General features: G+C 38.1%; 1 pseudogene; it reads left to right on the top strand.

Annotated features, from left to right (window-relative positions):
• Window positions 1-17,459: 17,459 nt before the first annotated feature.
• Window positions 17,460-41,497, top strand: LOC101414126 (heterogeneous nuclear ribonucleoprotein A1-like; annotated as a pseudogene).
• The last annotated feature ends 30,592 nt before the right edge of the window (window positions 41,498-72,089 follow it).

Here is a 72,089-nt window from a genome sequence, read left to right as displayed (position 1 = left end):
GAGTCTCTAGGCCATGGTGAAGACTTGGGATTTCATTGTAACTTAAGATGGATTTGAACAGAGGAGTGACATGATCTGACTCAAGTTTAGAGAGTTCATTCTGGCTGTTTGAAGACTAAATGAAGTGCATTATCAGAACAAATGCATATTAAAGAAGCCCAAGAAACAGTTAATGGTGGCTCAGACTGGGGTAGGAGTGGTACAGTTAAAGAGATGTGGCCAGACTCTGGATATAATTTGCAGGTATTGCCAAAAGAGTTTACTCCTCTATTGGTGAAGAGCTAGGGAAGAAAGACAGGAATAAGTTGAGGTCAAGAAATTAGACCTAACAAATGGAAGAATATAAATAGCATTTATTGAGATGGGAAAGAATGAATTTTCTATTACACCAGAACTTAGTGGCTTAAAATTGCAAGCATTTATTATCTCACAATTTTTGTAGGTCAGGAATCCAGGGGTAGTTAAGCTGGGCCCTTTGGCTCAGTCTTTCACAAGAATGCAATCAAGGTGTGGGCTAAAGCACCAGTCACCTCCAGGCTTGAGGACAGGAGGATCCACATCCAAGCTTATTCATAGGGATGGTGGCAGAATTATGGTTCTTACTGGCTGTAGGATAGAGAAATCAGTTGCATACAGCATAGTAGCTGTAAGCTACTGTGAGGCTTAAGCTGTAAGCACAAGTGAGGAAGGGAGTAAGAGAACAAGTAAAATGTAAGATAAAGTCTTTTTGTAACCTAATTTTGAAAGTAAGATCACTTTTGCCATATTATAATCTTTAGAGGTGCAGCCTGTACTCAAGGGGAAGGGATTATAAAAGGTCATGAATACTAGGAAGTGGGGATAATTGCCATTTACAACAAACAGTTCATTTGGGTAATGGGAATAATCAAGAATCAGTTTTGAAGATCCTGAGTTTGAAATCCCTATTAAAGAGAAAATTGTACATGTAAGTAGGAACTTGAATGTAACATTGAAATTCAGGTAACTGCTAGTCATATATAAATATGAAAATCATCAGTATATGGGTAGTATTTAAAACCATGAGAATGGATGAGGTCACTCCAAGAAAGTGTGAGTAAAAGTAAAGAGATATAGGACTGATATTTGGGAGCAGGTCAATGTTTAGATTGGTAAGAGAGAAGGAGTCAATAAAGGAAACCAAGAAGGAGTAGCCCATGAGATTAAAAGAGAAGCAAGAAGAAAATGGTATCCTAAAATCCAAGTGAAGACAAAGGTTGAGGAAAAGAAGAAAACAGGAATTATGTTGCAGAACCAACTATACCACTGAAAAGAAACACAAAAGCTGTATAAAAAGATTCTGTTTGTATGCATCAAGGAATTTCCATGTTAGTGAGGATTTGGGGGTGGGGACAATATCTGGGAGAGGATGAAAGCATAGAGAAGTAACCAGGCACTTAGCACTACTTCTCCTTTTAAGGTAACTGCAAATTCTAAACTTGCATTTGGGAAGAAAAGCAGTACTTTGGCAAACTCATGAGACTGAAGGACAATGACTATAGTTCAGACCCCACCAAGAAAGGAGGGCTCTGGCAAATACCCCAGGCTATGGGGTGGAGTGGGACCCCAATATAAAATATCTAAATATAATGGTGAACATATATAATCCAGGTCTCACAGGAGTTGAAATTTAGTTTTGGGGCATATTGGTCCCTGATTGGAGTAATGTGAGCCAGGATTTTTAGTGCCATTTATCAGTTGCTTTCCTAATGCAAAAGTATATTGTCCCTGAAAGAAGATAACATCAACCAGAGCCTAAAATTACATCTACAATTCTGCCTTTATAATATCTGGCACTCAAATGCAAAGATGTAGGCAAATGAGAAGAAAAGACATGATTGAAAGAAAACTAGAGAAAAAAGTAAACTAAAGAAGCAGTCCACAGTAGATCTAATAATGTAGTTATTAGAAATAAATTTCAAGTGTTATTAACATGTTTAAGGAATTAAAAGACAAATGGAAGAAATCTGGCAGAGTCTTGAAACAATTAAAAAGAATAAAATTGAAAATATAGAGTAGAAAAATACCCACCTGAATTTGGAAGATATAAATTTGGGCTTAAGTGGATAGACAGTGGGATTCAAGGAAAGTTAGTATAAAAGTACAATTCTCTGTTAGCAGCACTAGTGAAAACTAGACTTCCAAAGGAGGAAATTTAAAAACTTGAAGAGAAAAAAACCTGATTTTTCCAGTTACTGGAAATATCCTTATATTCCTTGGCCACCCGGGGAGACTTTATATCCACTCACAAATTGGCATATATGCCCATTGACTACCCCAAGTAGCTGGGGGTATGTACTGCATACTGCTTAGTATAAGAGGTTATTTGGGTTGATGAACAATCTCCAAATGGACTCAAATTTTTGTAAGCAGACTCTTTTGGCAGTATGATAACTAGATTTTTGTAAGGGATAAATGAGGAAGTTGAGCAGACCTACCCTGACAGAGATAATTTTCTCACTCCCTCTTTGATTAGCAAATGTAATATTCCCTTCAAAGTAGGATTATTACCTGGGTAGGTAACACTAGGAAGGCTATATGATGATTAGAGAGAAACTAACTTGATGCCACTGACACAGACAGTGATAGAAGCTGTGATTTAGGAGTGCCTCAACTTTGAGCATCTTATGTAATCTTGCTCTTTAGGGAAACTACTCAGAGGGCAGTAACTGATTTGCTAGCTCATTTACCACACATGGAAGCAAATGCAAAATATTTACATGGAAAATTAGGGCAACAAATATTCATACTATTTTAAAAAAAGGTGGCATTTAGGTAAGCATTTAAAATGGAGTAAAGAAGTGACAAACAGCTTAGTTGATGGAAGTTAGATGACGTTGTTAGAATGGCTGTGAAAGAAAGAGATAAAAATGGAAATTGATGAACTGACCAGGAAGAGATGATTATCCATATTGGGAGATGGAAGATGTAGTGAGTTGAATGGTGGCCCCCCACAAAGATATGTCCACCTAAAACTCTGAATGTGACCTTTTTGGAAAAAGGGTCTTTGCATTTAATTAAATTGAGATGAAATCAGTCTGTATTAGGGTGGGCCCTAAATACAAAGACAAGTGTCTTCATAAGAGCAGAGAAGAGAAAAAGACATGGAGAAGGCAATGTGAAGATGGAAAGTCATTGGAGAAATACATCTACAAGCCAAGAATTGCCAGCAGCCGGTAGAAACTAGGGCTCCCTTAGAATATCAAGGCCATACCAATCCTGTTGACAACTTGATTTCAGACTTCTGATTTCCAGAAATGAGAGAATAAATTTCTGTTGCTCTGAATCAACCAGTTTTGGTAATTTGTTATGGCAGCCTCAGGAAATTAATACAGAAGGTAAGAAAGCAGATTAAACACACCCCAGCTGTGACATCTCCATCTTTTAAATGGTCCCTTCAAATTTATACATATATCCCAGTTTGGGTAAATTCAAATCCAATTGTAAGAATTGTGATTTAAATACTTGAAATGGGGGCTGGGTTTCCTCTCTCATTTAAAGCTATAGAACTTGGAAAAGACTGACTGAAGGGCTAAATATCTGCTTACCCCACACCAGTGAGGGATGCAAGAAGGTCTTTGCAATTATATGGATAAAACGGTCTGGATGTGGTATTTTAAATTTGGGGGAATAATAGATGTTAATGTTCAATGTTTAATAATCCCATGGTAGGTAGAGAGGAAATTCTAAAGGGCCCATAGGCAAAAATTAGAGTATAATGTGGTTGTGAAGGGATGATTAGTTATGGTCAAGTTACAAACTGAAAAACACACTTGGAAAAAATATTCTGTTTTGTGTTGCCATTACCTGAATTGCATACTTTCAACGGATGTTGTCTGTAAATGGAAACTGCCTCTTTCACTGTTGTATGGGGTCTTGACTAAGGTGTCCTTCAACCAAATTTATTGAACATGCTAAATGATAATTTTTAGAATTAACCCAAGTCCTCCTCTGGAATAAACATTAAAGCAAAACAGAATTTCAGAGCAAAATAAGAGATAAATGCTCTGATTTGGAAAATGATTGAAGTAGGAGAATGGATTCCCACCCACTCCATGCATAACAGTCTAGTCTAGTTAGTACATAAAACAGACTGTTCATCAGATTGATGGTAGCCTATTGAGAATTAAACAGGTGCCCCGTATTGCTTTCATTGGATCAATAGACTTAAAAACATGCAGCAGATCAACAGTTATAGGAATACCACAATAGTCTTGGCCAATGCATCAATGCCTCCTTTTCCCTTCCTACTTTAGAGTTCAACCAGGCACAACTTTTGTTTTTGTGAAATGGTGTTCGATATACACACCCTGTTTTGCCACAGAGATATCAGAATTTTGCCATAAACTAGTGTGGTTTTCTGGGAGTTGATCAACTTTAAGGCTAGGTACACAGAGACTGACTTCTACAATAGTGGAGAGAGGATCTTGGGGAACTTGATCTCCTTTAAACCAACAAAATTACAGGTAAAACAACTAAAGTTAGTCACTTCAGCTATTGTCATTAACCAAAGCCAGAGAATGAACAGAAAATCTTCTCTCCAAGAGATACTACTAAACCTTGGTAAGATGGAGGGGTCTGTGATGTTTTAACTTGGGGGCTCTTCTCATCCTCACTCCTTGCCCAGTGGCACAGTGGTCAAAAGCTGGCAGTGTTGCAGACAGTGGAGAGATCTGACTTCTTTTGGAGCTGTTAAAAGCACCATCCCCAAGGCTGTCTGAACTTGCATATCCCTGGAAAAAAATTTATTTCTGAGATAAGATGGCTGCTAGATTTGACTCAGAGTTCAGTTTAGTGAGTGGAGGGAGGGGGAAATGTGCAAAGGGAGTTGGTCTACCCTCTGGCTTTACTGAAACAATAGCGAACTGTTAGCAACGCCTCGACTGTCTGAGCTTGTGATTTCAGTTAGGGCACAAAAGAGGATGGCCAAAGAATTTTTAAAAGAAACCCTGGATAACTAGACAACCATAAACACCACCAAAACCACAAGTGACAAAAGAAAAAAATTAAATTAAACTTATTCAAAATTAAAATATTTGTTCTTGAAAGGACACCATCAAGGAAGTGAAAGGACAACCCACAGAATGGGAGAAAATACCTGCAGATCATCTATCAGACAATGGACTTGTATCCAGAAAATAGAAATTACTTTTGTATCTCAACAATAGTAAGACAAACAACCTAATTAAAAATGAGTGAACATATGAATAGGTATTTCTCCAAAGATGATATACAATTAGTCAATATACACATGAAAAAATTACCAATGCCATTAGTCTCTAGGAGAATGCAAATCAAAACCACAATGTTATATCATGTCATATGCAAACACTTCATACACACAAAACATCAAACAACAGAGTGTTGGCAATGATATGGAAAAACTGGAACCCTCATGCACTGCTGGTAAGATTGGAGAAGTTTGGCCGGCCCTCAAAATGCTAAACATTTTATTTTCATGTGACACAGCTCTCCCACTACCAAGAGAATCAAAACTTGTGTTCATAAATATTTACAAAACAAGCTTTTACACAAATGTATATAACACCATTATTCATAATAGCCAAAAAATGAAAACAATCCAAATATTCATTAACTAATAAATGGGCAAGTTGTGATATGTCTATATAGTGATAACAAGGCATGAAAATACTAATAGATGCTACACATTGAAAATCTTATGCTAAATGGAAGAAGCCAGTACAAAAGACCACATATTGTATGATTCCATTTGTGCAAAATGTCCAGAATAGGCAAATCCATCAAGACAGAAAATGGATGAGTGGTTTCCAGGCACTGTGGGTTAGGGGACTTAGGGAATGACTGCTGATTTGTCTCGGGTTTCCTTTTGAGGTGATGAAAATTTTGTAAAATTAGATGGCAGTAATGGTTGGATAACTCTGTGATTGTAATAAAAACACTGAACTATACATTTTAAATGGGTGAAACTTATGTGACATATATCTCAACAGAGCTGCTTAAAAAACAACAGAACAAATACACTGCATTGATGATAATATGGAAGTTGTCACTTTAGAGAAAAAGGAACAAAGGAGTTAAGGGATGTAGTTACCCATAGGCCACATAGGGGCTTATTGCTAAACACAGCTACAATTCAAAGCCTGGGCCAGGCTTTAAAATTTGCATGACTTGTGTTGTTCAGAGAAACCAACTTTTTTATCTTTTAAACGAACAAACATTTACTCCTTCTTCTTTTTACTACCCCCTTTCCCAGTAATTTCTAATCTGCTTTCAATCTTGCAAATATGCTATATCTAGCTGTTTCTTACATGTTGCCCTTTCCGTTTTCTCTAGAGAAGGGAAATTGGATTCATGCTAATTTAGGTAATCTACCTACAAGACTGCACTTGGCAATCTGGAGTAAAGACATGCCACTGTGCCCCCTAATGATACAATTGACTAGCAGTTGTTTGGAGCTACCATTTGGCTCACGATTTTTTTTTTTTTTTTTTTTTTTGCCTCTTTTTACTGACTTGTTACTTTTTCAGGTAAAATGATAGAGCTATTGCACTTGAGTAAGGACAGGGATTGCTGGACAGCTGAAGATCTGTATATTGTGTGGCTGTGACTCAAGATGACAGGTTGCCAGGGTGTGATTGGAATTGCTGTTGCATGTCCAGAATGTCAGAGCTTGATTTGCTCCTTTAAATATACCAAATATGAATAAGGAAGGAAAGCTTTTAGGGAGAGTGACCACAGAACCCAGATACTCTTGAGGGAAGTAGACAGAAGTAACATAGTGACCACTTATCCCTGATACTCTTAGAGTTTCAGAGGGCCCTCTTGGGGGAGGCCTGATGGCATAAGCAGTTGGAGCTCTCTTTGGGGGTAAAAATAATAGATTGTTTCATAGCAAACATAATTTGGGATGCCTGCTGGTTAGTCAAATTGTACCCATGCTCCAATGCCCAAGGAAACTGTCCGATGGTGACTTAATCAACACTTGTCCCACAGGACCAGAGATGATATTGATATTTTATGAACCAGGTTAGATTTATTAGGTCAAGCAGATATCCTGTTCTCAGAGACTGGACATCATGATGAGAAAGACTTGCTAACCTGAATACAAATACTAGAAAGAGTTCAAGTCCAAGAGACTGGTCACAGCTGCAAGTCAATCTAAGAGGATAATGAAGCAATTCTCGAGTAGTATGGCCATGCAGCAGGCTGATCTGCAGTGCTCCTGTCATTTACACAGAGAGCGGGCTTATACCCTGACTCAGGAAGATGACTGGATATAGTTTGGAATTGGAAATGCTAGAGATCCAGACTAAGGGACTACATTTATAAATGGGATTACTGTAAAACTGCCATCATAGAATATCACTGACTAGTGTGGCCTTTACAGTTCTCTTTTGGCTTGGTTATTACAAATAGAAAGGGAACTTTAATTTCTCTGTTTTAACTCATCAGAATTGAACAAATAAAGCATCAAAGTGCTATATCAGTCAGGGTTCAGCCACAGAAGCAGAACTAGTAGAGTACACATACAGGAAGAAATGTATTACCTGAAATTGACTTACATGATTGGGGAGACTGATTAAGTTCAAAATGTATAGGGCTGGTAGTCAAGGTGGGAAAAATTATGGGCAACCTGGAAAAACTCATGACCATGGGCAATCAGGAAAGGAAGCTTAAGAGCAGAATAGAATTCCATGGGAAGAGTCAAAGCCTGTCCAAGGGTAGAATTTCATGTCTTTTTCTTTTTTGGCTTCTGAGATGGCTGAAGGACAACTCTCTTAAGCTTCCCTGAGATCCTCTTGTTTGACTGAAGGGTTATGTGAGTCACATCTTCAATTTCTTCAAATAGCCTGGTCTGTGATTGCACCTTTAAGACCTTAGAAATCACCTCAATTAAATATCCAAGTTCAGCTTTTACAAGTTTTCCTTTCCACATAACTGCTGGACACAATTATGTTAAGCTTTCTGCCAATGTATGTCAAGGATCTCCTTTCTTCCAATTTTCAGCAACATTTTTATCCCTTCTTTTGAGCCCTCACCAGTAGCATCCTTGAAATTTAGATTTCTATGTAGTCTGTTCAAGGAAATCTAGGTTTTTTCCTATATGCTCTTTGTTGTGGGTTGAATTGAATCCCCCCTAAAACATATGAAGTCTTAACCCCAATTGCTTGTGAATGTGGCCTTATTTGGAAACAGTCTTCACGATGTAACCAAGTTAAGATGAGGTCATGCTCGATTGGAGGGGGCCCTAATCCACTGCCTGGTATCCTTTGAAAAAGAGAGAAATTTGACCGTAGAAACAGGGAAACACACAGGGAGAATGCCATGTGGTGACCAAAGCAGTGAGTGACTGGAGTGGTATGTCTACAAGCCAAGGAAGGCTGAGGATTCCTCGCAACTACCAGAAAGGCAGGGAGGAATCCCTGGGTGGGCGCTGAATTGTTATAACTGACTTTGAGGTAAAAGGAAAGATAAGGTATATTAAAATTATGTAGAGTTATACACTGCAGGCTCTAGGTGCCCCCTTTGCATTTCAGAAGAACATAATAGTCTTAATAATGGATGACAAGCACGAGTAATTTAACAGAAGTATATTTATTTGCCCATTTATTATGGATCTTTACCTTGCCTTTTAATACTGAGGAATAAGTTCATCTGATGGTATTCCTTTTAAGGTATTGGAAAAGTTGAGGTTTGATAACTGAAGAAAAGATTGTTAGAATATCAGCTATTAGGTCTTACATACCTTTTAGTAGAAGATAATTGTAATCTCATATATATATTCATACTTTCATTAATGATTCTGTTATGCTTGGAGAATTAGAGATAAAATGCATATATAGAATACAACGTCTTAAATGCATTAACCTAAAATAGCCATCAGCATGCAGCCATATTTAATAACTTCTCTTTTATTATTTTATTCCTTGTCATAAAGCCTATCAGTGATTTTAACATTTTGTGATATTCTTAATTTTAAAGTTCTAAAATAATAACTTTAAAAATGTCAGCTTTTAAAATAGAGAAATTCATTGTTTGGGAGATAGCATGTGAATGGTTGCATGTACTAACTGGAGAGAAAAGTGGAAAATCGACATTGCTGAAAGGCAACCCGTAGTTTGATTAATGAACTCTAATAATCATGTATGATAATAGTAGTGATGAAACACATAAATCAAGGACTCCAAGAGATGAAACCCTAGGGGTTAGAACACAATAAAGTGAAACACATAAAACAACTAACAACTTGCCCTTCTCAGCTGTTTCTGGAGGAAGTGAGAAAATACTCTCCTAATTCTTCAAAATTGCAAGCTAGCTCTCATATGGGTAAGGGTAAAATACAAACTATTATGATGGCCCAAAGAAATCTTAGTCTGAAAATTTAGTTAAATTTAACCCTGATCAGTGGTATTCAAGACATTTTATTTAAAAAACATATATATGTATATTGCATGGAAGAAAGCCTTAAATCTAGGTCTCAAAGAAATTCCCACACACAGGTTTTCCAGAGGAAAACAAGCTCACAATCAAACATCTAAAAATAAATAAGGAAATAAGCCACCTTGAATAAGAGTCGTGAGAAACAACAAATAACTGAATCACCCACAGAGACTCAGACTATAGCAAACATCATTGTTAATAATGAAACAAAACTTTCCTTCAGGGATTGGAAAAAATCAAAGATGTCCAACAATATCATGTCTTTTCATTGAACTGGAGGTCCTAAATAAGAATAAATAAATAAAGGCCAAGGAATAATTAAATACACAAATTCTCAAAAGATTTAAATCTTGGAAAAGTTAAATTTATTATATACTGAATTAAAATTATTACTTAAAGAAGTTATTTGGGTATGTAGAACTTTAAAATATTGTTTGAGTTAATAGCCTCCTTAATAAATAGATACAAATTAAGTGTAAAAAAACAGCAATAGCTATCTTTTAAAATAATATATTTAACTAGATTGTATACAGCATGTAAATCCAAAATACACAGAGAAATGAGAAAAAGTCAATCCAATAGAAAAATTGTGAAAGAGCTTTACAAGATCCCACTAGCTAATAAATAAATGAGGTTGACAAGGTTGTCAAACTCATTGACAATCAGAGAAATGCAAATTATAGCTATAATGAGAAACTGTTACTTGCACAAAATTAGTAAAATTTTAAGTCTTAACAATATAATATTTGGGTTAGAATGTGAAACTATTTAAAAATCAAAAGAGGGAGGTGGACTTGGCCCAATGGCTAGGGCATCCGCCTACCACATGGGAGGTCCGTGGTTCAAACCCCGGGCCTCCTTGACCCGTGTGGAGCTGGCCCATGCACAGTGCTGATGCGCGCAAGGAGTGCCCTGCCATGCAAGGGTGTCCCCCGTGTAGGGGAGCCCCACACACAAGGAGTGTGCCCTGTAAGGAGAGATGCCCAGTGTGAAAGTGCATCCTGCCCAAGAATGGTGCCGCACACATGGAGACCTGACACAACAAGATGATGCAACAAAAAGAAACAGATTCCCAGTGCCACTGATAAGGATAGAAGTGGTCACAGAAGAACACACAGCGAATGGACACTGAGCAGACAACTGGGGGGGCAGGGGAAGGGGAGAGAAATAAATAAATCTTTAAAAAAAAAATCAAAAGAATTTTCCATTATCTAGTGACATCTCTCTCCTATCCAGCAAGTATAAGTTTAGGTATAAACCTTAGAAAACTCATGCCATAGACTCCAGGATACAGGCACATCTTTTTCACAGTGACCTTGAATTGGAAGCTATTTAAGTGCCACTACAGAGAAAGCTGGAGAAAGAAAGCAAAGTGTATTCATGAATTTGAATTACATACAGCAAAGAAAGTAAAGTGTACTTATACTCACACCATTGTATAAAAGAAACAAGACGCAAAGTATACATAAATTGTAAATCTATTTATATAAAGTTTAAAAACAGGGAAAACTAAACTATATGATGTAGAGATGCATAAACATGCAGTAAAACTCTAAAGGCTGGAGAGAACTTATTTCTTTTTTAAAAATTTTTTTATTTTTATTTTTATTTTTAATATTACATTCAAAAAATATGAGGTCCCCATATACCTCCCACCCCCCTCCCCCCACTCCTCCCCCCATAACAACAACCTCCTCCATCATCATGAGACATTCATTGCACTTGGTGAATACATCTCTGAGCACCACTGCACCTCATGGTCTATGGTCCACATCATAACCCACAATCTCCCACAGTCCACCCAGTGGGCCATGGGAGACCTAGAATACTCTCTCTCTCCCTCTCTCTTTCTCTTTCTTTCTCTCTCTCTCTCTGTCTCTCGCTTAATTTTTATGTTAGCATTGAGAACTTATTTCTTATCAAAATCAGTTCATTTTGGTGGGAGGAAATATTTGGGGTCAAGAAGGAGCACAAGCAGTGTGGGAGTTTTATACGGAGTTGGAGACATCCTATTTCTTATCTGTGTGGTGGTTACACAGTGGCACATTTATAATTATTCCTTAAAATAGAAACATGTTTTATCTGCCTTTGTGTATTTATATATCACATAAAAATTTAAGCGAGAGACAGAGAGAGAGAGAGAGAGAGAGAAAGAAAGAGAAAGAGATAGGGAGAGAGAGAGTATTCTAGGCCTTTTTATTCCCATGTAAATTTTAGAATTAGCTTGTCAATCTCTAGAAAAGCCTTGCTCTAGTTTTAATTAGATGACATAAAATCTATAGATCAATTTGGGAATAACAGAACTTTTAAACCACACATTCCTTTAAAAAAGAGTAATTGATTTATTAAACATACATTGGGCATTTAACAAAATTCATCACATAATAGGAACTGAATGGGAAAGTTTAAGATTAAACATGATTTCATTGGAAGAAAAGATTACTATCAGGTATTAAAATAAAATCATATAATCACAAAAGTAAAACAATATCCTGCAGATACCTGCAAGGGTAGACAGACCTAAACAACAAATAGAAAGCTCAGAAAAAAATTCTTAGGTATTTGAAAATGTTATATGTTGTAAAAATGCTATTTCAAGTTGATATGAAAGTATAGAAATTTTTTAAAAATTCCAATTTATTAACTGAAAAAATGCCTCATACTTCATAATACTTCATAAACAAGTTAAGATGTATGCAAAATATATTTGAAAAATAAACCACAAAACTTGTGAAAGCTAATATAAGCACAATTTTATCTGTTCCTCTTTTAGCATAAAATTAAAGGAATTTAAAACACCATAATGTCAATGGAGACAAATATATAATCTCTTTACATATAAAACACCACATTAAAAAAAATGAGGGACAACCACAATCAAATTGCAATGCAAATATACAAGAGTTCTTATAAAATATTTTAAAAAGTTGAATACAAAAATTATGTAAAACTATACAAATTTAGTAGTTTTTAATTATAGAAAGATATTTATTGAAATATGTAGGATGTCAATCTTGTTTACTATTCATCAAAACAGCATCCCTAATATATCTCTGCTCTCTCCAGGTGTGGTGTTGGCAAATATGTCTTCCTTTAATCTTGGTTGTAGGTTATTTGTAGAATTCAATTCTGATTTCCTTATACCAAGATAAAACTTTTCACTTCTCTGCCAAACTTATTTTCACATAAATTCCATTCATTGATAAATATCTATGTATTGAAGAGGATCACATTTTGGTGAAATATTTTGTGTTTTGATATGCCCACAACCACCTTGCAAATCAGGTGCCCTACCTCTCCCTGTAATAGGCATAGCTTTAAAAGTATCCCCACAAAAGATTGGCCTTTTCTGAATTTTTTAAATTTGTTCAGCAGCTTGGAAAGTGACCAGAGCAACATGTGATGTGTAAATTAATTTCAGGGCAGGAGTCTCTAAGTCAATATTTGTTGTGATGGAAATGGTAGCACGATATAAAACCCACCTTTGAGGTGTTACATCCAATACCTCCTTGATTTCTACTAACAAAATAATAAAGCTCAGTCCTATAATATGCGCATTAGAAAATGAAATTCTGAAGAAAACAGCTACTCATAGATCATTGTAATTGGGTAAAAGTTGGATTTATGTTACATATTTTAAACATAAGCCAGCAAATATATGATCCTGAATAAAGTCATCTCATTATGGTCTGTAGTAGGCTGAATTGTGGCCCCAGAATTATTAGGTCTTAATGCCTAGAGCCTGTAAATGTTACTTTATTTGGAAAAAGGGTCTTTGCAGATGGATTAAGTTAAGCATCTTCAGATGGTGACAGCACTGTGGACCTTAACTGCTAGCACACGTATGCTTATACGAAGACAGCAGAGGGAGATGTGACACGTGCACAAAAGAAGGCAATGTAACCACGGAGACAAAGAATGGCGTGCTGTGACAGAAATCAAGGAGCGTCAGCAGCTCCAAAAGCTGAAAGAGTTAAGAGACAGATTCTCCCTGAGAGGCTGAGGAGGGAGCTTGGCCCTGACAACAGGTCCATGAGTTTGAACTTCTAGCCTCTAGAACCGTGAAAGAATACGTTTATATTGTTTTAAGCTCCTCAGTTTGTGGTAATTTGTTAGAGCAACCACTAAAATCTAATATACAGTTCATGATATAGGAATAGGAATAACAATTACCATAAGTGCTTTGAATCTTTTTATTAAACCATTGGCTACCCATCTGCAGAAAGAAGACAGACATAACCTGTGAAAACACTGGCATACTTGTTCCTAATAGCAGTAATTTCTTAGTGTCATTTTTCATGATAATTTGTAAAGTGTGTCCTTTCTCTTTTTAATATTTCTTACTCTCCTGCATATTCAAATGTATTCCTTGAAAGTCTCTGTCAATCAAGGTTTCTCAATTGCAGCACTCATTTACCTTCTCATTTTAACTCTGATCCATAAAAGTCTATATGATAGACAAATACAGAAAATTGTCATAAACATTTTTTAAACATGAGACCCGGAGGCTATTAATGTTAGAATTCACTATCAAGTTCATAATTTTCTATTATTTTCTCATATAATAAGTAGTCATCATTCATTATTTGGAGAGTATCTCCTAGTTAGGGGTTCTTAACAAGGGGTCTGTGAGCTTAAACTGAAATTAAAAAAAAAACACTTTTCTTGTGGGGACGTGTTGGTGTGGGTGTGATATATTTATTAAATAATACACAGTATAGTGTGGACTTAGTATGAGATCTGTGGTTTTCACCTGACTGGCAAAGGGGTCTGTGGAACAAAAAAGGTTAAGAACCCCTGTTCTAGATCTTGGAAAACAAATTTTGGTAGCTGAGCTATAACATCCTCAGGTATTTGTTAGATTATGTTTTTGTTCTTATTTTTAGTTTTTGGTTGTTTTGTTATTTTTAACGAGGTAAATAATATGATAAAAACTTTTTAAAGAGTTACAATAAAAAGGAATTTGACTGCATTTGGGTAAATTGGGAAAGGGTTTTGGGGTTTATGTATAAGTCTTTCTTGAATATGTAGCCATTTTGTCCATTTGAAAGAATTTGCTGAGCTACAACCTTAATTGTTCCCTTCTTATTGAAACTAAGTTTACGTAGAGATTTTAACAACAGATATCTTGGCCACATTTTTATTTGATTCTTGCCTCAAAACTGAGTAGTAATCAGCCTTCGTTGCCCATATGCCTAGTCACTAGTTTTATCTTTTACCAATTAGGGATAAGAAAAATTTTGAACTTTCTCTATCCCCTTTCATTCTGCTTGCAAACTTGCTTACCTCTCTTTTAGATATCCTTGTCAAATGCAGCCAACACTAATGAACAAATCCTACTATTATTCTGTTTTCCAATCTTTTTCTCTGGAACTACAAATTGATTGGATGCATAATTTTTCTTTCTTTTGCCCTATTTGATAACACTTGCCTACATTTCCCCTGAAAACTTTCCGTGAAATTTACACTGTTCACTGAACAGTGTGAGCTGACCCCTAGTGTAGCAGCATCTCCATCCCCATTGTCATCTACGTTCTTTGCTGACTGGCAAATCATCTAGGAAAGGAAAGTACAACTAGGGGACAATGTGGATGGGATTCTTAAATTTTATTGTGCAACTTTCTGAATTTTTTTACTATGTTAGAATTAGGATGTCTGTGCATATTGCTTGAATAAAAGAAGAAAGGAAAACAGAATGTAACAATTGTCTTGTTGATGTAGGCTGAACAATATAGGGTTCAAATCTTGTAGTTAAGTGCTTTCATGCAATTGCCATCTGACCTGCTGTCTCTGCAGTGCCAAAGGAAAATTCATCACTGAACTCTGGAGCATCAGCAGGTCCTCAGGAAATGCTCTGCTGCTTCACACAGCCCTTACTCAAGTGATTTTCCCATGAAGAGATGCTCCTTTCTCACATCTACCAAATATCAGCAAAGGCCCTTCCAGATGATTTGCCCTGGAGGCTACATTCAGTTGACTCCTGAAGTCAGTGGCTATAATCTGAAACATTTTGTTTTTGTTTTGGCTGGAATGATTTACCCTAGGCAAGTTCTGAAGTCTTGCCTCTTATTTATTTTTACTTTGCATACCACAATTGCAGAAAATAGAGTGTTCTTCTGAATGTTTGGAGCAATATTAACAAAAGACTTTTCACATTAGTGTCACCATGTTAGGAATAAAACAAATGACTCTAAATATCTAAAACCACTCAGGAAAGAAAAGCTCTTCCTCCTGATCACTAAAGTTAAACTTCTCAGCTTTAAGTTTGTTCCCTTCTTTAAATTTGGACTTGAGTAAAGCATGGTATTGTGCTTTTTTCTTTTGAAAATGTGGTGAGCAGGTGCTCAACCGCTTGAGCCACATCTGCTCCCCCATGGTGTTGTTTTTTTTTTTTTTTTTTTTCTTTTTTTTTTTTTTTTTTTTTTAATTTTTTTATTTTTTATTGACTTTGTAATAATATTACATTAAAAATATATATGTGAGGTCCCATTCAACCCCACCCCCCCACCCCCCCTCTCCCCCCCCCCAACAACACTCGTTCCCATCATCATGACACATCCATTGGATTTGGTAAGTACATCTTTGGGCACCTCTGCACCTCATATACATTGGTTCACATCATGGCCCATACTCTCCTCTATTCCATCATGTAGGCCCTGTGAGGATTTACAATGTCCGGTGATTACCTCTGAAGCACCATCCAGGGCAGCTCCATGTCCCGAAGACGCCTCCACCTCTCATCTCTTCCTGCCTTTCCCCATACCCTTTGTCCATTATGTCCACTTTTCCCAATCCAATGCCACCTCTTCTATGTGGACACTGGATTGGTTGTGTCCATTGCACCTTTATGTCAAGAGGAGGCTCAGATTCCACCTGGATGCTGGATGCAATCCTCCCATTTTCAGTTGTAATCACTCTAGGCTCCATGGTGTGGTGGTTGTCCTTCTTCACCTCCATCTTAGCTGAGTGTGGTAAGTCCAATAAATCAGATTGTAGGTGCTGGAGTCTGTTGAGGCTCAGGATCTGGCTATCACATTGTCAGTCCAGAGATTCAAATCCCCTAAATATATCTTAAACCCCAACATTAACTGCACCTCCAGCACATTAGCATGAAAGTCTTATGAAGGGAGATCCCATCTGAGTCCATGGTGTTGTTTTGATGTGCGGGGCACTAGCATAGCAAACTGGCATGAGGGTTTAAGAGTAGCTAAACAGAGCATTTCATAGCTGTAAACAGTTCGACAGGTTAAATTTTAAAAAACGTGGAAACAAAAAACCCTCTTTACAATGACATATTTACAATGACCATATTTATCTTTCAGTTATATATTGTGAGGCTGCTAGTGTTTAATTTACTCTCCTCAAACTTGCATTCAAAACAACCATGAAGATTTAAAAAAAAGAGGGAACTACACCATGCCAGGAGAATGTCTGTCCTCTACATTGTTCCTGGGAGGAATTAAGAAAGTAACAACATAATCCTAACTTGCATATTTTTTACCTACAGAATCACAACAAAAAGAAAGTAGGAAAAGATTTGCCTCTGACTCCAGACTATAAAGCCTGTATTGTACAAAAGCCAGGTCACCCTCTCATTGTGCATGGAAACATTCTGTTATTTTCTGAGTCCTCTTCTCTCCCATTCACCATGGGCCTTTGCCTTTCCCCGCCACAAACGTTTAGAGAATAACACTCGCAGCAGTCAACATGATTAAGTTGGAGAAGGAAAGACTTTTCCACTTAAGCACTTTTCTCCCTGAGATTCAGAACCAAGTTTTAAAAAGTCATTTGGGCTGAAGCACACACAGAAAGAGCTATTGGAACAGGGCATGTACCACTGAGAGTTCCCACCCTGAGAAGCATCTGGAGCTGCTTGTTCCCAGTTTCTAGGTTTAAAGTATGGTCAGACTTTTCCATGAGACCTAACATGTCCCTAGACTGTAGAATGGAAGCAGACTGAAATATCTGCATACCATAGAAAAGGAGAGTTGGGGGGTGGGGTAGGTGAATGCTGGAAGATGGCCACTCAGCCTGTGTCTGTGACTTCTTCAGCAGAGAGGCTTGGTGGAAAGATCCATATTCAGTGGGAAGACCAATCTACAGTTCTACCTGCTATGCCCAGGCAGGTAATGGTAGCCAGATCTGCCTGTAGCCATATCACTAGCACCACTCTGCTGTCAACCTATTCCCTGCCCTAAACATACTCATAGATGCTGCCTAATCATCCCCCAGCAGCAGTATCAATGGAGCAAAGGAAAGCTTTCAAAACCTCCTCACTAAACCCAAACAGGGCAATTGTCTACTAAAAGATTCAAGTAGGCTCTAGAGTCCCCTAACATAATATCCTAAATATCCAGGAAGCAATAAAAAAACTGAACTAGAAACAAGAAAAATCATAATTTAAATGAGAAAACACATCACCTGACACCAATATTGAGATGAAATGTGTATTGGAGCTATCTGTTCATGATTTTAAAGCAGCCAACTGACACAACAAGTAATTACAAATTTCCATGAAACAAATGAAAAATTAGAAAATCTCAGAAAAGACATAAAAGTTGTAATAAAAAACCAAATGGAAACTACAGAACTGAAAAATACAATAGCTTTGTTCTTGCTCCCCCAGAATTTCTGGAAACACTAGGTAGTAGAGTGGAGTGGAAAGAAGGGTAGAATTAGCATGCCTGAGGACACATCAATAGAATGCACTTAATCTGAATGACAGAGAAAATAGAAAAACTTTTAACAGAGCCTCAGAGACCAGTGGAACAATTGCAAAAGAACTAACGTTTGCATCCTTAGAGTTCCAGAAGTAAGGGAGGAAAATCAGGGATTGAAGTATTTGAAGAAATAATGGCTGAAAACTTCACAATTAGGTGAATGACAAAAACCTACAAACTCAAGAAGATGAGCAGATCCTAAGACACATCATAATTAAACATTTGAAAATGAAAGACAAAGAAAAAATTCTTAAGAGCAACCAAGTAGAAACAACGCATTACCTACAGGGGAATATCAGTTTAAATGAAGTGGCACAACAGTTTTCAAGTGTTGAAAGAAGAAAACTGATAACCATGAATTCAAATCTGGCAAAACAATTCTTGAGGAAAGATGGGGCAATAAAAGTGTTGAGACAAAATGTCACCAGCAAATCTACCCTTGAATAATGCCTAAAAGGAGGTCTCCAACAGAAATTAAATGATAACAGAATAAGATTGGAACTTCAGAAAGAAAAGAACAATGGAATGGGAAAATGGGGGAAAATAGACTATCCTTTTCCTTGTGAGATTTAAAATTGTATTTGATTGTTGAAGCAAAAATTATAACCATTGTTATGGTACTCATTGTATGGAGAGAAAATACTTGAAACAACTATTTAAAAAGGGGTGAAAGTAAATGGAAGTAGACTTTGATTCTTCACTTGAAGTAGAAAAGTATGTCAGTAAGCTGTGAAAAGTTACACATGTATTTTGTAACATCTAAAGCAACCATTAAAAAGCTAAAAAAAGATATATTCTAAAACATTATAAATGAAACATATTAGAAAACTAAAAATGTTTATATAACCCATAAGAAAATGAGAGAAAAGAACCAGAAAGAGAGGAAATAAACAGAAAACAAATAATAAAATGGCAGACTTAAGAACTAATACACCCATTAAAAGAAAGAGGTTGGCAGAGTGGATTGAAAAAACCATGACCCAACTCTGTTGTCTCTATAAGAAACTCACTTCAAATTCAATGATAAAGATCTGTTGAAAGCAAAAGTATGGAAAAAGATGTATTACATTTACATTATTTTAAAAAATCAAGAGGCATTATATCAATATAAGATTAAATAGGTGTTAAAGCAAAGACAATTACTAGGGACTTAAAGGGACATTATGAAACCAAAGTATAGAAATAAGTCCAGGTTGCTGATTCTTCCATGTTCCCTTTGGTTTAATCCAAAGTATAAAATTCTCTCTTCTTAGTAGCATTATTCCCCAACCATTAGGTTGCTTTAGATAGGACCAAGGCACAGAGGAAAAGCTATGGGAAAAACACTGGACTGTCTAGCTACAACAAAAGGGGGGCTTTGGATTAAATTCTGGTTAAGTGGATGCAAATATGGTCCCAGTTCAGTGAGAACCAGGGACTCAAATACTACCAGGATTCCCTCTTCATCTCTTTTTCTGTTTTTCTCTTGACTGTGGCTCCATTTCTTTTCTGATAGAGAAGTTCTGTGCTTTTTTGACTTAGTTTGGGTCAGGTTTCTACCATTGCCATCAAAAGAGCTCTTGCTAATGCTCAGTTTTTTAAAGGTTTCATACTCTTTTGAGAGGAATGTATCTTACTCTGTATATGAGTATAGAATTTATGGTGCAGCTATTAAATATGTTTATAATTATAAGCCCTTATGCCTGATTTAGTGCTTATATATTCACTTCTAATATACTGAGCAAGGTTTATTAATAAATTCCTGAGCCATCATTCTTTTTATCAATATTTACTTTTATTATTAAGAACACCTGGCTCATATTTTAATATTTTCTTTTATGGTGAATTAACATTTGTAAATGTTTATATGTACACCAGGTATACTTGGGTGTATAGATACCATTATGTTTTATAATGTAAAACACCTTTAAAATATTAATTAATTAGCTAATTAATATATTTACTTTGTTTTAAATTTAATTAAAACTTCATACTTCATTTTACTCAGACAAAACACTAAATGTGTTCAAGGATCAAATGTTTTAAAAAGCAACATGATGAAGAAATGCATGTTATGCAAACTGTGACAATTTAGAATTATGTTTGTGAATTCTAAAAAGAGAAAGATTATGTTTGTAAACTAATCTTTTCCTCTGGGTATGATACCTTTTGATTGTGTTAAATTCAGTGAGGGGTCTCTGATTAAGTTTACTTGATAAAATCAATTTAGGGCTTCTGTAAGGTGTAACTCATGTCGAGTCCCTGCCCCCTTGGTGGGCTGATATAAATGGAAACTCACTGAAGAAGACATATGGGAAGAGAGCGCTCTGCCGTTTTTGATCCTGGAGCTCCAGGGGGAGAGATGAGCCTTTTGCCTGACAGCTTCGGGTTGACCTTGGGAAGACAGTTGAGACTGATATGAGAAGCCCTGAGAGACAAGCCCTATGCCAGCCTACAGCTGATATGGGAAAGAAGCTGGGCCCATGGAGCCTCAAGAGGAAGAGGAAGAGGAAGTCCATAGAGGAAGGCTAAACTCTTGAAGTGATCAGCAACTATCTTGCTTCAACATGTGACAACTGACTTTGGTGAGGGAGCAATCTTGAGTTAGTCTCTTTAGGGCCTTGGGACGGTAAGCTTTTACCCCAGATAAATATCTTTTATAAAAGCCAACTGATTTCTGGTACTTTGCATCAGCATACCTTTGGTTGACTAATATAGGAAGGTACAAGCAAATTCTGTCAAAAATCAGTCCCTGGGATTTCCCAACAGAAATGTAGAAAGTAAGCATAGTGTAAAATTTTCTTGTTTTGAATATATGTAAGACATATCTGCATCAGATGGAATAAGTAGCATATGTTTGATGGGAAAGGTCTTCCTGTTCATTATAGTGCCCAAAGGAAAACCACATCTTGTCTTCCTATGCTCTGTCTTCCTAATATGTTGATTACCCAGATTCTGTCCTGATATCTAATTATGTCCATGACATTTCACTATGAATAAATCCAGTATTACACAGAGTTTAGGACCTAAGTTCTGCCTGGGTTCATATTTCAGCTCTGTAACTTCGGTAACTGGTCTGTACCTCATTTACCTCATCTGTTTAATCTTGATAACAATAGTAGTTCCTTATAGTGACTTTGCTAAGATTCAGTGAGTTAAAACATGTAAACTCTTACAGTCTTGCCTGTAGCAAATAGTCAAGAAATATCATTAAAAAAAAAAAAAAGATTCTCTTCAGTGTTCTCAGTTCATATTCATCACCATAGATTTTCATTTCAGGATTAGTCTTTTGCTAATTGCTCTAACTCCTAAGTTTTATTAATCTTTCTTCTGTGGTGTCTCAGCATTCTCCCATATGGTTTGGCAACTTATACTTCTTAAGACATTTATACTCTGTAAATACTAGAAAAAGATATGATTCCTATAAACACAACCTATCTCTTGGAGTCAACCCATATACATTAATAGGAATGCTGTTGATAAGATCAGTGGAAGCTGATGAGTGTGCTGGCTGGAGGAGGAAAACTACTTTCAGCTGCACCTTGGCAAGACATGTTAAAGTGTTTTATATTTCGAGGTCATGAATGGTAACTTTTATTTGAAAATTTAAAATAGCCCTTTTTCCATGTGTGAAATGTTAATGTAATTCTATTCAATCTGATGTTAATATTCTCTCCCTTTTTCTTTGCATTCATGTTGCATATCTTTGACTACTTTCTATTTTTTTTCCTCTATAAACTGATGATAATTGAGCATTTTGTCTTTCTTTGGCATTTTAATTTTATGTGATTAGAACCTCCGTAAGTATCTAATCCAAACCTCCAATCCCTCTTCCTCCTGTCTGTCCTCAGAGAAAACTTCACCTTCATGACCCAAATGTAACTGAAGCAACCAAGAGATTCCTCACCTTCTTGTATCTGCTTCCACAGCTGTTTTTCATACTTCTTTTCTACTATAAAAGAGGAAGGACACTTCCTTCCATTTAGGCTTATTCCCTTTAACTCTACCGTCGACTCCTCCTTAGAAGTCATTCTACACATTAAATTAACTATCAAGTCCTCTGGATTCTTTCTCCAATATATGTTCCAGTCTTGCCTAATTCTCTTTAACTTTACTGCCATACCTGTCTGGTTTGCCATTCTGCCAGCTCCATTCCAATTCTCCACAAAGAAGCCAGGGTGTTTTTCATAACGCAATTCTGATCAGATCACTTCCTTGCTTAATATCTTTCAATGATTTCATGGTGCCCTCAGGATAAAGTCTGAACAACTTAGAATGTCTTATGAATCTTGCCTTTGCTTATCTTTTCATTTTCTCTCTTACCAACCACTGCACTATATCCCTGCTCCAAATATAATTGTTTGATGGGAGAAAATCCTTTATCTGGGCATCACAATACTCAAAGTTGTATAAAGGAGTGAATAAATGAACAGATGGATGGATCATGATGGTAAATTTCATGTAATTTTGTTCATGCATACATAGTTTATAAAACTATTCACCTCTGGAGATGCCATTGCTCATGTCCTATAGTTAAATCATGAATTAGCTCAAAATGATTGTCAGAATGTACTTCAAGCACATGGTAAAATCTCTTTGTCAACCACATTTTGGAAGCCAAATATCATGAACCTCAGAACTTCTACTGATAAGTCAAATATTCACTTCACAAATACTTTTGAAGTTATTTGTAAATATTTCCCAAAGAACTTCCCTTTCTCTCCCTTTAGATGACTAACCATCATAAACAACTGCTTTGTACTTTCACAATGAATATATCTTGGAAATATGTATGCACCTCATTTCTAATGCAGTTTACATAAATCTCTGAGACAGACATGCCACCTTTAATGAAATACCATTCATTTTTCTGTCTGTGAAGAAATTTTCATCTGAGAAGATGTTATGATGTCAAAAGGGCATTTTCCTCCACAAAGCTTGTAATATTAGACAGGTAAAACTTATCATCTTTTTAAAAAGTTTTTAAACTTGTACTCTTCTCAGATGTTGATTCTCTGGGCACACATTATCATGGTTCCACTCTGGAAAATTAAGTCAAATTGTTAAAAGTCATAAACCCTCTCTCCTCTTTCTCTTTTTGAGTTAAACTTTTTATTTTAGTAACATAATGTTTTCACTTTCTGGTTTTTAAAGCAAATACCATACAAATTCCCATTAATAATGGGAATTTACTGGCTCAGGGTTTTGAGCCTAGTAAAAGTCCAGAACCAAGGCGTCCTCAAGGCTATGCTGTGTCCCAGAAGACTGTCGTTTTGGGGCTGGCAGCCAGAAGTCCTTAGTCTTTGGCTTTTCTGTCACATGGCAATGCACATGGAGGCTTCTCCTGGCTTCTTCCTTCTCTTCTGGGTTCCATTGATTTTCGGCTTCTAGCATCTTCCTCTTCTCTGCTCTGTGACCTTCCCTATAAGGCCTTCAGTAATAGCTCATCCTGATTGGGCTAGCCACACCTTAACTGAAGTAACCTCAGCACAAGGTCTTAAAGAGTTCACTCTCACAGGAATGGATGACTTGAAGAACATATTTTTATGGGGTACATAGCTCCAAACTACCACACATACATAAAACTCAAAATTTCCCACTTCAGCCATTTTCAAGTATAGAATTCAGTATTATTAATTATATACAAAATATTATGCTAACATCACCAACATCCATTACCTAAATTTTTCTTCACCTCAAACAGAAACTCTACATCCATTAAGCAATAACACCCCCTTCCCTTTAACCATCTCCCCCATCACCCCTTGTTAAAAGAAAGGAAGGAAGGAAAGAAGGAAGCATGGAAGGAAAGGAGGAAGGGAGGAAAGAGGCAGTTAGAGAAAGCAAGAGCATGGGAGAGTGCCTTTACAACCCTCAGTCACTGAATAGGGAGCTCCACAAAAATGTGATTTGATTAACAGAAACAGGTCAATAGAAACAGTTAAAAGGTGTAAGGTTTCTGTAAGTGCATAGGGCTTAGAAACTGGTAAGCAATTTCCATAAGGAGAGACACAATGCCATATACTTTTAGGATTGAGGGTGAATGGGGTTTTCAAACTGCAATGAAGACTCCCCACCAGGGACCACAGTGATCTGGTTGATCTAGTGGATTCAAGATATTCCTTGATATCTTACAAATACCCTCCTATTTTTCTGGAAGGCTACTTAGTCTGTCAGTTGGCCAACCCAACTCCTTCTGTGATTGTGTGGAAATCTTCAGCTTTTTCTCTGTCTCATCTGTGGCTTGGGTGCATTTTAAAGAACTACCCTATTGTACCAGCCCAAATGTGCCAGCATTTGTTAAGTTATTTGATTCTCTGAACCCCTTTCATAGAAAGAAAGTTGGGAGTCATGGAATTTGCCAGTTGATCCCACCAGATATAAAAATAATGGAAAATTACTGGTACTTTGATGGATAAGGCACACATATTTGGAAATAGATTCCTATCCATAATCTCCTTGATTTTCATCTCTCCTCTTGGAATTTAGAATTTGATTCTATTAAAATACATAGTGTACCTGCCATGTTCAAGACCCAGTGCCAGGCATTGAAAGAGATTCAAAATAAGTAATTATGTTGAAAACTAAGGTAGGCATAGAGATATTCAGAAGCTTATGACCCAATTGTAGATTAAAATCTGTGATGAGGTTTTCTTTTTTTAAAGATTTATTTATTTTTTTATTTATTTCTCTCCCCCCCCCCCCCCCGGTTGTCTGCTCTCTGTGTCCATTTGCTGTGTGTTCTTTGTCTGCTTCTGTTGTTGTCACCGGCATGGGAATCTGTGTTTCTTTTTGTTGTGTCATCTTACTGTGCCAACTCTCCATGTGGGCAGCGCCATTCCTGGGCAGGCTGCACTTTCTTTCACACTGGGTGGCTCTCCCTATGGGGCGCACTCCTTGCACGTGGGGCTCCCCCATGCGGGAACACCCCCGTGTGGCAGGCACTCCTTGCGCACATCAGCACTGTGCATGGGCCAGCTCCATATGGGTCAAGGAGGCCCAGGGTTTGAACTGTGGACCTCCCATGTGGTAGACAGATGCCCTAACCAATGGGCCAAGTCCGCTTCCCTGTGATGAGGTTTTGATAGGAGTAGTAAACAAAACTCTTTTTCCTATGCATTACTAAGATAAAATTTTTTAGAAAAAACATGATTAGTATTACCAACCCATGAGTAAACAAGAAAAATAATCTGGGGCAAATTTAAAACATTCACAATAGAAAATAAGAGGAAAGTAGTTAAAGAACACAAGAAAATATAGGGAGTTCTGGGAAGATGGTGTCAGGGCTCAACTCTCTCACAAAAACAACAGAGAAAGGGCCAAAGCTACCCAAGGAAACTGCTTTGGGGGTTAGCATACCAGGACTGTGAGGCACAACTTGCGGGGGGGTGGGGGGTGGGGGGGTTTGAGGGGTGGTGGGCAAAGGACAGAGAGATGAAGAACCTGAAATAAAAACCCTGAGTTACTAAACCCCTGTGGTGGTCCGGAAGGGCACCCCATCCCCCACACTCAAGGTGTGCCGCCTGAGTCAACCCTTGACCCAATGCAGCTGACTAAGAGGGGAGCAGACATCACCCTCCCTGGGAAAAGGGAGGGTGTGGCAGAGGGTGGAGAGTGGTTTCTCTTTAGTGAATTTTGCCAAAAGAGCCTGTTTTGAACCTCAGTTCTGGCCGGATCAGAAGCAGGGTAAGCTGGGTTGAAAGAAATATCTCCATGGAAAGACTTGCCAATAAGCTCCATTAGCTGGCTAGCTGGGAAACTACAAGAAGAAAACCTGCTTTTAGGTTTCTCTTAGCCTAAACCCCTGGGTAGAAAATATGTGCCCTAGTAGTGAGTCTCTGGCCTATTTTGATAACTTAAGCTGGGCGATTTAAAAAACTCAGAATAAGTTAAACCAAATATCAAAGAAAAGCTATGAAAAAAAAACAACCTATAACAAAACCACTAGGCAACAGAGAGAAATTGACCATCAGAGTAAAATCATCAACATATTCAGATACCTAGACCTACTCCAAGACACCTACTATTCAGAATGACAAATATCAGAGATAGAGGATTCTGAAAGCAACAAGAGAAAAGCAAAGCATTACATAAAAGAGAACCTCAAGTAGATTAAGTGAATCAGAAACCACGGAGGTGAGAAAAAAATGGCGTGATGTATGTGAGGTACTGAAAGAAAAAAACTGACAGCCAAGAATTCTGTATCTGGTAAATCTGTCCTTCAAAACTAAGAGTGAGTTTAAAGTCTTCACAGACAATCAAAAATCAAGAGAATATGTCACCAATAGACCAGAATTACAAGAGCTCTAAAGGGCAGCCTGAAAGGAGAAAAAGGACTAAAGATTTGGAAAATAGTGTCAAAATGAAGATTATTAGGATGGGTAAGATGGCAGAAATATAAGATATAATAATGTGGAGCCAAAGGATAAAGTGGAAAAAGAAAGTAATGCCTTTACAGTAATTCCACTGAATGTTAATGACTTGAACTCCCCAATCAAAAGACATAGACTAATAGAATGGATGAAAAATATCTCTATAAGAGACTCACCTCAGATATAAGAACACAACCAGGTTGAAAATGAAAGGTTGGGAAAAGGTATTCTAGGCAAATAGTAACCAAAAATGACTTGGAGTAATGATACTACAAAATAGATTTTAAAGCAAAACTGTAATAAGGGATGAAGAAGTTCTTTAGCTATTAATAAAAGGGTAAATTCAACAAGAAGAAATAACAATAATAAATATTTATGCGTCTAACCTGGGTGCCCCAAGATACATGAGGCACACACTGGCAAAACTGAAGGGAGAAATAGATGTCTCCACAATAATAGTTGGAAACTTCAGTACTCTCAGGATTGAATAGAACATCTGAACAGAGGATAAATTCAGAAGCAGAGAGCTTGAATAATATGATAAATGAACTAGACCTAACAGACATTACACCCCAAAGCAGCAGGATATACATTCTTTCCAAGTGTTCATGGATCAATCTCCAGGATAGCTCATATGTTGGGTCACAGGATAGGTTTCGATAAATTTAAAAATAGTTAAATTGTACAAAACACTTTATCTGATCTAATAGAATAAAGCTGGAAATCAATAATGGATGGGAAAAGGGAAAATTCATAAATATATGGAGATTAAACAATAAATACACTCAAATAATCAGTGGGCCAAAGAACTGCAAGATAATTCAGTAAATATCTTGAGATGAATGAAAACGAGAACCCAACATATCAAAAGCTATGGGGCATCACAAAGACAGTGCTGAGAGGGAAATTTGTAGCCCTCAAGGCTTACATTAAAAAAGAAGAAAGAGCTAAAATCAAAGAATTACCTGCACACCTGGAGGAACTAGAAGAAGAAAAGAAAATTAATCCCAAACCAAGCCAAAGGAAAGAAATACTAAAGAACAGAGCAGAAATAAATGAAATTGAAAACCAAAAAATAATAGGGAGAATCAACAAAACCAAAAGCTGGCTCACTGAGATAAAAAAATTGACAAGTCCTTAACTAGACTGACACAGAAAAGCACAGAGAAAATGCAAATACATAAAATCAGAAATGAGAGAGGACATTACCACTGATCCTCCAAATAAGAAATAAGAAATAAGAGAGATCTTAAGAAGATATTATAAAAAACTGTACACCAAAAAACTAGACAACATAGACGATATGGACAAATTCCTAGAAATACAAAAACCACCTATACTGACACTAGGAGAAATAGAAGACCTCCACAAACCAATCCCAAGTAAAGGGATTGAAACAGTCATCAAAAACCTCCCAAAGATGAAAAGCCTAGGGCCAGATGGCTTCACGGGTTAATTCTGCCAATCATTCAAAGATGATCTAACAGCATCTTGCTCAAGTTCTTCCAAAAAATTGAACTGAAAAAATGCTGTAAGCGCATTCTTTGAGGCTGTCACCCTAATACCAAAACCAGATGAAGGTGCTAAGAGAAAAGAAAATTACAGACCAATATCTCTATCAAATATAGGTAAAAAAATCCTCAACAAAATACTCATGTAGCCACCCAGCGCGAAAGAAAGCACAACCTGCCCAGGAATGGTGCTGCACACATGGAAAGTTGACACAGCAAGATGATGCAACAAAAAGAAACACAGATTCCCATGCCGCTGTAAACAACAGAAGTGGACAAAGAAGACGCAGCAAATAGACACAGAGAACAGACACCCGGGGTGGGGGGGGGGGGGGGGGGAAGAAGGGGAGAGAAATAAATCAATAAATAAATCTTTTTAAAAAAAAAGTACATTAAAAACTTTATACACCATGATCAAGTGGGTTTTATCCCAGTTATGCAAGGGTTTTTCAACACAAGAAAATCAATTAGTGTAATAAACCACATTGTTAAATTGAAGAAGAGAAATCACACGATCCGCTCGATTGACGTAGAAGAGACATTTGACAGAGTATAGTATGCTCTCTTGATAAAAAATCACCCTGAACGATAGAAGGAAGCTTTCTCAATATGATAAAATGCATATATGAAAAACATACAGCTAACATTGTACTCAACAGTGAAAGACTGAAAGCTTTCCCACTGAGATCAGGAACAAGATAAAGATGTCCACTGTCACCATTGTTATTCAATGTTGTACTCAAAGTTCTAGCTAGATCAATTAAGCTAGATAAAGAAATAAAATGGCACCCAAATAGGAAAGAAGAAGTAAAACTTTCATTATTCACTAAGGTATGATTCTATATCTAGAAAATCCTGAAAAATCCAAAACAAAGCTACTAGAACTAATAGAGGATTTCAGCAAAGTGGCGGATACAAGATTGATGTGCAAAAATAGTGTTTCCATGCATTACTAGTGAGTAATCTGAGGAGGAAATCAGAAAAAAATTCCATTTATAATAGCAACTAAAGAAATGAAAATTTAGGAATAAACTTAATCAGGGGAAGAAGGACTTATGTTCAGAAAACTATATAACATTGCTAAAAGAAATCAAAGAAGCCTTAAATAAATGGAAGGACATTCCGTGTTCACAGACTGGAAGATCAGGTATCATAAAGATGTCAATTCTACCCAAACTGATTTACAGATTCATCTCAATCCCAGTAAAAAATCCCAACAGCCTTTTTTTACAGAAATGGAAAAGTTAATTGTCAAATTTGTTTGGAAGGGTAGAGGGTTGTGGATAGCCAAAAATATCTTAAAATGAATAATGGTTGGAGGACTCTCACTTCCTGACTTTAAAGCATATTACTTAGCTACAGCGGTAAAAACAGCATGGTGCTGGGGAGTGGGTGTGGCTCAGTGGTTTAGCACCTGCTTGTTCAATCCCTGTACCTCCTTAAACACAACAAACCAACAAACACACAAACAAAGAAAGGATATGTTGGCATAAAGATGGACAGATTAACCAATGGAACTGAATCAAGAACTCAGAAATAGAAGATAGTTAACAGTAATATTGTACTATTTTGCAGCAATGGCAAGACATGTTTTTTTTTGTGTGTGTGATATTAAGGGACAACAATAGGTGGGTATAAGGGGCGTACAGAATTTTTCCTTTGGAGTAATGAAAACATTCTAAAATTGACTGAAGTGATGACAACACAACTCTTCAATGAAAATGAGAGCCACTGAGTGTACACTTTGAATGGATTATACAAGGATGAGACTGTATAACACAGAGAATCCGGTGGATGATGGACTATGGTTAACAGGACAATATGAAAATGTTTTCTCTTGAATGATAACAAATGTATAATACTATTGTAGGGTGTTAATAATTGGGTGGATTGGGGGAAACTGCACTAAATGTAAGATATGGGCTGTAGTTGGTAGTAATATTTTGATGATGCTCTTTCATAGCTTATAATAAAAGTTTCACATTTAATGTAAGGTGTTGTTGGGAGATGTATGAGACCCTTGTATGATGTTATGCATATCTTGTAAATTCACAATTTTTACTATATATTTATTGTTTATGCATGTTCATGTATGAATTGTATACTTCAATAAAATTTTATTTAAAAAAAGAAAATATAAACCCTGAAATATCCCACAATTAAAAAAAAGAATGATTAAAAAAATCTCATATTGGGAGTAGATGTGGCTGAAGCAGTTGAGCACCCACCTCACACACGAGAGGTCCCGGGTTCAGTTCCTGGTGCCTCCTAAAAAAACAAAAACAAACAACAAGCAAGACAAATGAAAAACCAACTCAGGGAAGCCAATGTGGCTCGGTGGTTGAGTGCCAGCTTCCCACATATGAAGTCCCGGGTTCAATCTCTGGTCCCTGATACCTCAAAAAACAAAAACAAAAACAAAAACAAAAAACATATTCTCTCTTTTCTGTGGTATTAAATGAGATGTTTTATCAAATAAGAAAAATTTGGCATAAACAAGAGAATATAGAGTGTATATGTGTGTGTTTTAAAGAAACACAAACAGTGGTCAAATAAGATAACAGTGGAAAGAAAAAAAGTTTTGTTTCATTGTATCTTTGGATAATGTAATTTGAGGTAAAGAGAGGTTATATCATGAATCATTAGCAAAATGACTTTTTAATTTTAACATTTGCCTTTCAAGAACTTTCAGTTTACTCTGGTAACTTCAGGAGTTCATGGATGATTGGAGAGGTGATTTGCAGTAACATACCAATATTTAGTCTTTAGGAAAAGGAATTATAAAACCCCCAAACAAACAAAAATGAACAAATATCAACACCCACAACAAAAAAGAGAGTAAGAAAAATAAACAACAGGAAATGTAGAATAACTGAAGACACAAGAAAATATAAAATGGTTGAACAGATAAATAGAACTTCTAATATTTTAATTGATGTGCATAATACAAAAATCATTAAATCTATGTGAGAAAAAACACAAAGTTAAAAATAAGAAAATTATTTATAGTAATGTATGAGGTCAATTAAAGTGGCAGGATGTTTTTCCCAATTTCAAACTTAGTTTTATGAATTTGAAAGCCTAAATAAAACAAATAATATAAAGTGTCAAAATTGACACAAGAAGTAGAAGATCTTGGTAGATTAATCATTTAGGAAAAAAACTTAATCTATAAAATCTTCTCCTACTACACACTACCTAAAATGGATAGCTTCACTAGTGATTTCTTTCAAACTTTGAAAGAACACAAATAATCCCTACGATCTATGAGCTTTTCCAGAAAGACTGCAAGAAGAGTAAAATACAAAGAAATTTGTTAAATAAAACAATATACTTCAATAGGTTAATGAGGATGTTTTATAATATTTAAAATATTTATTGAGTGATTACAATGGATACAGAACTTTTCTAAACACAGAAAAGAGTATAAAAGAAAATATAATGAATACTCATTCTTCTCAGATGGGGAAAGGAGTTTATGCATACATAAAATAATGACATTAAAATTCAAAGCAATAAATGAGTGGGGTGGGGTATGGAGTATATGGGAACCTATTATATTTTTTTAATGTAATATTTTTTGTGATTTATGTATCTTTAAAAAAAAGGCAATTAAATTAAAAAATAAATTAATTTTAAAAAGCCAGCATGATTAATATACAGCATATATACGATAAGAACTCAGAAACAGAAGAGATTGATATAGATTGAATGGTGATTTGGGCAGCACCATTTGAGAGCTCTCTGTAAGAATTAAAAAAACCCACACTGCTCTCCCTAATAATCCACAGTTATGACAGGTGTCTTACATTTAGTGCTGCCCTCTCTGCTCATGAAACACTGCTGTGCATATATACCTGAAGCCTTGTAGCATAATGTAGACAATGTAAAAAAAGAAACTGAGTTAAGATTGTGCTTAACAGTGACTCCTGACAATATTGCAAATTAAGCAATGAATGTGTGCTTGCCAGGCCCTGTCCTGCTATCTGTTACTTTGCCAGTACTGGCTCCTCTGCATCCAGGGGAAGCCTCTGAGAAATACAATTCTCCATTGGTTCTTGACACTTCAGCCTGAATTTAGTCCCTGAGGTTTTTTTTTTTCTGCTTATGAACTGTAAGATTACTTTCCTTAACAAGGCAGCATTAAGATATGACATTAGGTGGTGATACAATTATTTTTGGAAACATTTAGAGGTGCTATAAGGACAGATATTTCTCATAGCACATGGGCCTCCTGCTCTCCTGCCTGGAAGGGAGGTAGCAGGGCTTAGAACAGTTAAGACTCTGAAATCTAGGTTCAAATTCTGACTCCACTGTTAATTAGCTGCGTGGCTTTGAGCGTTCCTAACATCCTTGTCTCATCTGAAAAATGTGGTAAATAATAGTACCTGCAATAGAGTTCACTTCTCAGTCCAGTGAGGATTGAATAAAGTAACCCACTTAACATGCTTAAAATTGTTCCTGAAAGACAATAGAACTTTAACAAGGATTAGCTATTAGTAGTTCTAGAAATTGATAGCACTAGTAATGCCAATAAAGCATTTTTATCATTTGCACAACACTTGTAATAGTAGGAATCCCCTACCCCTTGCATATACTTCAAAACACTGATTGACATCCTACAAGTAGTTTTGATACAGTAGGGTAAAATTTTAATGTAGGTTTTAGTGCTTTCTCCCCACAGAATATTATTCTATTTGCTTTACTATAATTGATCCTCCCTAAAATGCTCATTGAGAAGTGTGGTGGTATGCCTCCGAGTTGCTTTAGTAGGTGCTGGAGCATTTAATTAACCCACATTGATGGGGTGGTTCTAGCCTGATCAACAGCTCAGCTGCCTTATGCGTTGCCAGGAAATGCTCAGAGCTGTCTCATCCCACCCCACCTGGTCAGCAGTCCTGGGCACCAAGAAGCGCTGCTCTTTCTTTACGTAACCTTGTTCCTTCCTATGCTGTGATCTGGCCTCAGAATAAAGCGCCCCCAAGGCTGCCTCTTCTGATTTGATGTTATCACATAGCAGGGAAGATGGATCACAAAGGTAGCATAAAACGTCTGGGTTGAGGGCAGCCAGCTGTTGATTGCTACATTATCTGCTTCTGGAAAAGCGACTACAGAACTGCCTCCCCTGTTTCCCCCACACATAAAACTTAATGAGATATTAACATTTAAATTACAGCACTCTTTATTTTTATTCTGTTCTAGAAGCTTTGAAATGCATTTGACTGTTTCAAACTGCCTTCTGGGGAAGCTTCGTAATACCTCCAGCTTTTCTGTGGATCTTTACAACCTGGGTAACTGCTATCATTCCCCCAAGTCCACAATAGGGAATTTGGGTAATTGCTGAAGCCCCAGGCTCTTGTTTGTTGAAATATTCCCACATCTACTCTTCCAGGTACTTCAACCAGAGGTCTTGGACCAAATAAAAGGTAAAATACTAGCTACCCTCTTCTTATGAATTCCGTGGGTGTCTAAGCCCCTACCTGCCTCTGTCTCCTTCCTGTCCAGGCTTCTGCAGTGTGAGCACAGGCTGGGCTTTTAATGAGCTGGCTGGAGGGAATGGAGATACCCTGTCTTTGGGCCCATTGAGGCTAATTTTCTATTAACAAAAGTGGAGGAGAGAGTGTTTTCTACTTAGAATGTTCTATCTCCCCTAGCTTTTCTAACACTTTCTCGACCTGCCCAGCCTGCTCTAATTCACCCAGCTCTTTTCTGCAGCTTTTGTCTTCTTCCCTTCTCCACCCCTCTCTGAACTCTTGTGGATGAGTTGCTGCCATCTTTCTTCTTATAGAATTGTATGTGTAACTCTAATAGAGATTTATTAGCTTGTATCCGTATCTGTCCTATCCGCTAGACTGTGATGACACAATTCTCTTCTTCATATTTGTACCATTTGGCTATCATGGGGCTGGCACCTAAGAGAAGACCATTTGAAATTGCTTATTGAATGAAACTAAAATAGTAGATATTATGTGAGAAAATAGAGTTGTAAAATGCTTAAAACTTCCTTCTGCTCTATACCATCTGAGCAAATTATCAATGCATTGATTTAAGGTATATTAAAATAACAATAGCTATCATTTCTTGAGTGGTCACTTGTGCTAGGCACTATAATAGGTACTTTTTTTTTTCTTAAAGATTTATTTGTTTATTTATTGCCCCCCCATGTTGTCTGCTCTCTGTGTCCATTTGCTGTGTGTTCTTCTGTGTCTGCCTGCATTCTTGTCAGTGGTACCAGGAATCTGTGTCTCTTTTTGTTGCGTCATCTTGCTGTGTCAGCTCTCCATGTGTGCACTACTTCTGGGCAGGTTGTACTCTTTTCACTCGGGGTGGCTCTCCTTACAGGGTGCACTCCTTGTGTGTGAGGCTCCCATAAATGGGGGACACCCCTGTGTGGCATGGCACTCCTTGCATGCATCAGCACTGTGCATGGGCCAGCTCAGCACATGGGTCAAGAGGCCCTGGGTTTGAACCCTGGGCTTCCCATATGGTAGGAGGACTCTCTATCAGTTGAGCCAAATCCGCTTCCCTAAAATGGGTACTTACCACCACAACTTTATGCAAACTACCTATTAACATGCCGTTTTTAAAATGAGGAAACTGAGATCCTGAGGCTAGTAAGTGGTAAAGATTTCTAAATCTAGTCCAAAGGTGATAGTTTCCATCCACTGTGCCACCTCTAATATCCGCAGTTGGATCCCAAGCTTTTTAGTGCAAGAATTGTTTCATACTTTTCATTCCTGGGTCTACTTGCACAATGAGGGTACTCAGTACATATTTTCTGATGAAGATTATTATGACTTTCTACATTCCTAGTCAATGTTTAAAGGACCCATGATCAAACTCTTAGCAAACCAGATTTATTTTTATTTTATTTTTTAAAGATACTTAAATTATACAAGTGTCACATAAATAATATAGGGGGTTCCCATATGCCCCATTCCCCACACTTCCCACATTTTCCCACGTTAACAACATTCTTCATTAGTGAGGTACATTCATTGCAATTGATGGACACACTTTTGAGCATTGCCACTAAGGGAGGATTAAAATTTACATTGTAGTTTACGTTCTCTCTCACCCACTTCTGTAGGTTATGGCAATATTTATAATGGCCTGTATCTGTTGTTGCAATGTCATTCAGGACAATTCCCAAGTCCCCCAAATGCCCCTATATTACATCTGTTTTTCCCTCTCCCTGCCCTCAGAACCTCCTATGGCCACTGCCTCCACATTAATGATATAATTTTTTTCCATTACTAGAATCACAGTAAGTCTATAGTAGCATACCAATAAGTTTACTTTAGCCCATAGCTCAACCCCAATTCTGAGAATTCTGGGACAGAATTTATTTATTTTTCTTTAATTAGGTATTTAATATAGACTTGATATTTTGATTGCATATGTAAGAAAGTTGATAAAAATTTCAAAAACATTTATATATTTCATACATTTAAGACTTTAATCAAAGCTGAACATTTTATAGTGACTGATATTGTTAAGAACCTATAAAAAGAACCTTATTACATTAACTTTCTGATATTCTTTCCCTTTTGAAAGTTAGTTGCACTCACAGCTAGCTCAGCGCTGGTGTTTTCTCCACTGAAACCAAAAAAGATCTGATAGTTCATGGTCCAATTTAGCTCATTTTCCTTACTGGTTTTGGTTAGTGGTGCTAAGTAAGATATGACTATGCACATTTTATCTTGAACTTGACTTTGAAAACCATGTACATTTAAGTATTTGAGAATGGGTTCAACATAAGCTAAATGTGGGGAGATTTCTGTAGAGCTGAAAGTGAGAAGGGCAGGTGTAATCATTGCCTTTGACTTATTCATCTCTCAGAGTTAGTCGTTCATAGCCTTTATCTGTAGTTTTTATTTGTTCAGGAAGATTAATTGAATATAACATGAAACAAACATGAGAATGGGAAAGAAGAGATGAGGTAAGTGAAATACCTTCTTAGCTGACCTTCTATTTTATTTCATACTGCCTTGCTTGACTCATGGCCAAACCATTTTTATCCTTGAGAGAGGGACTAAATCAAAACCAGCAGGATTAGATGTTTCATTTACCAGTTCCAGTCCACCTAAATGTAGTTTTAATCATATGTTCACACTTGTGGTTTGTAAGGGATTAATTTTATAAGCCAAGTTCTATGTCCGTGGAAGCTTCACTATCAGTGGACTCTAGGATAGCTTCAACAGAAATGATAAGTATGTACAAAGTATTGAACATATTGCTCTTGAACAAAGCCATATATGTTTTTGAACGATCAGTGGCAATTATTTTGGTAACTCAAGTCACTAACAGACAAAATTTATACAGTAAAATATATACTGTAGAGAAGCTTCCCACCAAGTTATTCAGTCATGTACATCTGGTAATGAATAACTTAATTGTTCCATTTTTAGTTTGCTAATAATCCTTAAGGTTTTGAAACTTCTACATACAAGGTACAGATCCCATAATGCTAGAAATTAAAATGAAAAGCCATTTTCTAATGACGTCACATTGTTTAAGTGTTGGATATTATACTTCCCAGGCACCTCCACATTTTATGGCAATAAAAATTGGAAAATTCAAAGCACCCATGCTTCCATATTAACAAACAAACAAATGAGAATCATTTTACAGGATACAGAATTCTTGGCTGGCAGTTTTTCTTACAATACCTTAAATACATCATATCACATTCTTGCCTCCATGGTTTCTGATTAGAGATTGGCACTTAATCTTATTGAGGTTCCTTATATGTGATGCTTCTTTTTTAAACAAATCAATTTTATTGGTATATATTAATAAAGCATGCAATTCATCTAAAGGGTACAATCAATGGTATTTGGTATAATCACATAGTTATGAATTCATCACTTCAATCATTATTAGAGCATTTTCATTATTTCAATAATGATAATAACAAACAAAAACAAACAAACAAGAAAATGCTTTGATTTTCTCTTGATGCTTTCAGAATCCTTTTTTTATCTCTGATAGTTCTCATTCTGAATTATAGGTGTCTCGGTATATGTCTATTCAGATTTATTCTGTTTGGGGTGCATAGCTCTTCTTGCATATTGATATTTATGCCTTTTGTAAGGATTGGGAAGTTTTTGGTCATTATTTTCTCAGACATTCTCTCTGCTCCTTTCTTACTCTCTTCTCCTTCTGGGACACTGATAATGTGTATGGTTGTATGTTTCACATTGTCATTCAATTCCCTGAGATCCTGTTCCATTTTTTTCCCGTTCTTCTCTCTTGTCTTTTCCAGTTCCGACATTCTGTCCTTGAAATCACTAATTTTGACTTTGAGCAATTCAAGTTGGATGTTATTTGCCTCTAATGTATTTTTAATCTCATCCATTTTGTCTTTCATTTCCATAACTCTGTTACTTTTCTTTGCATACTCTCAAATTGTTCTTTATGCTCACCCAATGCCTTCTTAATGTCCTTTATCTCTTTATTCATATTTTCCTTCAACTCTTTGAATTGATTTAGGAACTTCGTGTGATTATCTTTGATTAGTTACCTTAAAACCTGTTATCTTGCAGGATATTTGGTTTGTTCCTTTGGCTGGGCCATCTCTTCCTATTTCTTAGTATGGTTTGTAAATTGTTGATGATGTGTAGGTATCTGAATATGTTGGTGAATTTACTCTGTCAATTTCTCTCTCTTGCATAGTGGGTTTCTTTTTCATGGCCATTCTTTGATTTTTGGTTCATCTTATTCTGAGTCTTTAAAACTGCCCAGTTTAAGTTATCAAAATCAGGCAGGGACTCTCTATTGTGGCCCAGGAGTTTGGGCTAAGAGAAACCTAAAAGCAGTTTATCTCCTTGTAGTTTCCTAGCAGATGGTGCTCCCTGGTTAAACTTCCAATGGAGGTGTTTCTTTCAATTCTGCTTACCCTGCTTTTGGTCTGGCCATAACTGATATTCAAAGCAGGCTTTGCTGGCCAAATTTGCTGAAGAGAAACCACTCTCTGCCCTCCACTGCACCCCTCTCTTTCCAGGGGGGAAGGCAAATATTCCTCTCTCAGTCAACTGCAGTGAGCCATGCATGGGTTTTATCCAGACTGCATGAGGGCTGGGTGTCATTTCACCTGCCACAGGGGTTTAGTAACTCACGGTTGTCATTTTGGGTTCTTGGTCTCTTTTTCCCTCACCCTACTGGGGATTGCACAGCATTGTCTGGTCTGCTAACCCCCAAAGCACGTCCCTCAGACAGCTTTATGTTCTTTCTCTATTGTTTTTGTGAAAGGGTTGAGCCCTGCCTGCCTACTCTGATGCCATCTTCCTGGAAATCTTATGAGAGCCATTTTAATGACTGACTTACAAAAGTGAATTATAATTTTCTAGAGAGAAATAGAGATAAGTAATAAGATCTGAATATATTATGAGTATTTTAATAGCTTGCTTTATTTTCTACACAAGGAGTACACAATCAGTTTTATTTTCCAGTTGCTTATTTGAAATTCATTATTTGCCTTGAGAACACTACTTTACTATAGTCAACTTTCTCATAATTCAAAGACCCCCAATTCCATGAATTTGTGACCCTGCCTAATGAAAGCACTGATATGCCCACATATTCATTTGGTTGGCATAATAAAAAAGTTCAACTTGAAAGGACACAGACTGAATGTACTCTTTATTAAACTAGATTTTTTTCTAGTATGGTACTGAATATTTCATCAACTACTTTGATTAACACGGTCTTTGGGGTGTCTTTTCTCCTAAATGCTGGAGGGAAAATTATATAAGATATAGCTGAGTGCTCCTGACATGGCAAACTATTTATGTGCTTGGAGAAGCTTCTGTTTCTAGTCACAAGGGTATGCTAGTCAATTACTGGATAAAGAGCTTGAGGTTCCTTTTCACTAACCTGACTACTATTGTTGTCCTTTACTAGCTCTTGCTTTCAAAAAGAGCATGAATTAATTAGCCCAGTTGGGCTGAGAACTCTGATAATGGCTGGGCATAAAAAAGTAAGAAATAAAAGGGAACAAGTTGGAACAATGGCATGGGTCGAAAGGAGGAGAAAGCCTGTTTTTTCCAAAAGGAAGAAAGAAAGATGGAACATGTGTGTGTATTCCCAAGGTCAGCTGGCCTTAGCCTTGAAGATCCAAATTGTATTCCTAATGAAATGAAGATTTAGGGCACTGGACTCATAGAAAGGTTCCAGGAGTCAGAGCTGAGCATGGAAGAGGATTATATTTGCCTGTGACCTGCAGAGCCTGGAGCCAAGAGAGATATAAAATGTGGTAATCAGGGCATAAAGTCAAAATTAAGAACCAACCCTGAATACAAAGAAAACATTAATCTAAAGGGGCCACATTTGAAGGAAGGAAAACTGAACATACCGAGGGTGAAAAAGCAAGTGCAGAAGAAACGTTTGAGAGGTGGAGCCTGGAGAGATTCCCAGAAGACCCTGAGTATAGTTCTGTGGGTGCTGTCAGGGGTAGGAGTGAGAGTCTAGGAAGAGCACAGAACACTCAAATGTGTGTAAAGAAAATTGGTATGTGGCTTCCAAAGGGATAATAGTCTCTGGAAGAATATTGGAGAGTTTGGGCACTTGCGTGAGCATAAAATATCTCTTCTAAGCTTAGAAACTAGTAGCTTTGAATGTCTCTGAGGAAGGGTATTGTGTGACAGGGGCTTATTTTTCTAAATTTCAAGCTATGTATATATAACAAAGAAAAGTAACACCACTTATATTTTAAAAGAAGAATAAATAAAGTAAAAGACAAAATTCAAAATAACTCTTTCTCCAAATAAAGAGAGAGCAAAATAAGAGAAAGAAGAGAAAGAGGGTGCTCATGCTAAAACATTAAGAGGAAGCAAGAAACACTGTAAAGTGTTGTTTCACAGTATACTTTCAGTTGGTAAACTCATTAATACTTTTAAGACCAGCAAGTGTGGGTCATATTTGTTATTTCCATCATGAAATTTCTAGTACTGAATTAAGAGGAGAAGGTATAAAAATGGATTAATGTCCTTCTTTCGATTTAGGTGAAAGAGTCTTTTGAGTATGACTGTGACTGAAAACTTGGACCCAGACTCACATGAGAATTATATACGAACAACTCTCTGGCCCTTTAGTAGAACACTTCTTAATAGATCATTATCATCAATATCATTAAAAATTTCTAATTGCATACCAGTGATTTTTTTGTATTTATTTTTTTAATGTTAATTAAAAAAATATGAGGTCTTTGGGAATCTTCTCTTGAGACAGCCCTCTTTGGTTCCACAACTCTTCCATCCACCTTGTGTGGCCTTGCCTTCATGGCTGCATCCACTTCCTCCACAGTGGCATATGTGACAAACCCAAAGCCTCTGGAGCGCTTGGTGTTTGGATCTCTCATTACCACACAGTCCATGAGTGTTCCCCATTGCTCAAAATGGCTTCTCAGACTCTCATCGGTTGTTTCAAAGCTTAATCCTCCGATGAAGAGCTTCCACAGCTGTCCAGGATCTTTAGGAGACTCTGACTTAGACATAAAAGATCTTTGTTGGTGGTATTAAAGAAGACACTGAAGAGCATCACCTAAGAGATTATTTTGAGCAGTATGGGAAAATTGAAGTAATTGAAATCATGACTGACTGAGGCAGTGGCAAGAAGAGAGGCTTTGCTTTTGTAATCTTTGATGACCATGACTCTGTGGATAAGATTGTCATTCAAAAATACCATACTGTGAATGGCCACAACTGTGAAGTAAGGAAAGCCCTGTCTAAGCAAGAGATGGCCAGTGCTTCATCCAGCCAAAGAGGTCGAAGTGGTTCAGGGAACTTTGGTGGCGGTCGTGCAGGTGGCTTTGGTGGGAATGACAACTTTGGTAGTGGAGGAAACTTCAGTGGTAGAGGTGGCTTTGGTGGCAGCCGAGGTGGTGGTGGATATAGAGGCAGTGGGGATGGCTATAATGGCTTTGGTAATGATGGAAGCAATTTTAGAGGTGGTGGAAGCTACAATGAATTTGGCAATTACAACAATCAGTCTTCAAATTTTGGACCCATGGAGGGAGGAAACTTTAGAGGCAGAAGCTCTGGCCCTTATGGGGGTGGAGGCCAATACTTTGCCAAACCATGAAATCAAGGTGGCTATGGCAGTTCCAGCAGCAGCAGTAGCTATGGCAGTGGCAGAAGGTTTTAATTACTGCAGGGAAACAAAGCTTAGCAGGAGAGGAGAGCCAGAGAAGTGACAGGGAAGCTACAGGTTACAACAGATTTGTGAACTCAGCCAAGCACAGTGGTGGCAGGGCCTAGCTGCTACAAAGAAGACATGTTTTAGACAATACTCATGTGTATGGGCAAAAAAACACGAGGACTGTATTTGTGACTAATTGTATAACAGGTTATTTTAGTTTCTGTTCTGTGGAAAGTGTAAAGCATTCCAACAAAGGGTTTTAATGTAGATTTTTTTTTTTTTTTGCACCCATGCTGTTGATTGCTAAATGTAATAGTCTGATCATGACGCTGAAAAAATGTGTCTTTAAAAAAAAAAAAAGGAGATCTCCATATACCCCCCACCCCCCTCACTCCACTCCTCCCCCCATAATGACAACCTCCTCCATCATCATGTGACATTCATTGTACCTGGTGAATACATCTCTGAGCACCGCTGCACCTCATGGTCAATGGTCCACACCATAGCCCACACTCTCCCACAGTCCACCCAAGGGGCCATGGGAGGACATACAGTGTCTGGTAACTGTCCCCACAGCACCACCCAGGACAACTTCAAGTCCTGAAAATGCCCCCACATCACATCTCTTCCTCCCACTCCCTACCCCCAGCAGCCACCATGGCCACTTTCTCCACACCAATGCCACATTTTCTTCGATTACTAATCACAATAGTTCATGAATAGAATATCAGTAAGTCCACTCTAATCCTTACTCTATTCCTCCATCCTGTGGACCTTGGAATGGGTGTGTCCACTCACATCTATATCAAGAGGGGGCTTAGATTCCACATGGATGCTGGAAGCAATTCTCCTGCTTTCAGTTGTAGGCACTCTTGGCTCCCTGGAGTGGTGGTTGACCTTCTTCACCTCCATGTTAGCTGAGTGGGGTAAGTCCAATAAACCAGAGTGTAGGAGTTGCAAGTCTGTTGAGGCTCAGGGCCTGGCTATCACATGGTCAGTCCAGAGATTCAGGTCCCCTGGGTACACACTAAACTCCAGTGCCAACTACAGATCTGGTAAAAGCAACAGGAGAGGCTTGTGAACAAAGATCATATCTGAGTCCATCTCTATCACACAGAAACACAAACTCCAAAGTAGGGCTAACTGACATGGCACTGAACTCCATTTGCCATGACCATAGAACCTGTGGGTCTCTGTAGCCCTTAGAAGAACCAATACCTGAGGTTGTATCTAGACCAGTGCACTTTTATGTTCACAATAAATCCTGAAATTTACTATTTGCTAGAAACACATGACCCAACCCAGATAGCACATAATAGAAGCACATACATGAAATTATATTAGTATATTAATCCATATGAGCCAAAGGGTGAATATATTCTGAAGAGTGTTATGTAGAGAAGGTTTAAACATAGAAAATCAGGAGGCAATGGAAAACTCCCCCCTTTCCTGTTACTAAGAAAAGGTTCCTTGGAGAAGAGAAATTGCTATGGAATAAGCAAAGAGAAAGGAGAAGGGATGCAGGCCTGTAACATGAAGAACATCCAGAGGTGAGAGTGGGAGGATTGGGTTTGAAGGTCAACTAAATCAATGTTCGAGAGGAAATGAATTGTCTAAAGGGATGAAAAGTGGGAAGACAGTCAGCTTTGCAAAATGGGAGTAAAGGCTGGAGGAGGGGGCAGGATAGAATAACATATCATGTTCAGAATGTTAAATAGCACAGCCCCATGGCAAATGGAAAGCCTGAAAGTGCTCACTGACAGCAGAGTGAGAAGGGGGTGAAAAGAGGGATTTTATGAGGAAGCTGGGATTGCATGGCACTGTCTTCAGAAAACGAACTCATCATGTTTGTAGAGAAAAACATATTTAGCTTGTTTAAATATAATTTACACCTAAGGTTTTATGACATATGATCTTTATGAATCCTTCTCTACCCCCTCATGAATGGAAATAAATAATCTTACTTTTAAATCATAATAATAATATCTACTGTGTATTGGGTACTTTCCCTATGTCAGGCAGTGTTTTAAGCAATTTACATTATTAATTCAATGAATCCTCATGCATTCGTGTGGGGTCGAAACTGTTATAATTCCCACCTTGGGGATGAGGAAACAGGGGCGTAGAGTAGTTAAGTAACTGCTAGCACATGATAGAATAAGACTTTGAAGCCAGAGAGTTATGCTTCAGAGACACCACACTACGTGATTCTCTAGTATTGTACATTCACTTACACCTTCCCACTTATTTTATTCTACAAATAGATTTGTGTCTATTAGTCAGTCTTTGGAGTCAGATAGACTGAAGTTATACCTCTCTTTTCACCACATGCTAGTTGTGAGACTTTGGACAAGTTATTAACCTCTGTCAGCCTCCATTTTCTTATCTGTTAAATGGAGATAATCATCTGATTTCAGAGAGTTATGAATAAGACATAATGCCACTGTTCTTATGGACCTCATTGTCTACTAGACATGGATACAGAGTATCTTTGTTTTCCAGGCCTGATGTTAAAAATATTACGGAATGGGTTGTGTGAAGCAACAGAATTTAGTCTCTCAGTTTCAGAGGTGAAAAGTCCAATGTCAAACTATCTTCAGGCTATGTTTTCTCTTTAATCTTTAGTGTTCTGGTGGTGGCTCAGCCTCTGCCTCCATAATATGGTGACTTATCTCTTTTTGTCTCCACCTTTGATTTCTCCTCCTGTTCAGTGTTCTTCTTATCAAGACTCCACTAATAATGGATTAAGGCTCACTTCAAGGGGAGGTGGGGGGTATATGGGAACCTCATATTTTTTGAATGTAATATTAAAAAATGAATTAAAAAAATTTAAAAAAATACTTTAAAAAAAAAAAGGCTCACTTCATTCAGTTTGGCCTCATCTTCACTAATAAAATCATTCAAAGACCTTACTGGAAAATGGGTTTACACCCACAAGAGGTCTTTTTGTGATTCAATTCCCAACAGTCTGCCCTCTGGACCCCCAAAAAACCATGTTCCCCCCACATGCAAAATAGATTCATCTCATCTAACAACCGCAAACCCTTAAGCTGATTCAGTAACAATTTTAAGTACAAAAATCTCTCAAAGTCAATTATGGGCATGGTCCACCCTGGGACAAAATTCCTCTCTGTATGTGGGTCTGTAAAACCTAGAAAACAAACAAGTTTTCTTCTTCTGAAGTACAATGGTGGAAGATTTATAGGATAGACTCTCATTCCAGAAGGACAGAATTGGAAGTAAAACAGGGGTCATTGGTCCTAAGCAAGTCTGAAATCCATCAGGGCAAACTGCATTAGATTGTAAATTGTGAGAGTCATCTGTGGATAGACGCTTTGTACTCTGGTGGAGTAGAAGGCCAACTTTCCAAGCATGGGGGCAGTGATCATGCTCTCCTCAAATGTCAGGGTTTGACTCTCCAAGCATTGGAGCAGAAAGTTCACCCCTTCCAAGTACCTGGGCAGGGGCCCCTCTCCCTTGGCCCAAGGAGAGCTCTTTGGCCTAGCCCTCTGCTTCCATGGTTCTTTTCTTAAAATTATTCTTCCTTCATTTTATCCCATCCCTGATTGTTTAGGTCTTGACTGGCAATGTTTCTGCTCAGACAAAATTATCAAAAACCTTATTGGTTTTCTGTACAATTCAAGGGGTCCAAAGCATCAGACCAAAGGATCTTCCACAAATCCTTCCTGGGCAACTGCATTTCCAATCCTGGCTTCTTCTGAGATGGTTGATTGGATCCAAGAGTCATATGCTTAACCTCCTTAGCAAAAGGCTGTTAAAGCATACCCTCTTTAGCAAAGGGCTCCTCAGCTACAGCCTAATGTGTAGCCTTAGTGCTCCTTCAGGCTCCAGTCTCAGAACTTGTTCTCTAGATAGACTGAGACTTTTCCAAATTATCCATTGCTGTTTCTTTGCATTTAACATTTCAGTCCTTAATTTATTTCTTTCCTCTCACATTTTATTATGGGAAGCAGGGAGAAACCAGGCTGTTCCTTACATGTTTTGCTTGGAAATCTCCTCAGTTAAATATTCAAGTTCATCATTTATGAGGTCTGCTTCTATCCAACATCAGAACCTAATTTCACCAATTTACTTTATAGCAAAGATCAGCTTTTTTTCCAGTTTCCTAGAGCCCATTCATCCTTTCCTTCTCAGGCTTTGCCAGAAGCACCTTTAACATCCATATTTCCATCAACATTCTGTTCATGGAGATATATGTATCCTCTAATATGATAGAAACTCTCTCTACATCCCTCCTCACTCTTTCCTGAGCCCTCACCATAATCAGCTTTAATATTGATATCTCTGCCAGAAGTCTTTTCAATACAATTCAGGCTTTTTCTAACAAGCACCTTAAAATGGTTCTAGCCTCTGCCTATTACCCAATTCCAAAGCCACTTCAACAGTTTTAGATAATTGTTATAGTAGCATCCAGCTTTCCAGTTCCAAGAAACTGTCTTAGTTTGCCAGGGCTGCTATGAAAGATAACACAGAATTGGTTGGCTCAAACAACAGCAATTTATTGCCTCACAGTTTTAGAATCTAGAAGTCTAAAATCACTGGATCAGCATGATTCCTCTTAAATCTGTAGCATTCTGATGGTGGCTCAATTTTTCAACCAATCTGTCTGTTTCTGTCTCCTCTTCAAGTTTCTACTTCTCCTGCTCAGCATTTCCTTATCATGACTCCAGTCATAATGGATTAAGACTTATCATTATTCAGTTTGGCCTCACCGTAACTAATAACAGTTTCAAAGATCTTATTTACAAATGGGTTCATATGCACAGTGCAAGGGTTAAGACCTGAATGTGGTTCTCTTTTGTGTGTGCGGGGGTTATGATTCATTCCCTAACCTAGGTTGGTCTGTAGATCTGGGCATCATTAGTACGTAGAGGAGGATGGTTGCTAGCATTGGAGAACATGGGATTTCCTGAGGAAAGCATGCAGAGTGAGAAGAGAGATGATGTAAAGAAACAGAGCCCAGAGAGGGAAGAAATCCTCTCAGAGTCAAACAGAACTGAATATTAATCTCACTTCTTAGGTAACACTGTATGACCTTGGGCAGGTTATTTAATATTTCCAGGCCTCGTTTTTCTTCTGTTTCTTTCTTGTAAAGTTGCTATGAGAATTATTGAGAGAATCTACTGTAATACAGACATTATAGGCAGTCAACATACAGTGTTTCTAATATATAAGAAAATATATAACTTCCAATGTATAAGAAAAAATTAGAGGGGAAAAATCCACAAAGGAGACTTAAAAAGTTTTCAGAGTTGGAGAAGGAAAACTGGTGGGGGAATATGGAGGTTAAAGGGTGAGTGAGGGTTTCAATTAATATGTAGTGTTAAAGCTGATAAGAGCTGAGTCTGGGTACAGTGGAGCAGGAGCAGCCTACTGTGATTTGCAAGATATATAAGGATTAAAGAAGAAGAGACATTGACTAAAGACACAGCTTAAAAGAAGCATGGCTGGGAAGGGAGTGAGGAATAGGGATAGCTTCAAGTTCAAGAGAAATTAATTTTGGTTTTTAGATGAGAAAACTTGAATGCGTGGAAATGGACAGCAGCAAGGGAGAGGATGGCGCTACTGGAAGTGCGAGGATGGCTGATGCATCAAGGTAGCTGAGCACACTAACCCAGAGCACAGGGGTATGGATGGGCATTAGAAAGAAGGAAGGCACCTTCCCACTGAAGACAAGTGGGAGAAGTCTAAGCTGTTAATACATATCCTATGGTCTTTACCTCATCATTAAATCATGTCTTATTCATGCTCGTGTAGTCTAGGATCCTTGTGACTATCAGGAGGGTCTGCATACTCCTGGGGACAATTTGCATGCTGACACTTCAGCTTCTAAGACAAACAAACAAAAGGGTATTCAGAGAGCCTATAATCAACCCTTAGCTTAGACAGTGAAGGCACCTAATTGAAGTCAAGGCAAACTGTGCTACTTAGTCCCTGTGGCCAACTTTTGCAACCCAGGAACATGGAGAGGTCTTGGCACAGTGTGCTAGGGCTAGGCCTGTGGAAAAGACAATTTTATGGGAATCTTAGTCTACAAACCCAGGGAGTGGGAGAAGGTGGACCCAGTTTGTCTCCTGGGGCCCTTAGTTGAGTATTAGGGAAATATTGCATCCACTGGGATGTAAGTATCATGAAAGCAGCAGCTTTGCATGTCCTCTCACAGTACCTGGCACATATTGAAAAATGAATTGAATATATGAAAGCAAGCCCACCCACAGCACCACTGCAGCAGTAGTGATGACGGATCTGGTGAGATGTTGATGGATAACCCATGGATGAGGGCAGAGAACTAGGCAAGCCTTGGTGCCCTGCATATCTGGCACTGGCAGTTGTTGCTCTGAGAAGCTCTGCAGAGAGACCAACAGGTGGGAGAACATCAGAAGTGGCCTTCACGGTGGAGAGCTGAGACCCTAGGTGATGCTGGAGGAAATTCACAACCTCTGTATAGCAATGTGTGTTCAGGCAATTTCCCAGGGAATGGCAACAGGAGGAACAGCCTGGGGTTTTAAAGCCTGACTTACTGAGATTTGAATTGTAGTTTTGTCACTTACTGGTTGTGTGACCTTGGGTAGATCATTTTTTGTGCAAAACCTTAATTTCCATAATGATAAAACAATGGTAGTAACACCAACTGCTTCATGAGTGTGTTGTGAAGATTAAATGCTATACTGATTGTAAAGCACTTTTTACAGTGTATAGAAAACTGTCAGACTTTAGACAGGAGCCTCATTTCTTTTCCCTTTAGCACCTTGGAGAGAGCAAGTAGCCCATTACTACTACAGAGCAAAACGTACAGTGTTTTCATGGAGTTCAGTTTAGCTCCATAGATGGGTGCACTAAAGTAGTTATGACAATAATTTGACCTGAAGAATCTGAGTGACAGTGTATATAAACTCCAAAGCCATCCACTTGGATCAATACATATCAAGGGTAATGATCCATTGGCTTCTGGGTAATGAGAGAGTGTTATGATGTTGTGACTATATTAGGACTTCTTGGAAAGTTTATTACTTTCTCCACGCATTAATATAATAACAAGAAACCTGAACCATTTGTTTTTGGACTGCAAGAAGCCGAAGGCTGCAGTGTTGATCATTTTATACCAGAAAGTCATTTCTGAAAGAAAAACAACCACGGCAGTGCTGTAGCATTTACTGACAACTACTTTAAATTTGCAGTTCTCCATGTTAGGTGATTTGTTTCTGGAATCATTTGGTTCCTGTTTGGGAAGAAGACTTGTCATATTAGAAATTCAGCAGAGTCAGTAAAATATGAGTATCAGAAATAATTTTAAAAAGAATTATGCATTATTTCAATGAACATTTTTTTTGTGTGCCTACTATGTGCCGAATTTTGTTCTAGGCATTCCCTGTCTTCAAGATAGTCATGTTGTGGTGGCAGACGGAGTCACACAAATGAACAATTGGAAGGCGATATCATCAATATTAAGTTTAATGACAGATAAAAGTTTGGAAATTATGGGAGCTCGGAGGAGAGAATCTTAACATGGGCTTGAACAACCACTGCAGATGGTATCCCTGGAGTGTTAAAGATTAACAAGGAATCACCTCCACGGAAAGGAGAGACAGCATGAGCAAATTCACAGGTGAGGAACAGCATGGCTTTGAGGTAGAGAGGTGAAAAGGAAGCCCTAGGCTTTTGCTGTTGCACACGTTGAAAGGGATGGAGTGCTAGGAGACAAATCTGGAGGAAGCAGAAGTGAGACCACAGGGAGCCTCCTAAGCCATGTTGAGAAATGCGGCCTTTAGCTTTTAAGTGAACACCACTGAAGAGACAGGAAGTCATGTAAGAGTTTTAATTAGAGTTATCATAAGCTCTTATTTATTTATAGTTCATAATGTGGAAGGCAAAAAGAAGATACTTAAACATAATTGGGGTGAAGTAGGTGGGGGTCCTCAGATCAGAGGCAAAGCTTTCCCTGTGGTCATTTTAACTGTTTATGGCCAATGTCTGTCTTTCTTTTTGGTTTCTCTTGTACAGTACTATTATTGAGCAGCATCCTGCATTCTCTTTCATCTTAGGGATATCTACTATTCTATTGTAACTGGGGGTACATAATACTCATGTAATTTACATGTTCATAGTGTTTACCAGGCATTTGGGAGGCAATAATTCTGATGCCGAGATGTCGATAGGGTGCAGATAGTTCTGGGATTTTTCAGATCTATTTCAAGATCTCCAGACCTCAAGAGCCCACTTTCAAGAGGGGCTAACTTTCAAGAGAAAGTTAGAACTATTGAACAGGAGCTCTGAAGTGGAACAGAACTGAGGGCAAAGGATGTAAATGCATTAACCATCCATCTTCCTGAAAACTACCTGCTTTCACAAACTTCAGTTCAGTTTATTTATATACCATCTCCAAAAATAAGCATCCTAACTAACAGTATTAAACTCAGGAAAGATTATTTTCTGAAAATAACATTTATGTTTTTTAGAATTCAAAACACACTATTCTCTGGCACACTCCCAGTGGGCCCTACTTTGGAATTTATGCTCCCCGGTGCTCAGTTCTGGTTTCCCTACACATGGCTCTTCTGCCCCTTCTATTTTAACCTATAGTTAGAACTAGAGTTGATAGGTTTATGTCCAAGAGACTTAAATCTTTGGGATGTCGGTGTGCCAGCTGGGCTCTGAATAGACTTACTGTGATCCTAATAATGGAAGAACTCTTGTCATTGATGTGGAGGCAGTGGCCCCTGGAGGTTCTGAGGGGAGGGAGAGGGAAAAATAGGTGTAATTTGGAGGCATTTTTGGGACATTGGAGTTGCCCTAAATGACATTGCAATGACAGATACAGGCCATTGCATATCTTATACTAACTTACAAAAAATGTGTGGGGAAGAGTGTAAAGTACAATGTAAACTATAATCAATGCTTAGTGGCAAGTGCTCCAAGATGTGTTCATTAATTGTGGCAAATGTACAACAATGTAATGAAGGATGTTGTTGATGTAGGAAAAGGTGGGAGGGCTAGGGAGTGGGGCACAGGGCAATCCCATATATTTTTTATGTCACATTTATATAATCTAAGTTTCTTTTTTTGAAAAAATAAAAAGTATATTAAAAACAAAAACAAAACACACTATTCTCATCAACATATGAATGGAGGTTACATTTTCTTAATAAATCATATAAGTATATTTAAAATAAAATATGAGTGAAATACTATATTTACTGGCAATGGGAAACTAATATAAAACAATAGCCATTGTAAATATACAATATTTTAGTTACCACATTATTTTTGTTGTTGTTGACAAGTACAATTTTATTTTATTTATTTTTTAAAATATATTTTTAATTTATTTTTAAGGATACTTAGATTACATAAAATATTACATAAAAAAATAAGGGATTCCCATATGTTCCACTCCCCACACCTCCCACCCTTCCCCTACACAACTTCTTTCATTAGTGTAGTACATTCATTGCAATTGATAAACACATTTTAGAACATTGCCAGTAATCATGGATTATAGTTTACATTGTAATTTACACTGTCTCCCACTCAATTCTGTAGATTATGGCCCTATATATAATGACTCATATCTGTCATTGCAATGTCACTCAGGACAATTCCAAATCCTGAAATTGCCCCTGTATTACACCTGTTTTTCCCTCCCCCTGGCTTCAGCACCTACAGTGACCACTGTCTCTACATCAATGATATAATTTCTTCTATTGCTAGAATCACAGTAAGTTTATAGTAGAATACCAGTAAGTCCACTCTAGTCCATATTTTATCTTCCAATCCTGAAGATTCTGTGATGGTGATGCACACTCCACCTCTAATTGAAAGGGGGATTCAGTCCCACATGGTTGATAGGTGGGACTCTCTTGCTTGCAGTTGTAGATTCTCTTGGTTTCTTGATGTGGGAGGTGTTCATCCTCATCTCCTTGTTAGTTGTCCTGGGTAAGTCCAATGAACTGGAGAGTGAGTGCTGCAACTGCTAAGGCTCAGGGCCCAGATGGCATATGAACAGCCCAGAGATTCCAGTCTCTTGAATGTACATGTACCAACTCCAGCACCAACTACAGGTTCATATAAAGGGGACAGAAGTGACATGTGTAGAGAAGTCACACATGTCCTCTTTCAACTCTGTCACACCAGGAAGCACAAACTCTGAAGTTGGGCTGGAGCTTTCTGTCATGACTGTAGGACCTGGGTGTCTCCAGATCCCCCAGGCATACCACTATTTGGGGTAGTATCTACTTTTGCTATCTATGAGATCTTGCTGAGATGTGCATAAGTATTTCCTCTGAGAAGACCTCCCGACTAATTTTGAAGTCTCTTAGCCATATAAACTCATTTGTCTTCACCTTTTCCCCCTTTTATTCAAGGTCTTTTTCCATTGCATTGTTTGTTAGTGTTTGGTGGTAATTCCTCGGTGCCAGGGAGGTACATCCCCTGGAGTCATGTCCCATGTTTGGGAGAAGGTAATGCATTTATGTGCTGAGTTTGGCTCAGAGAGAGGCCACATTTGAGCAACAGGGAGACTCTCAGGAGGTAACTCTTAGGCACCTTACAATCCTAGGCTATGTTGCAACTTCAAGGACAAAGGCTCATAAAGATAGTTGTAAATATCAAGGGCCCATCAATGGACACTAGTCATTGACCCTGTACTTGGGTGATTGTTGTTGTTCCATTAAAGAATGTGGTAGAGTTCCCCAGGATGGGAATTCAATATTCTTTCAGTTGTTGTGTGAATCTCTACCCACTGCATCACATTCTTTTAATTACTGTAAATTTTAGGGAGGGGCTTATATCCTCCCCGCCCCCCCTTTTAAACTCCTATTTATTTACTTAAACATATTAGCCTTATAACTGGATTAAATTCAGTCCTTGGCATAGTATACAACAGTGAACTTTGAATTTCAAATGTTTCCAGTTGTGAGACTTTATGTAAAGCTCTACTACAGTTGATATTAAGTAGCATCAATATAATATATTTAAGTCATCCATAAATAAAAGAAAAGGAAATGATATCTCATGAAATTGTACTCTAAATAATTTAGAGTTATAACACATTATCCTACAATTATAATCCTGTAAAGCTTCTATTTGAGACATTGTAGACTCACTTAACTAAAACCAAAGAAAACCTCTCAAATTTACGAGAGAGAGAGAGAGAAAGAGAGAGAGAGAGAGAGAGAGAGAGAGAGAGAGAGAGAGAGAGAGAGAGAGAGAGAGAGAGAAAGTCTTGCAGAGGTTCTGGATCTTCAGACTTAGATCTATTAGAAAGTGAGATCAACTTGAAAAGTGACTCAATTCTCTTTCCAAGTTGTGTATACAGAAGACTTAATACTGTATTTGGTGAAAAGACATTTCTTGTTACCAGTGGAAGATGTGATGGGCCAAGGAAGTGCCCTGGTGGAAAGGATTATTTGAGAAGTCATCCTTGCTTTCCAGAATAGGGGCAGGACAGGGGGCTCTCTTCTCAGGAATTACCCTTTCTGGAATATCTGAAGTCTCAGAAGAAAAAGTAGAGGACTACAGCCTGGGTCAGGTGTCCACCACATTAAGGTGGGAGGTTTGAATGAAAAAGAAGGTCTCCAGTGCCTGTCAGCTCAAGAAGCAACAGGTAAGCTCTGTCTTGCTCTTTTGGAGGACTTGTAGCATGGAGGATGGAGGTGACCTGGTGGAAAGATCTTGCTCCTGGATCCAGGGGGTTTGAATCAGGCCCTGGATCCCTAGGCCAGCACTGCCTGACACTCCTTCTTTCTATGGGTGTCTTTGTATATATTGGGTTCCATGGTAGTTCTCTGAGGCCTAGTCCAAATGCCCCATTGGAAACATCAGAGATGCAAGGGTACTTTTTAGAAATATTTAAATTCTTCCTCAAAAATGTTTTCTTTCTTGTCTGGTGTGCATATTTTCTTTTTTTAAGTAACCTATCAATAGAGTTCTCAACTCTTTCTGTTGGGATTTTCTTTCACAGGAAATAAACTGACTTTGTTAAGTATCCAGCTTTCAAAATCATAGCTAATTTCATCTCTTTGGAAAAATTCACCACTATCTTTGCAGTGTGAATTCTTTCTAAACTGGCTATTTGGTGAGAGTTCATTTCATTTTCTCAACACAGTTCAGGGAGGACTTAAAGTCTCTGCCTTAGCCCTTACCTCTCTTTTCTGACTGCTTTTTTTTCCCTCCTGACTGCAGTGAAGATTTCTCATTTGAGACTTATATTATTTTGGTGCATCAACTATTTTATGTCCTTCAATTAATTTAGTATGCATTTGTCTTTTTTTTCTTCAAGAATGATTTGAAAGTACGTTATAAATGAGTTTTTATGTAAGTTTTTATGTAAGACCAGCATAGCCATGCAGGCTAGCCCAGCCTGGTCTAACCATACTTAACTCAGTTATAACTATCAGTTTTTAAAATCTTGCTTGGATTCATTTTCCAAGAAGTCTTGATTTTCAGATGCATTTTTTTTTACAATTAAGAGTTTTTAAAATTTTATTCTATAGAAACTTTGCTTTTTCTCTTTATTTTTTTTTAAATGTTACATTAAAAAAATATGAGGTCCCCACATGGCCCCCCAACCCCCCCTCACCCTGCTCCTCCCATATCAACAACCTCTTTCATCAGATGCATTTGTCATATTCAGTTTCAAGTTTTGACCATCCATGTTATCTTACCCAACAGCAGTCATTCTCTCATCTTTAGCAAAAGGATATCTATGGACTTTATCTGACTTTTATCATTTTTAACTTGTTCCTTATGCACTAGAGTATTTTGATTTTATTTTAACATTTTTCTGATTAATAAATTTGTTTATACTTTCTACCCATACATTCTTTAGTTCCTTGTGAAAGCAGCTTTATACTTTCCTAACAAAAAGAATTTTCATCTGAAGTATCATTTTTAGTGCTTTTTGAAGTTGTTCATTATTCTGATGTATTTTAAAGGTTGTTTTGCTTGAAATTTGAAATTGGATGTGTTCTGATGCACTTCTAAAAACTAAATCTTTCTTGTAAGGTCAGCCACCAGCTCAACTTGGTTCTAAATGTTTATTTTCCTTTGTCAAGTTCTCTTCTAAAAGTCTGCATTTTAAGCCCAAGAAAAGAGTTGGAGATTTCCAGCTTTTTATAAATGGCTGTCTTTTATAAAAGACACATGGCTGAGAAATGGGTTGACTTTTCTAATGGGAATTTTATCAGGGAAAAATTCTTACAGTTTTGAGGCCATGAAATGTCTACATCAAGGCATAAGCAGAGATGCTTTCTCGGGGTCCTGCCACATTGCCAAACAAGATGGCCACCGATCTTTGCTGAGGTCCTTGCCTTCCCCTCCAGAATTTACCATCTCCAGAGCTCAGCTGTTGGCTATCAGGCATATAGCTCATCTTTTCAGCCTTGAACTGTTCATGGGCCCAGTCTCTTGGGGGATTCATGCTTAAGCTTTGGCTGCTAGCATTTCTGTCTCACATGGCAAGATGAAAAATGGCAGCTTCCTTTCTCTGTGTCTCTCATTGTGTCTCTGTTTATACAAGACCCTGCAAGGGGTGGAGACTCAACCTGAATTATGCTTCACTGACATAGTCGAATCAAAAGGGACTCAAAAGCACAGAAATTGATTAGTTCAAGAGTATAATCTTTTTTGAAATTCATAAAAGAACTTCACACTGTCACAGAGGCCATTGTTTTTTGTATTTTTGATAATTTTTTCCTGAATCTGGCTTCCATTAAAGTTGATTTAGAAACTTAACTGATTTTTATAAGAAATGGGTATTATGGTCTCAGATGGGGCTGAGCTAAGAGGGAATTGTGAAATGTGGACAAGAACTAGCATATAACTCTTTATAAAATGTAAATCTTTGTTCTGGGTTAATTTTTTCTCCATCCTCGATGCAGATGGGCATTGTGAGATTAAAACAGGATATCCTAATGTTCTACAACTTCCCTAAAATTCCTAGGCAATGAAGGGGGAATGGGGAGAAAAAATCCCAGGTAGTAGTAGCTTATGAAAATCACTCTGAGATCTGAGGATAATGAATATGAAAGATATAGGAATGGAAGTAGGGAGACTAGTCAAGGAAGGTGATGAAAACTTGAGCTAGGTCAGTGGCAATAGGGCTGGAGAACAAGAAATGGGGTTGTGAGATTTTAGGAGGTAAACTTGGTGGGTATTATAGGGTTAGAAGAGTATAAAGATGACATTCAGTTTTATAGTTTGCTGACAAGCTAGATAGTGTTGCCAACAAAAGAGCTAGCAATTTAAGAAGAAGAGGCTTGGAGGTTTGGGGATAGGTTTCATTTAGGGTTTGTTGCCTGGGAAGTGGGCAAGTGGGGACTTTTGGGAAGGAACTGATTATAGAAATCTGGAGATCAGCAGAAGGCCTCATTTGAAGGCAAAAAGATTAGTAGTTATCAGCATGTAGGTCATCATTGAGTCTATGACATTGACCAGAAGAGCATAGAATGGGAGTAACAGTGGGAAAATAGAAGCCAGTGGATAGTACTGGAACCATAACTGGGACCTCAACATCCTAATCCACTATTTTGTCCACCTTGTCATGTTTTTATTTACTTGGCCAATCATCTCCTTGTCCCGGTGTGTTTCTAGTTTTCCTAACTTATCTATTTCTATAATATGCATTCATCCATTGATTCATTCAACTCATATTTACTGAGCACTTACTTACTTTGTACCAGGCACTGTTTGACATTGGAGATATAAAAGTAAACAATAACGTCGACACACTTCATCTATTTGTTCATGGCGTTGATAATCTAGAGAGGAGAGAGAAATACAAATTTTGATAAGCACATTGGCGAAGATTATGGGATGTAATGAGAGCTAATGAAGTAGGAGAACCTAATCAATATTGGAGGATTTGGCAAAGAGGTATTTAGTCTGAGACCTGAAAGTTGAATGAGAATCAACTGGATGAAAAGAAATGTTAAGAGCATCAGGCAGAAGGAACTTCACAACTGCAAAGCCTGATACATGAAAGGGCTAATTCATTCATGCAACTTAACTGTGCCAGTGTGGCTAGAGCATGATGAAAGAAGGCAGGAGCGGCATGAACTGTGTGGCTAAAGAAGTAAGCAGGGTCCCAATCATCTCTAAAACTAAATTACTAAGAAGTATCTCAGACCAAGTCAAATATTCAAATATAAGATCTCAGTCCTGTTTAACTGCATGCTAAACTAATATGACAAGTGAAGATTCCATTCAGGCAGGAGAGAAATGTGGGCAATCTTCACTTTACATAGTAGTGTAGGGTCACCAAAGTAACTGTGCAAGCTGAAAGCCTGCAAAGGGTCTTGATAATCAAAGGGAAAATTTACAATTATTCAATGACCTTTACAGATTTTTGTCAAGACATTAGGAACTCTCTCACTGTCAGTAATGAATGTTTAGAGAGATGAAAAAATAGTAAAGTTAGCATTTATTTAGTACACTGCAATGTAAAACATTAGAAATATTGAGAATTAAAGTGTTTTGTTTCTTCATTAAAAAGCTTATCAAGAGTAGTTTGTACAGTGCTTGGCTTCTTTTTTCTGATTATATCAATTATGATACAAAGCAAATATTTTTTTCTATATCTTATTGAATTGCCATACTCCTTTTTAAGTTTGGATCCACTTCTAACACTTTGTCCTTTAGGTTTTCAATGTCATGAAATATCTTTGAGAGTTCCTTAATGTGATTTTTTTTTTTTTCTGACTTCACTTCCTCTGGGACATCTTCATCCTTTTCATCACAACCACTTTCCTTTATGTGGATCAGCTCCCCTTCACTAAAATTCTTCTAGCTGTGTTTCTAGAATCTGTTGAAAGAGGCAGTACTATCATTCCTGCAGTCAGCTGTTTCTTTACTAACCCCATTTGTATTTTATTTGAATTTCACTTCCAGCATTGCCACTCTTTGATTCCTTGATGCACTTTTATTTTTGTTGGTCAATTTCATCTTTCAATTATCCATTTTTTTGGTAAAATGTTGCGTGAGTTTATCATTGGGAGACAAGGCAGCAACACACCACTACACTTTGCTGTCTGTGTGTGAATTATTTGAAAATCAGATATATAATGATCAATTACTTTTGATGTGCTATACACCTGCTACTTGTGTAGTCGTTCGTGGACTGAATAGCAGTTGGTGTTATTTAACTAAACTGTAGTAACTGAAATTTGTGCATATTGGAACCATGCAAAGCAAGGAATATCTATAATTACAATGAAGGTTTACTGTGTATACTTTAGTCTATACTATATTCTGATTCTCTGATTATGACTTTGTGATTATTTCCATTGTGTAGAAGGTAATACTGAGGCGCCAATAGTTCAGTTAATTTGGCCAGTGTCTCAGAGCTATTAAGAAACTGAGCCAGGTTAGTACCAAATGAATACTGGTTAAATGAATGAATACAGGAAACTTTGCATTTCCAGGGGCACTCTCCTTGGTATTTGAATCATGTTTCTTCACTATGAATCTCTGATTCAGGATGCCAGGCATATCACACACTTTCCTCTGTCATATGTTTCCCTTCTGAAGAAATAGCAGATTCTGAGTAATTTTAGCACCAGATATCATTTCTCAAATTAATCAAATGACAAAGAATTGGTCCTCAAGAGTCTCTGGGAAACCAGCCAATATCTAAGAAAGCTATAATTTTAGTCAATTTTAGCCTATACGAGAGAGAAATGCAAAGAGAAAAAAGAAAAACAATTTCACCTATTTCACAATCACCTATAATGCTTTTTTTTACCTTCTATATCCATTTCCTTAATGAGCACTGAAATGAGTGCGGGGTCACTGGACATAATTAAATGAAAAATTAGTTGAATCAATTAAGACCATGGGGAAATTTAAAGGTGTTAATACATGTGTCACTATCAGGAGAAAATTATTTTTTCTCTCCCTTTTTAAAAGTTTTTGTTGAAATTCTTTCTATGACTTGAGTCTACTTTTTTAGATGAACAACAAAAAAATCAAACTATTAAACTCCTAGTGAGAAAGAAGTATCATTGGAGGTAGCTAGTCTCAGGTTTTCATTTCAGTGAAAAAACAAAGAGTTCACATTAATTTCTCCAATCATACAAGCAGTTCTTAGAACCATAGTGATCAGTAGAAGGTTGCGCATTACTACAAGGAATACTTTATTGGACTCCAATTCTTTACTGCCTTTTTCTCCCCACAATGGAATAAAAAAGCAATTTTATTGCTATAAATTGATTCTATTAATATATGATTTATATATTTTCTGCAGTGTTTTATCATGAAGAAAAACAAGGTTGCAACATCACTTGCTGTATTTAAAAAAAAGGTAGATTCCTGCTGGAGATAGAAGGGACAAAAAGAGGACATAATATGGAGTTTAACAGCCTGAGGAAAGTTACGGCGGATAAAAAGAAGTGCATCGCACAGTTAGGGCTTAAATTTATGGGGCATGGGAATGGAAGCAGATGAAACTGGAAAATTAAACCGGATGTCCTTTCCATACTATTGTGAAATGTTTGGTTTTCATACCGTGTATTTGAGGCTATGTAGAAAGACTTTATGGAAGAAAATAATATGCTTAGATCTCCATTTTAAAAAGATCATATTATCAATAGTCAGGAGGACATTAATTAAAATAGAGTGCTTTTTTGCCGGGATAATAGCTTCATATAAATCAAAAGTCAAACATGCAAAATGTGGAAAACATGATTTGTTATTTATTCATTTAATGCATAGTTGTTTAAAAACATTTTAACACTTTTATTCCTCTGAAGCTGTATTTTGCGGCACACTGTTAATAGGTCTTTGTACTTGTAGAGAGAAAAGACTCATTCTTTTTCCCTAAAATTATCCTTTTATATCAAAGTTGTGCTTATAGAATTGCCAAGATCAAAGTATAATCAGCTACATGTGAATAGTTCTTCCTGATCTTTTCTTGCTATAAAGCACCATGGACCACAAATAGAGAAAATCCAAATGTTAAAATAGAAGGAAAAGTGAAATATTGACATTCAAGAAACCTGTGGGGAAAAGTTGGTCATGATTGCCACAGGCCTGAAGTGGCTATTGAATTGAAAACTTCCATTTGCCTTTTCTCTATTTGTTTCCACTCAGTAGTCAGCTTGCTTTAGGCCAGCTTACTTGCTCATGTTACTCTCCTCCTTAAAAGGTGGCACAAGTGACAGGAAATCTCTCTTCACATCAAAGGTCCCCAGGATTGAATCCTGGTGAATCCTACAGGAGAAAAAACAAGAAGAGAAAACAAAAAGAGAAATAGACACAGAAGATCACACAGCAAATGGACACAGACAGCAAAAAACAGCAGGGCAGACGGGGGATGGGGAGTGGGGAGGGGACAGAGAAGGGATGGAGGAGGGAAAAAAAGTGTAGAGAATCTTTTCAGTGATGTTAACATGGTCCCCAAACGTTTCTTGATCCAACCTGGCTCACAGTTCCATTTCCATTTCCATTTCCATTTCTTACGCTCTCCCTTTCATTCATTGGCCTTTTAAAATTTTTCCCACTACTGCCTCAAAGTCTTCACATAATTCATATCTCTCCCTGGAAGTCTCTTCCTGACCTTTTACAACGGAATAATTCCTGTTTGTTCCCCAACTCTCAGTTTAAATGTAGGGAAGAATCTCCTGATCCCTCAATCTAAATTAAGTTAGTCTGTTTCATAGTACCTTTACATGTTACTTCATTTTATTTATCAAAATCTGTAATTACATATTCACTTATGCTTTTAAATGTGTTTCCCTATGAGACTGAAAGCTCCATTAGGAAAAGAACCAGGTCTGCTTTGTTTCCCCACTACAAGGCAGAGGAACATCTAGTCCAGTGATTGACAAAGAGTAAGTAGTACTCTTGTCCTTTGGATTGAATGAAAGTTTAATAAATAGACTTCTAGATGTCATACCATATATTAGCACTCTTAACTCACTGTTTTCATGAAGATCCATCAGAAGATAAAGCCTGGTAAACTTTCTCCTGAGAGCCTCCTTGTTGCTCAAATGTGGCCTCTCTCTAAGCCAAACTCAGAATATAAATGCATTACCTTCCCCCTACATGGGACATGAATCCTGGGGATGAGCCTCCCTAGCACTGAGAGATTACTACCAAGCACCAACTAGCAATACAACTGGAAAAAGACCTCAAATAAAAGGGGGAAAGGTAAAGACAAATGAGCTTCCATGACTAAGAGACTTCAAAGTGAGTTGGGAGGTCATCCCAGAGGTAACACTTACACATATCTCAGCAGGATCTCATAGATTGCCAAAGTAGATACTACCCCAAATAGTGGGGCTCCTGTGGGCTCTGGAGACACCTAGGTCCTATCGTCAGGGCAGATAGCTACAGAGTTTGCTGCCTTGCTAGTGGACCCTACTTTGGTGTTTGTACTCCTGAGAGTGACAGAGTTGGACTCAGTTATGGCTTCCCTACACATGGCTCATCTGTCCCTTCTATTTGAACCTACAGCTGGTGCTTGAGTTGGTAGGTGTACATCCAAGAGACTTGAATCTCTGGGCTGTCCATGTGCCAGCTGGGCCCTGAGCCTCAGTAGAGGTGCAACACCTACTTTCCAGTTCATTGGACTTACCCAGGACAAGAAGAGGATTGATAGCAACCATACCAAGAAAACGAGATAGCCTACAACTGCAACCAAGAGAGGGGGCTCTGAGAGCAAGGAGAAAGAGAAACAGTTGTAACATGGGGGCATTTTCAGGACTGGGGAACCGTTCTGAATGACATTGCAATGACAGATACAGGCCATTATATATCTTCCCATAACCCACAGAATTATGTGGGAGAGAATATAAACTACAGTGTAAAATATAATCCATGCTCAGTGACAATGACCCAAAATACATTTATCAATTGCAATGAATGTAGCACACTAATGAAGGAGGTTGTTTATGTGGGAAAGTGTGGGGGGTGGGGAAGCAGGGCATATAGGAATCCCTATATTCTTCTTTATTTAAAAAAATTTATTTAAATTTATTTCTCTCCCCTTCCCCACTCCACCCCTCCAGGTGTCTACTCTCTGTTTCCATTCACTGTGTGTTCTTCTGTGTCCACTTTTATTCTTGTCAGCGGTACCCAGAATCTGTGTCTCGTTTTGTTGTGTTATCTTGCTGCATCAGCTCTCCATGTGTGTGGAACCATTTCTGGGCAGGCTGCACTTTTGTCATGCTGGGCACTTCTTTCAGGGTGCACTCCTTGCGTGTGGAGCTCCCCCATATGGGGTACAACCCTGCGTGGAACAGCACTCCTTGAGTGCATCAGCACTGCGCATGGGTCAGCTCATCACAAGGGTGAGGAGGCCCTGGATTTGAACCTTGGACCTCCCATGTGATAGGCAGATGCCCTATCTGTTGGGCCAAATCCACTTCCCTGGAATCCCTATATTTTTTTATGTAACATTTATGTAATCTAAGTATCTTTAAAAAAATAAAAATATGTATTAAAAACAAACAAACAAAAATCTGGTAAACTTTCAGATTAAAGAGAAGAATTTTCCAAGTTCCAATGAAATGCTACCAATCACATTGACCAAAAGTATGGATTGAACAACTTGTTGTTAATTTCTGGATTTCTTGAATCTCAAACGAAGGCAGGAAAAGTCTTTGCCTCTGGAAATCCACATAACCCCCTAGTACCACCTGACCACTTTTTGAACTCACAAGAATAGTCTCTCTATGCTCACAAATAGGTTCTTCATTTTTAAAGCCTTCTAGAGACCACATTTCTAATACCCCTGCATGGTCAGCGGTAGATATTGTTGACCAGTGACTATCTGCACCGTGGATCACAAGACTGCATTGCTGACAAGGATGGAGTCAGGAGTTTGTGAACAGTACATACTGTGCATTATCTCCTTCTGTACACAGCTCTTGTACAGGAGGAACTGTTTTCTTAAAGACAATTCCTGATTCTGGTTTCCTAATTCCACTTTTAGTCAGCCTCTTTGCACAGCATTGTCTGTCTTTAGGAAGAGAGAAAGCCCTCTTTAAAATGATGTAACTATCCCCTTTTCTAAATAAATTCTTTCATCTTGCCACTTTGTCTTGATTAGGACTTTCATGTTGAATCATCGATTTTCCCATGCCCTTTCCAATTAATTTAGTAGGCTAAATTTGTGTCAAATAAATAATGAGTTTCTGAATTAGCTGATAATGTAATGGAACATAGATTTAATTAATTCACTATCAGGGGCCTTCCACAGACAATTGTAAGTACAAAGCATAAAATAAATAGTATTTATTAATATGGAAACTCTTCTTATTTTAACAAGTTGTTTCAATTAGCAGAATTTAATATGGAGAACTTCTTGTTCTCATCTTTGTAAACAGTGGGATTCGGGTCAAGCAAAGATGCAATGATATTCGGTGCATTTAATTTCCTATGAAGTTCTTTAGTTTCACTTTATGTGGCTTTAGGAATAGCTGTAAACTCTCTAACTACCGTTGTTTAACTATTCATGATAGTTTTAGTAATTATTTACCCACACATTAGAGGCATAAAGTCTTATCACCCCATTGCTAACAAAGCCCCTTTGAAGCTCTCCTAGTGCAACATGGGGTTTCAAACTAAGAAGTTAAAAATAAAGGTGAACATAAAACTTAGCAGAAATGTTGAGTCTCTGGAGTCCTTTGGGCACAAGTGGGACTGTTAGGTATCTCTGACCTAATAGAGGAATGTTCTTTTATTTCCCTCCTGCGGCCCCAATGCAGGGAACAAGGCAAACTTCCCTCTGTACTGCCACCCCATGGGACCTCTCTTAAAGTCCTTGCCAGCCACAATTGCTGGCCTTAGGCTGGATTCACGGGCCCTCCATTCTCCTTTGCCCTTTTTCTTTTAAAGTTTGTCTATATATTCTTTCCATTTAGAAAAAGTTTTGCAAACAAGCTTTCTCCTACTCTCCCACTCCCAACCTCTAATCTGCTTTCTATCTCCGTCAATTTGCTATTTTTAGTCATCTTTTACAAGTGATATCACATAATTTTTGTCCTTTTGTGCTTTGCTTATTTCACTGAGCATAATGTTTTCAAGGTTCTTCTAGGTTGCAACTTGTCTCATAACTTCATTCTATGGCAGCATAATAAAGGTATAACTTACACAGAAATTTCTGGTATCTGCCTTTCTCTGGGTCACCAGGTTGACAGCTTTCTTCTACTACTGACTGAGGGTATGTACTATGTCCCTGTTTTCCCACATGGATTCTTATATGCTACCCATTTCTGTAGAATTCTGAGAGTCCATGAGTTGGTAGGGATTTCACAATAACTGGGAACTTCTGCTTGGAAAACATGATTTGATCAAGTAACATCCACTAATAACTCTGATTTCTTCCTGTGTAAAATGCATGTATTGTAGATATAATTACCCATCCTATTAAATCCACTGGATTGTTTAGAGAATCAATTTAGATTATGATCATGAAAACTATCAGGTTCTAAAGAAACATCTTAAAAGTCACATGACCCTTGGCAAATTACTTTATCTGAAGTATTCTATATAATTAAGATACTTATGTTTTTTTTTTTTTTTTTTAAAGATTTATTTATTTATTTAATTCCCCCCCCCTCCCCTGGTTGTCTGTTCTTGGTGTCTATTTGCTGCGTCTTGTTTCTTTGTCCGCTTCTGTTGTCGTCAGCTGCACGGGAAGTGTGGGCGGCACCATTCCTGGGCAGGCTGCTCTTTCTTTTCACGCTGGGCGGCTCTCCTCACGGGCGCACTCCTTGCGCGTGGGGCTCCCCCACGCGGGGGACACCCTTGCGTGGCACAGCACTCCTTGCGCGCATCAGCGCTGCGCATGGCCAGCTCCACACGGGTCAAGGAGGCTCGGGGTTTGAACCGCGGACCTCCCATGTGGTAGACGGACGCCCCAACCACTGGGCCAAAGTCCGTTTCCCGGGATACTTATGTTAATACTATATATTTTTACTAAATCTTCAAAGAAACCATGTGTCAAGTATCCATTTGAGTAGCAAAGTATCTGTAAAGTATCTGAAATGAAGTATCTAAAGTGTAAAATATCATATTGGTAGTAATGAACATAATAATTCCTATTACTTTTATAGTCAGGAAAGATATTCAGTCACTTTTCTTCTATAAATTTAGCATGCCTCCTGAGTTGAAAAAAAATTGACATTATATATTACATAGGTCAGAAAGAGTTTGCTGAGCTCAGAAAAAGCTACCAGAGCCTTAACATGGCTTTTCCAACATCCATCCTATGACTGGAAATACCTTTTCATACCTACCCACAACCCAAAGGCTCTTCTATCTGGAATTAGGGAACTAAATTATTCCTATATAATCTTAATTCTCTCAGGAGTTGTTTTTATTTTTAAAAGAAAGTTTCTTCACTCAAATGCTTCTGTAAGTATCGGAATATATGGAAATAGAAAGACAACAGACAAAAGAAAAACTAGATTATGACGGTTCTCCTTAATACTAGGCTCTTTGAAAGGTTGCTAAACCCCATAGAAACTGTAAATAAAAGCATGACATAAGAAAAGTGGTCACAAGATAAGCAAGGCAGAAAGATGGCTTTTTAAAGAAGTTCTAAAGAAAAACTTATGAAAATAGAGTAGAAGGGGAAAGGTAAATAGGGATCAGGCTGGAGTTTCCAGACGCAATGGGAAAAATATTAAAGAATGAGCCAGAGAAGGAGAAAGTAATGTATCAGGGTTCAGTCAGGAAAGCAGAGTTGCCATGAATATTAAAGATAAGGGATTTATTATAGGAATCTGATAGTATGCAATTTGGGGAGAAGTTGGAGAAGTGAAGATCTGAGAGGGAGGTTGGAAGTTCAGAGAAGGCGTCTCCAAGCAATTAGTCCAGAAGACAAGCACCTCCAGGGGTAAAGTATAGTTGAGGAATGGGCCATGGTGGAGAGGCCTGCAGGAAGGTGCTGTCTCCATGGGTCTGCAGTGACCATGGTTCAGGCGGTGAACCTGGGACTACTGCCAGGAGGCAGGAAGAAGCCCGGACACAGCTTCTCTTTGGAGGAGGATAAGGACAAGCTGAACTAGCCAATGGCTTCCAGGTCTGCCAGCACCACATTTGTCTGCACAAAGAGCTTCAGAGAGTAGTAGCCAGTGTTTCAATTCCACTTCTGATTCTCAGGCAGATTCCTTTTTGGGTCTACTCTAATCCAATTATGGAGAGGAGGATTCTTAAACTTAGCTCTAAGTGTAACCAAATTGACACAGCACAATCTACCACAGTTAATATAAAAGGCAGGCTGAGGGAGGTCTGTGGAAAAATGAGGTGTAGAAGAATGCATGCATCTTATGCCAGTGATTCAACTGGATAATTTATGAGGAGGAATGGGGACATAGAACCTCCTCAGTATCTTGAGTGGTATGGAGCAGAAATAGATGGGCTTTAAGTAATATGTCAAATCAAGCAGCTAAAAATATGCTGGGTTGTGTAATAAAGAGAAAGAGGGGGGCGTAAAAGTGAATATTGTGAAAATTAAAGAAAACACTCTGTCATGTGCTGAGAAGCATCTAGAAATACACATTCTCACAGGTTATCAGACAGAGAAAAAGTGATTTGGGCTGAGATGAGGGTGGAACCTGTGTAGGTTTTATTTGAGATTTCTCTGTACACAAATCAGTACTAAACAATACAAAACATTCTGGTGCTCAGGAGAAGAAAGATAGATTTCTATAGGTCACTAAAATGGAAAGAATTACTAGCTGTCCTAAACCTGAAAATTACCAAAGAACTAAATTTATACTTGTTGGGAGAAATTTTGTGCCTCTGGATAGATGAACTCCACAAGAAAATTTTTAGAGGGAAGATTAGCTTCTCACACACAATGTGTCAATACTATTACCTACAATTTCTTTTGAAGGATCTGTTCTTTTCCAGGTTCCCTCTGTGCCAAGTGCTCCCTCACTCCACTCACCCCCTCCAGATATCTAGCTAGATAAAGATACAGATATAGACAGATATAGATATAGACGTAAGAGATATGGATATGGATATGGTCAAGTATAGATATAGATTGGATATAGGTCTAGATAGATATAGATACACATATAGAAATAGATATATAGATAACGTAGTCCATCACAGAACATGTATGTATGTATGTGTGTATGTGTGTGTGTGCATGCATATAATCTATTGATTTAATCTTTATTATAAAAACCTGTTGCAGTATTTTTTTTTTTAGGAGGCACTGACTGGGGATTGAACCTGGGACCTTGTACGTATGAAGCAGGCATTCAACGACTGAGCTATAACCACTCTCTTGCAGTAGCCATTTTCTTTTTAAGATTTATTTTTTATTTCTTTCTTTCCCCTTCCCCTCCCAGTTGTCGCTCTCTGTGTCCATTCACTGTGTGTTCTTCTGTGTCCGCTTGTATTCTTGTCAGTGGCACCAGGAATCTGTGCCTCAGTTTGTTGCACCATCTTGCTGCATCAGCTCTCCGTGTGTGTGGTGCCACTCCAGGGTAGGCTGCACTTTCTTTCACACTGGGTGGCTCTCCTTATGGGGTGCATTCCTTGCATGTGGGGCTCCCTTATGCAGGGGACACCCCTGTTGGCAGGGCACTCCTTGTGCACATCAGCACTGCACGTGGGCCAGCTCATCACACGGGTCAGGAGGCCCTGGGTTTGAACCCTGGACCTCCCATGTGGTAGGCAGATGCTCTATCTGTTGAGCCAAATCTGTTTCCCATGCAGTAGCCATTTTTATCCTCATTTTATGAATGAGGAAACTTAGACTCAGAGAGGCTAAAGAGCAGCAAGGAGTCATTCAGCTGATAAGCTGCAGAGTGAGATGTAAACACAGGCTTGATTGCTTCCAAGTTCCTTCTCCCTCAAGCCATTCCCTGAGCCTGGTCTCATGGGAATACATACCTATTTGCAAACACATCTCATCATCATGTCTGGTTCTAATATTTATGAGTCTCAGGGCAAGTATATAAATGAAGATCCGCATACTATACTCCAAGTGCATGAAAGTTTATAAATCAAAACAACGAACTATTAAAATATGTTCTATCCTTGTATCTTGAGGAATCTGCCTTCATTAGAACTTGGAAGACCCATTTTGAATTCTGAAACCTTGGCCTCCATTGATTTTCCATACTTGCATCTCATCTCCCTTTTGTTCCCAGCCTTGCACCATGAAAGATCTTGTATATAACTGTGTGGACACTCTAGCCCACATATCCACAATTCTGCTAACTCCTCCTGCTCACAGCTGCCCCTTGATCTCCTTTCAAGCTAGAGCAGTACACGTGAGCATCGTGGTCTACCTCAAGAAAGAGGCCCAACACTGGAAGTGGGCTTGGGGCAGTCTGGACCAGATACTACAAGTCCTGAGTACTCAAAGCCTAGTTTAGTCAAGAAGAAGGGGGCTAGTAGCCAATGAGGGAGGGGCCCAGCCAGAGGAGGGCCAGAGACGGGCAGAGGCCTGGATGCTTGGGTGGAAGAGTATACTGCTCACATATCTTTCATTTCACGCAATAACTAAACATCAAAGGCAGTTAATGACTTCCATGCTTTTGAAATAGCTGACTTCTACCTGCTCATATGTCAACATCTCTGTTCATATCAGAGAGCAGTGATTGAGGGCCTTTTTGACCCTCTCTCCAATCCTTCCCCTACCACCTTGTTATGCCCAGTCACCAACACCTGAGGTAAGAAAAGAGAGAAGATAGGTCCAAAAATACCAGTTCAAATGGCTAGGCATATTTTCAAACTTTAGAAAGAATTTTGGTGTGTGTTGGCTATATGACAGATTGGAATCCTTTCAGCAGATGATTAAAAATGAGCCAGGAAAGAACAAAATGCATTCTGTTGTAAGCTTGCCTGCCAATGTACTCCCTAGAATCTGAGCTAATAATTCATGCAGAGTGATGCTACTTACAAAATTGTTCCATGTCCTCCTTTTTATATCCATCATGAGAAATAGCTCAGGCTTCAAGAAGCTTCAAAATTAAAGAATTAAGAATTAAAGAATAAAATCCTCAGATCTCACTCACTAAAAACTCATTTCATGCCTTTTTATCGATGTAACTTGTTTTGTTCTTTTAAATCAATATATATTTGATAAGAGAGAAAATTTAAATTGCTTTCTGCTGACATTTTTCATGTTGTAAACATACATAATGTAGGTTCTGCCAGGAAGATGTGTAGAGTGCTGAAATTCCTGGAGTCAGTACTCATTGGCAGTCTTAAGAGACTCTGAGTACACAATGCATAATACAGAAAATTGGTCAGGGATTTTTCTGTTTCCATGGAAATTAGCATATTTACCTAAAGAGTGATACAAGCTAAAATTTCAGGATAAATTTCATCTAATGCAATAGCTTTGCCTTTAGGAACGTAATAGAGATGTTGAGGCTAAAACTCAAGAGAAACTAAAGTCTGTAGCTGGATAAAAGTTGCCATATGATCATCATAGTACTAATTATTTTAATAAGTGAATCTACTTGTAGCTTAAGGGAAGACCTATGTTCAGATATAAGAGATCAGCTTTCTGAAAAAATTAATGTGGGATCACATCTTCTTGTTCCTAAATACAATGAAATATTAAATCAGGCAGTCACTAAAACTGTAATGAAAGCAGAATAAAATCATTAAAACAAACACATATTTAGGGTTCAAAAAATAAATGAAGGCAATACCCCCTTTAAGAATTTAATTTCTTCCTAATGTGGGCATTAACTGCCATTGGTGTTTAGTTGTTGCATGAAATGATAATGTTTGTAGGTGAATGAGACCTTAGAGATATTCTACATTGTCTGTTCCCATAGTCGTATGATCATGAAAATCATCTGAAACAGTGCTTCTCAAACTTTGAAGTAGATATAATCACCTGGGCATCTTGTGAAAATGAAGATTCTGATTCAGTATGCCTGGGACAGGGACCAAGATCATGTATTTCTAACAAGCTTCTAGATGATACCAAAGCTACTGGTCTGTGCACCATACTTTGGGTAGTGAAGACCTAGAAACCTATGTAAAAATACAGATTCTGAAGTTTCACTCCCAGAGATTCCAGTTTAGTGGGATGGATCTAGAAAATGTCAGCATTTTATAGATGAGGAAACCGAGGTCCAAAGAGGTTCAGTGACAGCATGGAAACATCATAGTCAGTTGTCGGGCCAAAGGCCTCCTAAAATCTCAGTTCACTGCCGTCTTACCTATGGCATACTGTCACCCATTATATGGACAGCTTCCTTGCTTTACAGTTACCTAGGGCACTAAGCTCAGAAGGGTTGAATGCTCTGAGTTTGCCATCTTGGAATTGTTAATAATTTTAGCTGTAAATTTATGCTTTGTAATTGAAGCCCAATGGACAAAGGAGCACGTGAGGAGGAGTCAGTGAAGCCTCCGCTTAGGTGTGGTTCCTCCTCCTGCTGCTCCCCCGCATCTCTAGGACAGGTCTCACTGCTGTTTCCACACCCCCTAGAGTCCCAGGTCCCATTTGGCCTTCCCTTGCCCACCTCTGTCCCACATGGCTGTCTGGAGTGAAGACTGGTCATGTGGGTGAGGGGAGGCCTACGTTCCACCAGCGCCCTCCACCTCTTGTGGAGACTTGGGTATGAATGTGTGGGGAGGGTTAGGTTTGAGAGTGCCCAGGAGTGACACAGGGCAAGACTAGCAATGCGATGGCCTGTTTGCCAGGTGACTTGGCAGGAGCCTCTAGTCCACCCTCCATATATGTATCAAGCATGACTTGGAGGAGAAGTTTGTGGATGGGGTATTGGGACCATGGGAAGGGGAGATTGACCTCCTTAACCCCTAGCCAGGATCCTGAATTTTCGTTTTGCACTGGGCCCCACAGCTGGACCTGTTTCCTGCTTTGTATGGTAGATTCCTGAACAGGTCTGTAGCCAGAGGATATCCCGGGAGCATCTTCAAGGGTCTGCTTTTCTTCAGCTTCTATGGACTAGGTAACATCTCCCTTCTGATGACCACCATATTACTGATTTAAACAATGGAAGCCTTTTAAATTACCTAAACCATCTTTTCATGGCAATGTACTGTTGGGTTATATTTTGAATGTTCACTTAATTGGTACAAAAGGGAGACTGAGCCAGTTGAGTGCACCTGACAGGTGCATCTCAGGGAGAAAGAAAGCTCAGTTCTTCCTAAAGGGATATCTAGGCAGGATGCTGTCCCGCTGTGGAAGTGCAGCCTCTCCCAGGACTAGGAAAGGGCAAGGTGCACTTTAGGGGACTGATGAGCTGCCATGACAAGCTCCTTTCATCTTTTGCCCTTATATTGTGTGTCCTCAAATCCACCAGACAGTGAGGTTCTAGTGCATGGACTCTGCTAGGGATGTCCCTTTTATTGGGCTTCCCAGAGCAGTGCTGAAGCAGCCAGTCCCAGTGAAGCTTGTGTGCTTACTCTGAGTGAGAGTATATAGTGCTTCTTGCCTTTAGATACGGCCAAAGGTACCTGAAAGTACTGGAGACAGCTTTGTAACCTGGGAAACTGTCAGAAGGAACACAGAGGCATAACTGCCAGGTGGTTCAACAAGATAAAGCCTCAGAGTGAGGTCATCTTTTTCCTTCACAAAAAAGTAGAATGGCATCCTTGTGTCTAAGGAGAAATCCATTTTCTGAACATAGTCAGTAAATGTCCCAACACCTCAGTGCATGGAGAGAAGCAGAATGAAGAAAACAGAGAACAGAGGGAGCTGGCCAGAGCTCTAAGACAGGAGACAGGCAACAGCAGAGAAATTACAATTATAAATTATCAAGACTGAGGGCATTTCAAACAATGATAAGGGACCCCGGCACAAGAAATGACCTCCCGGGAACAGACTGCTGTGTGGCAAGAATAGTGAATGGCCCACAAGGGGATCAGCAGAACTGAGGCCACACAAGAAGGAAATTTAGGCCAAAGGCAAAGACAACCGTTCTGGGAAGCACAGAGGGGAGTAATTTGAATCTCACGTGAGAAAAAAAGTTTTTGCAACCTGTTTTTTTTGCAACCTGTTTTAATTAAGCTTATTAACTATATAATACATGCTATGTGATTCACATTCTGCATCTAGTGTTGGTTATTTTAAAAAATCCTGCTGCAAAGTCTTGTCTAAGACAAGTGAACTGGAAGGATCCCATGTCTCTACTCTAATTTTGGGCCCAGAGAGGTAAGCAGATTCCCATGGAATGTTGCCTTTACCAAACTTATTTCTTTCACATTGTGCTAAGCACTGTATAATGTCACCTTATCTACAGGATCTTTAATTATTCACCTGTCCAAAGGGCACCATGATGTTGGTCTATGAGAGCACAGTTAAAGAACTGAGTTATTAGAAATTTCATTTCTGGATCTTGGGCTCTGAAGGTACAACAGAAATGGGTGGAATAATTGCTGAAAATGGCTAGTGGGGAAAAAGGTCACCCCCAGTACCAACCAAACCAAACCAAACCTATAAAACATTATACTACAGCCTTTTCACATTATACTCTAAAACTCGAAGAAGAAAAGCCCATTTACATGAAAGTGCATCAGGTTCCAGAATTGTGGTGAGAAAATTAATCTTTAATAGAGATGAAATAAAGGCATGGTTTTAGTAGCTTGCTCTTACTGTTATGCTAAACCCTCATAGTAAATTGAAACTGTTAAGGAATTCTGAAATGTTCCCTTGCCTAACTTCAGATTTATTGAATAGGATTTTAATGTTTTATCATTTGTTTGTGGTAGAAACAATCTATATTATATTTAAATAACTTTCTTATAGAACTAGTTTACTTAGGGAGCTTATTGGGAATGGCTACTAAATTTTATAAAAGGATTTTCAGCATGTGTGGATATAACCATAAGCTTTTATTTATTCATTTTAAGGTAATGGATCATCCTTGAATTTTGTTAATAAACCTTAATACTAAAGCATTTTTTCCTCTGATGTATTACTGGATTCAGACTTTTGTTTCTGTTAATAAATT

The sequence above is a fragment of the Dasypus novemcinctus genome, chromosome 8 (genome assembly GCF_030445035.2).
Source record: "Dasypus novemcinctus isolate mDasNov1 chromosome 8, mDasNov1.1.hap2, whole genome shotgun sequence".
Classification (NCBI taxonomy): Eukaryota; Metazoa; Chordata; class Mammalia; order Cingulata; family Dasypodidae; genus Dasypus; species Dasypus novemcinctus.
Note: the sequence above shows the minus strand (reverse complement) of the source record. Positions and strands in the feature narration are given on the sequence as shown.